The sequence below is a fragment of the Salminus brasiliensis genome, chromosome 1 (assembly GCF_030463535.1).
Source record: "Salminus brasiliensis chromosome 1, fSalBra1.hap2, whole genome shotgun sequence".
NCBI lineage: Eukaryota > Metazoa > Chordata > Actinopteri > Characiformes > Bryconidae > Salminus > Salminus brasiliensis.
Window position 1 is genome coordinate 46,916,528 of NC_132878.1, and position 62,571 is coordinate 46,979,098.

The following is a 62,571-nucleotide window of genomic DNA, read 5'->3' on the forward strand; positions in this document are numbered from 1 at the left end:
AGAGTAGTGACCCGAAGTAGCATGACTCTCATGGGGACAATAGTGCAGCAGATTTCTCTCCCCCGATGGTCACACTCCTACGGTTCAAAGGGTGCCTCTAGCACTGGTCCATGTGCTGTCTAGAGCAAATGTTTTTTTTGCCCAGTATTCCACTCCACATGTTCCGATGCTGAGAAGAGACACAATGTTAAAAGGTGCACAAGAAGTGTCAACCCACATCCTGCACTACACTATGAAAGAGAACAATCTGTAATCATTCTGTAGCCCTGGTTCTCAGAAACATCAAGTGGTGAGATCTACCACACATGCTTTTGCTTGCTGCATAAGAAGCAAAGGTGTTCATTGTGGAAACTAGGTGCTACATGCTACGTATATAACCACAGGGTTGGCGGTGCCTCCCTTGGCACTGGACACACACTCCTGTCTGTCAAGTCAGACATGGTGCAATTAGATGCTTCTACAGAGTTTAGTGCAGAATTCCAAGTCAAGTCAAGTCAAGTGGGTTTTATTGTCATTTCAACTACATACAGAGTACACAGTGAAACGAAACAACGTTCGTCCAGGACCATGGTGCAACATAGACAGTGCATACAAAACACAAGTGCAACACAACCAAACAAGTGCGGACAGACAACACAACGCAGTACAGACAGAGAATAATAAATAATTGCCGGTAGTGTGCAAATTGTGCAATGTGTAATAAATAGAGTCCAGTGAGGTAGTAAGTTATTAGTGCAAATGCTTTGTGCAAAAATGCTTCCCCTTTTATCTGGGGTAAATGGTTGGAGAGATTTGTGGATCTCTCTACTTGAGTCATGTTGCAAGTTTTTGTCAATTTGCATAGACAATTGAGTCTGTAGAGAGGACAGTGCGTAATAGTTGAGCAATTTGTTGATTGTTTTTCACTTGTTGTTTTAATAGGATTTGCCAGGGGTTGGGGGGGTGGGGGGTGGTTCAGAACAATTGTAAGGGCCTGCGACGGAAATGGGCTCTTAAAAATATGTATTAAAACATTTTTGTTTCAATTATTTAAACATTAAAACATCTTGGTGTTTGGCAAAAAATAAACATCAGGAGTCTCTGAATTGCTTGATTTGTCTCCCATCTTCTAGTTATATTGTTATTATTTATATTACTTCTATTTTACTTTATTATATTCTACTGTATGTAAAAATGAAAATGTGCTTCTGACAGCAGCCAGAGATGTAGACACCGAAATTCATGTAACCTCATCTTCCCACCTTGTTCTGATACTCAAGTGATGCTGACTGGGGGACTCTGGATTGCCGGTCTGCAGTGCAGAAGGTAGATTTCATTTCAGCTTTTGCTTCTGCTTGATCTCTGAAATACCTGAACTTAACTCTGCAACTCCTGATGTCTTGTCATCTGCCTTTGCTTTTTCCCACTTGACTGGCAGAGTTGCAGAGGACTGGCAGAAGCACAGGCTTGCTCCTTTCTCCTCTCTGGTGCTTCACCCCGCTCTTTTTTTTCTATTTTTCTATTCATTTCCTCTTTTGAATACCATGCTGTTACTGTCTCTTCTCCCACTAGACTTCACATCATTGTTATCTATTGCGCTCCGGGTCCATTGGACAATTTCATTGATGAACTGATGTTCTTTTGAGGGAGTCCCCTGTTGACCCCTTACTTATTCTGTTTGGCAACTTCAACCTTCCACTCATCATGCCTTTCCCCCCCCCATTGCTGTCATCCTTTGATCTCGTGTTCAACCAGTCTACACAAACATACAGACTAGGGAACACTCTGGATCTTTAGCAGACATGTCCCTGCTCTGGATGTGGCTGTGACTCCTTTGGATTTCTCTGATCACCACTTTCTTTCCTTCACACTACCCCTCTCTGCTCCAACAACCACTATTTCCACCAGTTTTTCCACTCTTAAACCGCAATCTTCACTTTGTTTGCCCCTCAACTGTTGCTCAACTGTCCTGACTGCTCTTCCACATCTTAAATACTTCTCCTCTCTCCCACTAGAAACTGCTACAAACACTCTCCTCTCATCTTCCCCTCAGTTAACTTTCTTTGTCCTTTCTCATTCAGATCCTTTGTCCGTTCTCCACAACAACCGCAGTGAGCTTAAAGAAAATGAAGGAAGTCACAAGAAGACTCTGTCCTGTGAACCTGTCAGGAACCTGTGAACAGAAAGCAGTACAGTCCAAACGTGTTGCTATTCATAAACGCTGCATCAGCAAGGATAACAGAGTCCCAACCACCAATAGGAAGGTTATTCCAGAGTTGGGATATATATTTATAAGCGAAGAACTAAAGCGAGGAACTGACAGTAGGCCAACGTCCTGCAAACAAAGTGTACGTGATGGATTGCATGGTTTAAGAAGTCCCCCAAGATATTGGGGGGCCAAACTGTTTAGTGACTTATACGTCACAAGGAGTATTTTATAATCAATGCAGAATTTAACTGGTATCCAGTGCAGGGACGAGAGTATGGGACTGATCTGGTCAAATTTTCAAGCACTAGTGAGCACTCTAGCAGCTGCATGTTGAACTAGTTGGAGCTTTTTTAATGATTTACATGAACTTCCAACCAGATGGGCATTACAGTAATCTAATCTGTATTGTAAGGATGATGTAAGGAGAGAATCCACCTAAATCTACAGCAATATTTGTATTTTTGGATTCTACAGGGTGGGCCATTTATATGGATACACCTAAATAAAATGGGAATGATTGGTTATATTAAATTCCTGTTTGTGGCACATGTGGTGACCATGGTGGCCATTTTGAAGTCGGCCATTTTGAATCCAAATTTAGTTTAGAGGGTCATGTGACACATCAAACTTATTGAGAATTTCACAAGAAAAACAATGGTGTGCTTGTTACTTTATTCTTTCATGAGTTATTTACAAGTTTCTGACCACTTATAAAATGTGTTCAAAGTGCTGCCCATTGTGTTGGATTGTCAGTGCAACCCTCTTTTCCCACTCTTCACACACTGATATCCGTAGTTTCAGGTGCTGCACATCTCATATCTTCACAGCATAGACAATTGCCTTCAGATGACCCCAAAGATAAAAGTCTAAGGGGGTCAGATCGGGAGACCTTGGGGGCCATTCAACTGGCCCATGACGACCAATCCACTTTCCAGGAAACTGTTCATCTAGGAATGCTCGAACACACCCATAATGTAGTGGTGCACCATCTTGCTGGAAAAACTCAGGGAACGTGCCAGCTTCAGTGCATAAAGAGGGAAACACATCATCATGTAGCAATTTCAAATATCCAGTGGCCTTGAGGTTTCCATTGATGAAGAATGGCCCCACTATCTTTGTACCCCATATACCACACCATACCATCAATTTTTGTGTTCCAACAGTCTTGGAGGGATCTATCTAATGTGGGTTAGTGTTAGACCAATAGCGGTGGTTTTGTTTGTTAACTTCACCATTCACATAAAAGTTTGCCTCATCACTGAACAAAATGTTCTGAGTAAACTGAGGGTCCTGTTCCAATTTTTGTTTTGGCCATTCTGCAAATTCAGTGCGCTGATCTGGATCATCCTCGTTGAGATGCTGCAGCAGCTGGAGTTGGTAAGGGTGCCAGTAGCTAATATCCGCCGAAGGGATGTTCGACTGATGCCACTCTCCAGTGACATGCGGCGAGTGCTACGCTGTGGGCTCTTGCTGAATGAAGCTAGGACAGCCACTGATGTTTCTTTATTAGTGACAGTTTTCATGCGTCCACATTTTGGCAAATCCAACACTGAACCAGTTTCACGAAACTTGGCAAGCAGTTTGCTAACTGTAGCATGGGAGATGGGTGGTCTCGTAGGGTGTCTTGCATTGAAATCTGCTGCAATGACCCGGGTCCTGCTTTCACCAGACATCAACACAACTTCTATCTGCTCATACGTGTTAACCTCTGCGACATGTCAATGTTTTTCTTGTGAAATTCTCAATAAGTTTGATGTGTCACATGACCCTCTTCCCATTGAAAAAACTAAAGTTGGATCCAAAATGGCCGACTTCAAAATGGCCACCATGGTCACCACCCATCTTGAAATGTTTTTCCCCTCCCATATACTAATGTGCCACAAACAGGAAGTTAATATCACCAACCATTCCCATTTTATTTAGGTGTATCCATATAAATGGCCCACCCTGTATATTTGGATCAATAATTAAGACACCATGTTGGACTTTCTGGATTTTGCAAAAGAAAGTTATAGAATTCTTTATGTCTTTAAGACAGTCTGATATTTTTTAAGACAAATGTCCTTATTTAGATTGGGAGATTAGTGAAGCTGGGTGTCATCAGCATAGCAAGCAATGAATGACGTTTACAGATTATTTTACCCAGTGGCAGCATACAGAGAGTAAATAGTAGCGGACCCCAGATTGATCCCTGAGGAACATCATAGCTTACTTTTGAGTAGTAAGAATATTTATTATTTAAGTAAACACATTGGTGGCGATCTGTCAGATACAAACTAAACCAAGTGCCAACTCCAGCACCCGGGGAGCAGAGAGGGTAAAGGGCCCAACAGTGGCAGCTTGCCGAACCCGGGAATCGAACCCACAACCCTGTTATCGATTTCCCGGCGCTCTAACCGCTGAGCCACCACTGCCCCAACTAGAACTAGGTCTAGTGTATAGTTGCATCTACGATTTGGACCTATAACATTTTGAATTAATCCCAGTGCATCTAAGATTGATTTAAACCCAATTCTAAGAGGGTCCTGGATCTTCTAAAAGGGAATATCTCTTTGATTGTTGGAGATTTCAATAGAAATAAGCTACTTCTGATAAGAAGTCAGCAAATTCACTAAGAAAATCTGTATAAGGTCCAGGTGGATGATAGTCTGTAATAAGCAGAAAAGAGTGCTGCTTTTTAGAAGCAGGGGAAGAGTCTGGCACTTTAAGACTGAGCACGTCAAACGATTTAGCTTCATAACTCGAGTTTTGGGTTACGCCTAGAACTAAATCATAGATTGTGGCTACGCCGCCGCCACGACGACCAGACATGCGACACAGTGAACTGAGGTGGTTATCCGTAATAATTTAATTGACACTGACTGCATTAGGTGTTAGAGCTCGTCCATTTAACAGCCCAAACTTAAGTTGCTAGTACTCGGAATTCGGAGTGAGAAACTCGGAGTGATTTTGGTAAATTACCATTTCCCACACCATACAAGAAATGGCAGAATGAATGGCTTAAATCAAGTAACACACTTAGCTGGCCACTCTCTAACTGAGAGTGGTATGACCTGGTAGAGCCAGTCAGACGTGGCGTACCACCTTCGGTAGGCGGCTTGGGGGAAGCCCATTTCTACCGTAGAGGGCTGGACGCTCCCGAAAACTCTCCCAGTTTACGCAAACACTGCAGCACCAATCCCAAAGTCAGCTGGGGACATCCCCAGGATGCTAGTGCTAGTTTTGCTGGTGACCAGCCATGCTTGTCCGTGCTGTTTTTTTCCAGCAGGGAAATTAATTTAAAAAAGGTTTTACAAATTTGCATCTTTTTCTCTTTCTCTCTCGCTCTCTATTTAATACACACAACATATGTGTGTGTGATTTTAAATGAGTGAGGGTCCATTTTACAGCTTTTGGTATTTTTACATCAGAAGATTAGCATGCTAGCAGTAGTAGTGTAACATATTTTCAATGGGTCCAAAATCCCTGCCAGCGCACCTGTTCAGATCCTTTGTTTGATCTCGGAAAATTTGGTGGAAGTCAGAAATATATTTTCAGAATAGTGTTTGATGATTAGCTCTTCCCTTTTTATTCCCCACTGCAGGTAGTGTCCATAAAAACTATATTACAAAACGGATCGGTTTCAAGTATACATTGTGAACGTTCGAGCACTACATGCTACATACTCAAAAACTACTTCGTATTACTTATTAGTATGCAACTGGGATGTACCCAATGATAGATACAGCAGAATTGAAATTTCAACCACTTGGGGGCACACTAAAGTAAGGTTTGAAACAGCAAAAGTAATGTATTGACTTTTGTGAGACCAATTATTAATTAATATACTAGCTGACTTGGAATACCTCTAATTCATCTGTTTGGTTTAATGATTCACACACAAATTATCTGAGGAAGACCAACGTTAAGATTTATTTGACACAATTTGCAGTTGCACAGAAATGAGCTTACTTGCATAATGAGGTGTCAATAATTATTCACGACTTTGTTACCTAAAATGGTGCTGTACATGGCACTTGCCAACATATTGCATTTTGCACATTACTTACCAGCACTCAAGTGTGAGGAGTCTCTTTACAGGTCTTCTAACACAAGTTGGGTCTAGCTTGCTAGTGTTAGCTCACTAGTTATCAATTTGTTTAGCTATATCTGTACTTGGTTACATTACTTCCCACATGGTTTGTTTTCTTACTAAATGAATCAAGATAAAACAAGATGTAGGACGGTTAATTTAGTCTGAAGGCTAAACAAGTGTAGCACCGCTCATATGACAAAATTAGTAACCAATCTTTGCTAGCTGGTCAAGACGTAGTCAGTTCCAATTACACAACAGAATTCACAACAGAAAAAGAGTTTACAGAACTTAAGATGCCATTTGTTTTTGATTTGATGATTGATGATGAAGATTCTGACCTTTTTTATATAGTAAAATTGTCATCATCATCATTATCTTATTAGCCTCTGAGTCTATTTCAGGTGGCAACAGGGCAAGCAAAGAAGCCCAGGCATCTCTTAATCACTTTCATTGGCTCCTTCTGGGGCATTCCCAGGACAGCCAAAAATATAAATATCCCTTCAGAGGTCCTGGGTGTTCCCCAGGGTCTCCTCACAGTTGGTCATGCCTGTTCCACTTTCAACATAAGGAGACCAGGGTGCATTCTTAGCAGATGCCCGAACTTTTTCAGCTCCTCTCAACGTGAACCAGCAGTGGTTCTACGAGCAATAGTGATCTGCTATGCATTTAACTTGAAAATGTAACCATTAATACATGTTCCAACTTGCTATACATTAAAACGTTCTGTTATAGGAACACTTATAACAGGGACAAAAACATAAACCCACAAAAGAATGCAATTAAATGTTTACATCATTAACAATAAAGGTAATCAAAACATTAAATGGTTGTTTAAAACATTTTGTAAATAAGATGCATGTGAAAAACTTAAGTTTAAAGAACCTCTACATCATGTGAGGATTCTGATACATTCTTTAAAACACAAGAATGCAAGGCATTTCTACAGGAAAGACAAAAGAAGTGATCATGTCCACATATTTATTTGAAGAATTTTAGCACATAACATTTATTGTATATCTTCACATCATTTACTGCCAGCCATGTTCTATAATTCTGACCATCAGCATAAACTTTCAGATGATGGCTGTGAATTAATGGTATGGACAGGTACATTTGCTTCAGTTTTTGGTTTATGAAACTCTACTGAATTACACTTCAGTTTCATTGTCCTGTTGAAGTAGTTTAAAGGTATTGAAGAGTCAGCTCTCTCAGAAATGTCTTTGTGATACTGTTTGCATTGGCCACTTCTGTCCAATATGGTTGAAGCAGTCTTTAACTTGTCATGGCTCCCCTGCACAAACACATGAGTTTCATTTGTCATATTTGGTTTTATTTGGTTACATGTTATGTCCTGAAAGACTTTGGGATTCTGTGTTTTGTCACCCAACTTGTGTGTTACACATGTTCTGGGAGTCTGAGGTAAGGGGCAGCACTCAACTGTGGGAACCTGTGTGTGACCTGGAAAGCTGGAAAGAACTGGAGAGCCCTCAGGCGGAGAAAGACTGGAATTACACGGATTGATTAGGTGGGACCCATCCAGTCCTGAAGCATCAGGTGGACGAGCTTGAGGTTGAAGGTGCAATGAATGTAATCCATATCCTTTAAGGTAGCAAGCATGGGATTTAAGATGACCAGGTCTTGTGGTTTGAGCCTGAGAACATTGATGGAAATGGGTAGGGGCACACTGGACATAGTTCATAAGATGGTTGGGGGTCATACGCACTGTATCTAGGGTAGACAAAATACTCTGACCTTTGGCTACAGGATTACCTACAAAAGAATAATGTGAAGCTGGGCATGGAGACTCTCTGGCTTTAATACAGGGGTGGTTAATGGTCCACTGTGTACTCAATATATGGCGAGGTAAAGAATCCCCACAGGTGCTAGCATTGTACTGATGCAAGAGTGCTGGATCTGTGACTGGTATGCTATTGTCAAGGCCAGAGTTTTCTCTTTCAGGATCGCTTTTGTTTTTAAATTGAAAGCAAGGCGCATGATAAGGAACACTTCCACTGGGAAGCTCAATACATGCTTCTTCTTGTTCTTCTGTCTTTTCAATATTTCTAACATTGGTAGCCAAAGGCTGAAGTTCATACTCAACCTCTCGCTCTCTAGTATCTGACTGGTACTTGCTTGACTGGCAGTGTTTACCTTGGCCATGACCACAGGAGGAGTCAGAGGTATCTACTTTAAAAGCATAACACTTAAGTGTCTTAGGCATAGGAATCTGTCCACAGGTGCCTTGAGGACCAAGGCAGCGACACATGCACTGGAAGAAGAATGTAGCAAAAGCCCAACTGATGCACATGATTAGCATCAAGAATGTGCCAAGCTGAGTGTAGGCCAGAACTGTGGAAGGCATCATCATTGCTCCAGCAACGAAGGTGGTCAGTGCTGCCATAGCAATGGCTGAACCCATTCTGCTCAAGGAGAAAACAACCTTCCCCTCCCTATCTGGTTCTGGAGCAAGTCGATATGCTACACCATAATGCACTGCAAAATCCACAGAAAGTCCTACAGCCACTGAGATGGTGACTGACTCCAGAACATTTAATTCCCAGCCTAGAAGCACCAGTGATCCCACAGTCACAAAAATGCTTCCAGCTATGGAAATGATGGCATAGAGACTAATAATGATGTTCCAGGTGGTCAAAAGCATAACGCTAAAAGCAACCATCACCGACAATGCCATGGCAATAAGTGTGCCATCTGAAAGACTGTCCTGGAGATCATAAAACTCTAAGTTGCTGACAAACCAGCCATAGCTTAAACCCTCTGGAGCATTTCTCAATTCCTCCTGAATCCAGGCATCAACCTCACGGTAAAACTGATGCATTTTTTCATATGCCAGAGTGAAATGATACGTACTTTGAAATTCAAGCACAATGGCACGAATAGTGTCATTAATGTCAAATCTTGGCCCTGGAGTCTTACTGTCCAGGTGATAAATGGTGCTGCGATCTAGCTCCATAATGGCCCGCTTGATACACAACTCAAATACATCCTGTTTGTATGGGAATGTAGACTGACTGCAACAGGGGTAGACTCTAGCCTCATCACAATCTTGGTTTTCCATCCATTGCTTAAAAGTCTCCATGAAGCAGCTTGTGAAGTCCTGCTCATCTGACTGAAACACAAAGCTTTGATTTCTGAGCTTCTGACAGAAATTCAGAATCCACATCTGGCTGGCAGGGCTGGCAATGTCAAAGCTGGTGTCAAGTGTTAGTTTGCCTTTATTTTTAGGGTTCAGGGGATCCCCATTGTCTGTTGGAGTAACACCCCATATAATAGTTATAGGCATGTACAGATCCTCCCCATGATGGACACGTTCAAACATGAAAAGCTTTTTGTACTCTGCATCATAACGCTCAAAGGGATGTGTGGAGCGAAATACCTGAAATTCTGACAGTTCCAATGAAGGTAATTTCATCTTAGGGTTCACACAGACAATATATGCCCCACCAACTGTGATGGTAAGGAAACAGAAAAGCCACAGGTAACGCAGCTTTATAACAATGCATGGCAATACTTTTTCAAAGAATATGCGAGAGATCTTTGAAATGGTACACAGACATCTTCTTACTTTCTGACACAGACTTGTCAGAAAGCTTGTGGCACTAAATATATGATGTGGAGGCCTAAAGCAAATGAAGAGGTTGAGAAGGTATCGCTCATGAAGCACTACAACAGCAGGCAACCAGGTTACCATGAGAACATAATTGACAAGGATAGCAGTGCCAGCATACACACCAAAGCAGCGGATGGCTGTAATGTTGCTGACATAATTAGCATAGAAGGCTGCAGCAGTTGTAAAGCTGGTAACAAACATTGACAGAGCTGCATGTTGAAGTGTGACATTAACAGTTTCAGAAAGTTCAGAGTTGGGCTTGTCAATTTTTGTGTAGTTCCAGACATCACATAAGACAAAGGCATCATCAGCACCAATTCCAACAAGAATAATGAGTGCTGTAAGATTCATGAAAGGGAAGAACTCAAAATTGAAGACCACCCTGTATAGGACATAGGAGACAATAAGGGAGCTAATAATGGCAAACATGGTCATGATGGTGATAAAAACGGATTTCGTATATATACACATAACCACTAGCACAATCACAATTGCTATCGCTGGATACATAGTATCTGTAAGAAGGTACTCTTGGAACAAATTATTTTTGATGCCAAATTCTATGCCAGTCACAGTAGTGACTCCATCTGTGGAGTTCCAGTTCTCAAAGTTGTCCAAGTAAATATTCATCATAGTTTCACCTTTTTCTGTGGGAGAGAACAACATGCTGTACTTGAGAGCTGGTGGAAGGAAGTCAGTGCTTTTTGGACTGAGAAAATCTTTGTCCACCAAGAAGTGAAGAATCTGATATACAGCATTGTATTTGGTGCACTTTCTGGGAACACTCGCACACTTGAGCTGGTCCTTCCTACGGGTATTCGCATCCCAACATTCAGGACCCAAGGTGCCATTATAGTAGTACTTTGCACAAGAGCGTAAAACCTTAAAGGTGTGAGACACATCACGTTCTGTTATCTTTTGGCAGGAGGATTTGTTGGTGAGTACAGCTATGTAGTTTCCAAGGGTCCAACTAGGACAACAGGAAGCAGCTGTGGTGCGCTGACACAAACTCCAGTACTGGGGATGAGAGCGAACCTGAAAAAGATATCAATGTTTTTTTTTATTATTATTTATAATGTTATAATGTTTTAGTACCTGGTTAAAGTCCATGTTTAAAATTTTAATTTAAGAGGCCAAAAAAGAAAGTGAACCTGTAAGCTCAAAATATGCCAAAACATTGTGCAAAAAAAAAAAAAATCAGTGTATTTAATGACATTTTAAAAATCCAACAATGCACATACCCTGGTATTGTCGAAATTGCACATGGATTTTATAGCTTGTATATTCCACAAGTTCTTCCCTTCAGCAGAGGCAAAAACAATTCTGGAGTAACTGTTACCTGTTAGAAAATATTTGGCCATTAAAAAAAAATACACAATTAAATAGCACTTTTACTACACTATAATTTCAAAACATAAAACGTGGTTTTAAATAAACTTACCTGGGACATCACAGAAGAAACTGTCTTTACTAAAGTCCCATTCTGCTTGCCTTTTATCTCTTTCATTGTGATCCTCTGACCACCTATTCTCTTGGTGACTAAAACACATTGTAATGCAAAAATGTAGTGAATACAGGATATTAATATAATAAGAAATAAATAATGTATGATCTAGTTTTGCAGGGACCAAATGAAAATGTTTTATTTGCACTGTTGATCTCATCCAATATTTAAAAAAAAAAAAGTGTTTCTACATCGCAGCTATGAGGCTTTTTGTGCCAGCCGGCAGATCGCTGTATGAGCTTCTCTGGATCACTGCATAAGTGTTCCTATGGCTGGTCATCTGAGGGACTTAGCTTCACACTGTGGATAACTCACAGCCTGCCATCAGAGTGACTCTCTATCCTGGACCGCTGATCTGCATCATAGGCTGAAACCCTCTCTATTTTGTGTGGAGACCTTTTACCCTGCAAATGGCACTCTGAATAACTGAACCAGTTAAGTAACCCTTGGTCTGATGAGTCCCCCCCCCCCCCCCCCCTTTTCTGTTTTGGAACTGTGTCTGCTGTGGTTGTTCTTAGGGTTTTAGGGTTATTATTATTATTTATATATTTTTTAAACAACTTTGGGTTTGAGAAATGCGTGACAAAAATGTAAATATTAAATATAATTATCCTTTTACTCTGTCTGCAGAGTATCTTTTTTGAATTATCAAATCGATTCTGTCTTTTTTACCTAAAATAGGGTCTTCCTATATTAAATCATTAGAACCTTTTTGTCTTACATCAAATCACAAGTCATGCATTTTTTAAAAAAATCTACACTATATAGACCAAATGATTGGCACACCTACAGGTGCTTTTATGACAACCCATTCTAAATCCTCAGGCATTAATATGGAGTTGGTCCCCCTTTGCTTGTTTGAAACTCTGCAGTTATTAAGTCAGCAGAGCATTGCCCTAAAAAAACAAAAACCCTGGCCAATTTCTGTCATAAATTAAAACGGCGAAGTTGTTCTAGTACTGAATCATATAGCAGCAGCAGTTTATTTGTACACTATGCACAAATGAGTGTAACTTGATTTTAAATGTTATTCTATACAAGCGACTAAAATGGTGAAATAATCAGACCTAATTCCTGATGGTTACAGCAATCCAAGTTAGAGAACACCAATGTCACAAGGACTGACTGATACAATTAAAATAAGTCAGACTTTTAAAAATATTTATGTACTTCCAAGCTCTACAGTGTGCAACAAGACCAGAGTTGCACAAGAAGGGACAGGGCCAATGCTACGTGACCTGCCCAGGAAAGTTGACTGCGTATGCGTTGCACGTCATTGCACATTACATACCTCTGCACCTTATCCCCTTAGTGCTGTGTTGGCGTTCCTGTGTGTTTACTGTGTGTGATGTTTGTTGTATTTTATTGTATTCTTATAATTCCATGGTTGCACATCTAAATGTACATATCTATGTAATAATGCACTTTATGTATCTGTATTGTTGAGTTTCTGTTCCCTATTGCACTGGAGGAATGTAATTTTGCTTCACTTTGTACTTGTATGACAATAAAAGCCTTGACTTGTTTCTGCTTGTCCTATTGAGATGAAACTTGTTTTGCTGTGTTGTTGCCCATACTTGTAAGTGACTTTGTGATTACTTGATAATTCAAACAATATGGTCAGCTTTCAGCAGACATTTAATATGTATACATTCGTTCAATCATCATGACATTTGACATGTATATCAAAGTATAAACTCTTTCCTACCAGTTCAACTTTAGCCACTGGTGTACGTCATTTACAACTTCAAAATGCTTTGGCAGATTGTTAAGAAACTTCACAGGCATGTTCCCTATGGGGCTCCATTACATTGCACTTACAGCAGTAAATGCTATGCTGTGCCTACTTGTGAGAGACAGCTTGGAGCCAGTAGAGCCAGTTTTCTCCCAACAAACGCATTGGGCAAAAAAAAGTCAAACACCAAACCTGGAGCCTAGGTGCAGTTTATGAATACAGTGTTCAGGGAGATGCTTCCCAACAACAAGTAACCAAGTTCAAGAGAACTGTCCACTAAAGGCCACAAACATATTCATGTTTTTCAGTAAAAGCACAAATATCTTTTTTGTCATTTCAACATAATGTGAAAACACTCATTTGACATCATATAGTAGTGTTCCAAACAACTCTGCCATTACAAGTGTCTACTATTTTATTTATTTATAAATGTATCTATTTATTTATTTATATTTTATTTACAATCATTACCTCTTTTTTAATACTTTATGAACTAGTCAATGGGTTTTGGTCCTATCTTGACCACACTCTGTGGGTCTCTGTAGATAAATAATTATCAAAAATGAAAACTACTTTTTTTTACTCAATAAGATTTCCATCAGATTTAATCATTGCATCCGTTTTCATTTACATTGCTCCTTAGCAGTTAGTCTGATCATCTTAAAATGAAATGATGTGTATATACAGGGACTTTTGACCTTAAGGGGCTGCTAAAGCACTCAAATACATAGAATTTCTATTATGATGATACTGCAACATCCACAGATAAACAAATGGTATCATTTGATTTAGTTCTCTGACATGAAAACCTTATGAGGATAAAGGATGTGCTTACTGAACTCTTTAAACATGAAGTTACGAATCTTACCTAGCAGGAAGGCTCCTGAGAACTAAGATGTTGTATTGTTCCCCAGACAGAGCCTTTCATAATCTAATCAAACTCTGAATAAGTAGGATGATGGCAAATGATGATAAACCATTCTCAATCAGTCTGGTTTGGGGAAATTGGCCAAATACTGTTTTTGTCTTGTCTGATACTTCATATCAGTGAGTATAGAAGACACAAGTAAAAGGACTGTTACCTTTTGGCCTGCTCATCTGCATATTTGAAAGGGTAGTTGGCTAAAGTTGCTTTGTAGCCTGTGTTTTTCACCATGTTGTTCCATGTGACAAGTCGCTGACCTATTGCAGTACCCCTTGGTTCAAAGCCCTGAAAAAAGAAACATTAAATAAAAGACGTTATCCATACTTCAGTTTTTTTTTTTTTAATTTAGACATTAGATGAATAAGCATGATCATTACTCCACAGAACACATTCCAGCTTGGTATTGTGCAGTGTAATCTTATCAGATTTTCCATTGTCGTTGCCTTAAAGCAGGTTGTGCCAGCAAATATGAATTCTTCAGGGATGAATTAGTACTCAAACCATACCGCCTGGTGGAAAAGCACCATTAGCAAAGTGCGTGACAGCAATGCTCCCAACAAGCAGTTATTGTGCAGACACTGCTTCCAGAAACAGTTTGGGACTACTGTGCTCCAACTGATGACATACCATAGTTATGGAGTACAAACAAATAATAACAAAAAATAATAATACATATGTCTTACCAATAAAGGATCAGAGAAGTCTGGCAAGTCTGGCACTAGGATGCCTACCAATGTACACACCACAATCAGCACTGTACACACACCAAGCACCACCACAGGCCAGTCAGAAATAAGCTCTGCATAACTGCAAAAAAATATATAAAAATCAGTTGTGAATCATTCACAATGTAATAGAATGTTGACTGAATACAATAATATGTATATGGTGTATTTACAGTGGAAGTTTGGTCAAAATCTCCTGTTACTGTTAAAAATGTAAATAATTATTTTTGACATGATCTGTGTATTATTCTTGTTTTCTGTACAAATTTGAAAAAAGGGTAGAAGGACCATGCACAATTTTAAGCCCTTAGCTTTTTTCCAAGCACAATTATTATTAAGAAAGGCCAGATGATGAAAATGAAGCTTAATTAATACTCTTAACTCCTCAAACTTTGTCTGAAAAAAATTGTCAGCAACCATGGGCTCCTCCAAGTTGAACGTATGACCAAATGAAAGAAGTTAAAGGTAAAGGTAAAGGTGCACGTATTTGTCACTGTACAGTGTGGACTGTACAGCGAAATGTGTCCTCTGCATTTAACCCATCTGGTAGTGAACACACACTCACACACACACATGTGTTAGGGGCAGTGCGTACACACACACACCCAGAGCGGTAGGCAGCCAACTCCAGCGCCCGGGGAGCAGAGAGGGTAAAGGGCCTTGCTCAAGGGCCCAACAGTGGCAGCTTGCCGAGCCCGGGAATCGAATTCCTGGATCAGTGTTTTTGTATATTAAACTGCGCTAGCCTATTCCTTGTGTTTGAACAGGAAGGGGGGAAAAAAGCTGAATGTAAAAATGACTCCTTTCAGATCACAGGGTTGTCATTCCAGCAGTATAGAGTACTTATGACCAGTAGTAAATTAGCAGTTAGCAAAGCGCTTTGTGTTGTTGCTGCTGGAAGGCCCATGACTTCCTATAGAGACCCAGCTTTCAGGCATCGGGCCCTACGATGCACTTCAAAATGATTAGGTAGTTTTTGGATTTCATAATGCCATGCAACCAATGAAGGCATTCAGTACCAGAAACAGCAAAACAACCATAAAAACATTTTTGAATGTTCACCAAATTTGGCCATAGGGTCTTAGTTTGTTATTTGTTTTTTTCTGTAAATGGTACAATTATGTGCAATTATGTGCATATACAAGTGTTTTGTCTGTTCAATCTAAAAAAGAAATTGTGGTAATTTAACTGGGTTTATTCAACTCAAATAAATACACTGAATAAATCATTACTCGATTCAAAGTATTTACTGAGTTGAATAAACACAGTTTAACTGCTTACCACATTAAGTATATTTTTTAAGTTCCCAAGAGCACAGTGGCCTGCATAATTCTTAAATGGAAGAAGCTTGAAACAACCAGGACTCTTCCTACAGGCAGCCGCCCCACCAAACTAAATCGGGTAGAGAAGGGCCTTGGTAAGAGAGGTGACCAACAACCCAATGGTCACTTTGGCTGAGCACCAAAGATCCTCTGCAGATGGGAGAAAGTTCCAGGTGTTCAACCATCACTGCATTACTCCACTAATCTGGTAGAGTGCAGAGTAAAATGTAAAGGGTCTAAATACTTTTGTCAATGCAACATTTTAGTTGTTCCTTGTCAATAAATTAACAAAATGACTAATTCTGTTTTCACTTTATGATTGGGTATTGAGTGATTAACTTTAGTATTTATTGTATTATTTTCTTTAGTTTGAAGAAAGAGTTCTTACCTTTTAGGAAACCGAAAAGACCTTGAAGCGCTGTAAGACAAACATAAAAAGTTTAGATTTTAGAGACAACAACAGAAAGGAAATAAATACCCAGTACACAACCAGTCCATCCGAGTTCCCCTAGAAGCACCACAGATATTACTGCGCAAAATCTGTTATACAGATTTGGGTTGATTCTTTCATACATCTGTAATTCTGAGGAAATGGCAAATTAATGCATTTTTGGACATACCAAAACAGTCTTGTAGCAGCAGAACCAAAACAACACCAGAGGTCACAATATGGGAATGGAGCTGTATATATTAAATGTTTGACCTTACTTACATAAGACCTTACTTACATACAAAAAAAAAAAATCATACAGATACTTTTAAGTAAGAAATCAGTATGTAGAGATTAACAAGTTAATAAAACAAAATTGACACAATGCATGCATCTTAAGTGATGAGACTTTTTAGAAAACTCTGATCCACTATACACATTATATAGACATACACTATAGACAAATTTACTCTCAGCTTTTACATTAATCTGAATACCCATCTGTGTTTTTCCATGATATAAAACCGAAGCAGTGGTCTCACCAAGTGAGTGCGATTAAAGTACACATTACAGACTTGAAATGGTATTTGCATACATTTCGGGTTTCACCATGTTGAAATGACAACATTCATCTTATATCAACTGTGGGGAATATTGTTTTAAAGAACATACTGATTAGGGTTTTACTTGCAAAAGGACTGGTAGGCCTCCACTGCGGAAGGCAGTACATTAGTCACTAAATGTCACAAAAAAACCCCTCAATAGTCTGTCCGAAAGATCAGGAACAGCCTTCAGGAGGCAAGTGTGTATTTGTCAGAGACTATAATCCGCAAATCAGACTTTATGAAAAGAAATACAAATATACAGCTGAGGTAACAGGTGTTTTTCAAAGTAAAGAAATGGAAAGTTCTTGCCAGTCACATAAAGTTAATTCATCTTGGGCTAAAGAAAAACCTTAAGGGACAAAGCCCCGAAACAAGCAAGAGCTGAAGATGGCTGCATTAGAGGACTGGCAAAGCACAATCAGAAAAGATACTCTGCACCGAATTACAAACCATGACTGCATTAAATGTCCCAAAAACTAGCCTGCCCTACAATAAGGGGGGCAGTGCATAAAAAAAAAATTCAACCTGGTGAAATGTATACAAATGCCCTAAAATTATAGATTGGAATGTGAATGTCAATTACATCTAAAATGTCTCAATTAAAAAATTCAGACATACATGTCTGTCCGCGACACTATCCCAGAAGAGAAAATGTTAAGGATAAATTTTGGTCTTCCTAACTGACTGCCAGTGTGTGTGTGTGTGTGTTCGATCATGTGCTTTGGCCTTGATGGAACATGCGCATTATGAAGTTATTTTAATCTGCCATTAATTTAAGTAAGTAACTTAATTGAACAATTGATAAACTGTATATAGTTTGTTAGAAGAATAGTCAGTCATTAGTGACAGCCCTTCTAGACAATAAATGCTATTGCATCCTCACACGATTTTGAACATACTTCTGGGAACAATAATGGGAACAATAAGGCCATAGGACCTAGAGGTGCCTGCAATTTCCTTTTTTTTCATCTTTAAAGAAATCCATGTGTTCTAGAATGTTCTAATTAGTAGTTGCCATGGTATTTGTAGGCACAAATGAAGAAGTCACTGCAGGATTTTCTTCTTATGAGACTTCTGGGGAGGCCATAAATTCCCTGTAAAGTTCAGAGGTCATGTTAATACAATTACCAGATGTTTGAACAACTTGGGCTTTGAAGCATCTGCAAAATCGACACAAGGTGAGCCCTATTAATAGTGCCAATGAGAGGAGCACAAATTATGCATGGTTCAATCAAAAGAGATGTTTGCATATCCTAAGATTAACCTTTAAAAAAGGCCTTCCTTTACAATAACACATCAGATGCAGATTTTCTGTTTTTTTCCAGTGTTGATGTATAATTTGTATGTGCTTTAGTTTTTTATTCTTTAGCATTATTTGGCAACAACAACAACACAACAACAACATAATAATAATGATTTTCATTCAGCAATTTTGCACCACTCATTCCTGCAAATATGTTTAGAGTGCATCTGCTCTATTTCTTTTTAATGTCTGTTGCTCACAATATATTAATATATAATAATATTGTATATTTAAATGTTGTAGTTCCCTCAAAATAGTTTTCCGGGAAATACCTTTTATTGACAAAAGTATTGGGACATCTGCTCATTCATGGTTTCTTCTGAAATCAAGGGTATTTAAAACAAAACAAAACAAAACAAAACAAAAAGACAGTAATAGACAGCACTGCACAGAGAAAGCTTTTAAAGAGATACTCTGTGAGCTCAGGATGTTGGATGACAACCATCCCACCTCATCCCCAACTTCCTGCGAAATGAAGCTCCTGAGTGTTGCAGAAAGCCGAAAGTGCCTTTTAAAAGTTTACAATCTTGCATACTTTCTGTGGTGTTACTGTGCTTGTATCATATGCTACTCCACAACTCTAGCGGGCAATGACATTTTAAGATGTTTAGTTCCATGCCTACTAGAAAACAATTATCACAGTTGATGGCAATGTGCAATTTATTTAAAAAATGTCTAAACAAATGAGGTCCACAGTCCGGTTTGTTCCAAAATCAAGGGTATTAAAGAGTATTTTTGTTGGCGTAACAGTCTATACGGTCCAAAGAAGGCTCTTATTTCATTTTTGATTGTATTCAGGGATGAGCATTAGTGAGGTCAGGATGTTGGATTATCACACCACCCCGAACTCATCTCAACAAGCAAGCCAGAGTATGCACTAGGCTAACAGCTAACTTCAGGCAGGCAGTGGTTCCATCAATTTTTGCATGTTTGCAGGGAGCATGCTAAACTATAAACTTATTAAACTTATTAGGATCGAAGCACAAAGTGTAAGTCCACGAAAGACCAAACTTGGCAGCAAGATACAGTAGGTGTGAAATGACATTTACTGACCTGATTACGATGCTACAACTCAGCATACCGCATGTTAATTAATAATGTCCAAATACTTCTTTCTCATATATTCACAGGTGCACACCTGGTGCATTCAAACTTAAATAAACAGAAATGAGGAAACTTGAGCCACATTAACACACATTTTACACACATACATGTAATTACAGTTTGATGTTGACTGCCAAGTTTAAGCCAAGTTGGCAATCGGCCAAGCCTCTACAGCACAAATGCAAATGAATCCCTCTGGATTGGAGCCAAATGAATACCAACAGCTATAACTTCAGAATGCTCAGATTTCAACAAAACTTCTTAGGCTTGTCCAGCACAGGATTCTGAGGCGGCCTGTCAAATTTGGCAGATATATGACAAAAGGGGGCGGGTCAGAGCTAAAAAAACAAAAAACACCCATTTCAGCAACTGTTCATCCAATCAAGTTGAAATTTTACAGGTTTCATCAGTAACCTAATATATAATTGGATTTCAAAACGGAATACCGTGACTATTATTTATTATTATTAGCCAATCAATTTCAAACAGGCATTGCACAGGCTAAACATTCACCAATCGGGATTAAAGACATATCTCCCTAGCCCTTATTAACGTGTGTCACTTGGCCATATGGAACATGTTGCATTTTATAAAGTGCACTACCCCTTGCAACTTTGCAATTACATGTCTCTTATAAAATACATTGATTTTTCTCACCGGCCTGTTGTGAAAATTGCACTTTCCAAACTTGTCCAAGGAATTTCCAAAACATGATATGTATATTTCTTTTTGACTTTGAGTGCACAAACACTTTAATAATTAATGTACAGAAACGCTTAATCAAAAATTGTTGCTGCTCCAGTTAAGCTCAGTTTACTCCCTTTAAGCCCAAACATTGAATGCCATGTAAAAACAGTGGGGTAAAAGATAAGGAATGACATTCTCACAAAGTGAAATATGCAATGCTTTATAACAAATTATCAGATTGAATTTTTAACAGGGATCTCCCGATCAAGATTTTTTACCCACTAAATTCGATCTGTCTCTATTAATGAGAGATTTAAAGATTTCTGTGTTTCTATAAATAATAGGGTTTTACTGTTTCCCAAACTTGCTGTTCCGCCTTAAATAATGCAGCAGCATTCTACTGTGCACACTGTAACTACCACCTAAGTCTAAATAGTGCCAGAAGCCAGGATCATGTCTATTAATGGTGCCTAGAGGACACCAGATGGCAGTGGATTGGAACGTTAAATGCCTTTTTTACATAATAAAAGCGGTTTCCTCACAATTCAAATATTTAAAAAGAAATCTAGTTAATACTACATGATGCAATCAGTTTTTATGACACTCCACTGTGAGTGAAAAAAAATAGTTTCAAATATTGAAAAAAAATCATTTATGTTGTGTTCCAGATAATCTAACATTAAGTTTAATACTTTTAAAAATCACAAGCCTGAAGGGATCTGGAAGTGGAAAGAATGAATGTGATAAATTTAAGTACCATGGCATATGGTTGGATGACAAAAAGCTCACAGTAGACAAGCTTACAGGTAAACGGAGGCAAAAACTTGCGCTCCTGCATCAAATGCCATCTCCTTCTTACTGGTCACTCCATCTACAGAAGCTCAAAGCCTTGGTGTAGTCATGGATGAGTTATCATTCTCAAGTCATGTTGCAGTTTTAACATGTCATGCAGATTTCTCCTTTACAACATCTGCAAAATTAAACCCTTCCTCTCTAGAAAGGCCACCCAGGTGCTTGTTCAGTCTTTTGTCATTTCAAGACGTGACTACTGCAACTCCTATGTTGCTGGTCTCCCTTTGTGCACCATCATCCCGCCATCCCTTAAGATCCACAGAAAACAAGCGCCCAGGCTTTTTTCTGTCCTGGCACCGAAGTGGTGGAATGAACTTGCACTGGGGGTCTGAACAGCAGATTTGCTCGCTGTCTTCAAACGCAGACTGAAGACCCAACTCTCCCGAGAGTACTTGGCCGAAGAGTAGAGTATTATGGTCTCCATATTGACTTGTGTTTAGTAGTATTTGACTTTTGGTCTATTCAAACTAGCTAAGGATGTTTTTCTGAGGAAACAGTAAAGCACTTTTGTAAGTCACTCTAGATAAGAGCGTATGCTAAATGCAGTTAATGTAAAAGCAAAAATGTTTTCCCCAGTACAAAAAAAAGAGAATGTTGAAGAAACACTGTTGTACATGCTGGATTATAAACATACAGACATGCATCAGCAACCTTACTTAAACCTTTAGGCTCTGTATATCATGGTTTTATTGGTAACACATACACTGTTAACTAAATGAAAAAGCAGCTTGGTAATCTCTTGCTGTGCGCCGAGAAACACAATGCTCTTTTAAACTTCAAAGACCTGTTATAATGACTGGATCATCCTTCAAGTACCAAAAGTTTTTACTGAGCTGTCCAAATTACATAGTAATTGTTACAAAGAACATTTTGAAGAAAAGTAAATATTAATACCTAAAGGATTGCAATTGGGGGTTAGGTACTATGCTCTAGGGCACCTTAGCCATGTAAGTTTAAGAGTAAAGCAATGTTGCTATTAGGCCTCAGCTGCCTCTATTTTTCAGAAGCGCACACAACTTTTTTTCACATATAAATGAATGAATGTGATCAAATGTATTACCTTATTGTGGCCATGTTAGGTTGATTCTGAAAGTGCTCCTGCCAGCGATGGTGGTGCATACAGAACGTAGGTGCGGCCTGTACACAGCAGGAGCCCATGTGAAGGGCCCTTGAGGGCAAAGGCCCCTGGAAAAGGCTGCCTTCCTGCTGGTTCCCACTGCAGCAAACAGGCTCATGGAAAGGACAGCGGACACAGCTAGGTGGTGGGAGAGAGCTTGGCAACAGCTTGGCCAGTCTATGAGAGTCTGTGTGATGTGATGATGCTGATGAGGAGGAGGAGAAAGACAGTGGTCGGAAGGATCCATTCTGCTTGGCACCACCATTTTGGCTTGGTGGTGCCAGTCGTGACAGTTGCAGAGGTCCTGTGTCAGAAACTATTGGTCCCTGCTCTACCTCCTCATTTGTGTCTGGAGTAGCATCAGTACTGGAGCTAGCAAAGGTCGTGAGAGTCACTGCAGCTGTGGTGCTTGGCTCATCATCACTGTTGAGGGATAGCTCATCTCTAGAAGCTTCATTCAGAGCCATGACCCTCAGTCCACTTGTCTGAACAGGAAAAATTACAAAAAAAAAAATCATGCATCATGCATAGTATTCAATTCACACACAAAGTTTCAAAATGTAATTGAATTTGTTAATAAAATAAATAAATAAATAAATAAATACATACATAAAGATACCTGTTTTTCATTGGACAGCAGTGATATTTAAATATACAGACAGCAGCAATATGTAAGAATTACTATTTTTGGAATTCATGGACTCCTTACAGATGGGGAGTGTAATTCACTGCAGTAAACACAAATTGTGCTTTGAGCTACCCCCTCAGGCAAACAAATTCAGAGAGGCCTTTTACAAATTCAGGACCAGTACTGAAGGTGAAAAAAAGCATGTAGACTGTTGCAGCAGTCTAAAAAAAATTTATCTCTCCAGTTATATTCCATAGCGATTCTTTATTCTCAGACACAGCAAATGAGGCTATCCAAATATTGCGCCAATTCATCGGCTGGGAGCATTTTCTTATATTGTGCTTTTGGCCATCATGTTTTATTTAGGCAGCTTTTCCTAAAAATATACATTATGGTAACAATTCTGCAGATGCGATTTTAGCTGTTTTCTCACCATTTTCTCTTAATGGCTTTGGAGTGTGAAAAGAGTATTTTAATGCCTGGTCCCCTTTACAGGATTTGTTTTAAAAAGTGAGAGTGACCAGACACATTTTTCAGTGTATTCACACTACACAAGCTTCCCTGAATGAAGCAACACACTTTCAGCATGCCTTATCTGGGCAGTAAAAATCCATGTGCCCAAAAGAATAAACCAAAGTAGTTATTAATTAAGCAAGAAAGTAAACATTTTTGTGCCTACTGAAGGCCATTTCCATTTCTCTCCTAATAAAGGCTTGTATCATAAAAGAAATAGAGTATGCCGGTGGCGGGTTTGTAGAAAACTATACACGGCTGAGAGCACTGAAGAGAAATCTTTTACCAAACCTCTACACTACCTTGAAAGATATCAAATATTAGTCTTGAAAAAAATGTTTTTACCTTTATGTGTTTACCTAAGGTAATTTCATATTTGCTATATATATATGTGTGTGTGTGTGTGTGTGTGTGTGTGTGTCTGTGTGTATTCACCTTACACACACCCTGCTGACTGTTTTTAAAAAGTTCAGCCTGGCTTTTATTGGCAGACTGTCTGAGGCACAACATCAAAATTGTGTTTCAAACCAGAGAATTAGCGTCCACCCCAAACTACAGGATACAGAGTCATAAATATTAAACATTTCATATTTGCGATATTTTTGGCCCTGACCCCACTGGCCCCTGCTGAGTTTTATTCTGGGTCAGGGTCTAAGGCATGATCAAAACACAAAAACAGAACGGCACATAACATATTAGCATACTGGTTAATTCCTATGATCCACTGATATGAGTAATTTTCAAAATATCATGAGTTAAATTTAAGATAGATGTGAATTTCCCCCTCATAGAAAGAACTGCCCAAAGTGGGACCAAAACAACATTATTCTATCAATATATCAAGAAGGATATGCATATGTAAGCTATCCATCGCCAAAATGAGCATCTACAAAATTGTTGATTTACATAAAGCTGGAAAGGGTTACAAAGTGATTTCTAAAACTTTAGAAATTCACCAGTCTACAGTGAGGCAAACAATTTACAAATGGAGACAATTTAGGACTGTGGCTAGTGCCAAAATGACCCCAAGAGCACAACCCAGAGTGACAGCCAAAGATGTTAAGGCGTCATTAGTCATTGGTACCTGTGTATGAGCCTACAGTCTGTAAAAACCTTGAATAAGCAGGGTGTCTATAGTAGGACACCACAAAGGAAGCCGCTGCTTCCTAAAAAGAACACAGACACTCCATAACAGTAATGGCAAAATGTTTTGTGGACAAATGAAACTAAGACTAAACTATTTGGAAAGAATAATGCTACATCTGGCTTGAAAGGTACTGCACATTACCATAAAAAATACCATCCCAACCACAAAGTATAGCGGAGGCAACATCATGATTTGGGTCAGCTTACAATCACTGAAGGGAAGATGAACTCCCAAGTGTATTCAAAAATTCTACAGGATAACGTGAGAGTGTCTGTACGTCAGCTGAGACTCAGTAGAAGGTGGGTGATGCTTTGGTTTTGGGTCATTGTCCTGTTGCAAGCCCACAACAGAATGGCTAACAGAAACTAGCCAGAAACATGTTTGTCAGTCTGCAAACAGTTTCATACTGGTCAATTGTGAATCTTTAGTGCATCTGTTTAGTTACTGTGCATAAAAAGACATACTGTGCATAATGTTAAAAAAATTAAATGTTAATCTAGATCATTGCCATCTAATCAGACTCAGTTTTTTTAAACTAAAAAAAAAAAGACACAGCCTTCCTATGTCATTAACCAATTTAACACCCCTGTTCTTGCATTGCTAGCCTTTGGTAACTACCCATCAAAAAATTACACTTGTCAAAAACAACAATTTTATCATCAAGCAAGATAAAATAATTATTAGAATTAAGCAGTTATATTGACAAAAAAGACCTAGCTTACCTCTTTACACTGCACCATCTTAATGGATAAAAGATTTGTGACAAGTGAGCGTGCGTCTTAGTAAGCATGTTCTCAGATGGGTGTGTTTTAGTGAGTGCATCTTGTAGTGGGTGTCTTGTAGTAGAGATCTTGTAGTCTGTTTATGAGTATTTTTGGTCCAGTGTTGAATCTTATGCTCAAATTTGAAGGATTTTGTCTTCTCTCAGAAAACTGCATAAGATGAAGCCACTTCACAAAAAAAAGACCATTAAATAAAACACTGATTCTATCTTTTAGTCAGCACAACATGGACATCAAAGAAAATGTTTATTCAGAAAATGTATTCTTTCAGCCAGTGAAAAGGGAGCCACACTGAAATAAGTTATCCAGATAATAGCCAGATAGCTACAGACAGCTAACTTTAATGTTTAGTTTGTCCTTCTCTTCATCTGAGGCCAGTTAAGTAATCTATCTATCTGCAAGAAGATCATTGGCTTCCTTCTGTATTTGCCTGTTAGTCAAAAAAACATCAACAAATAATATAAATAAATTTTATTATATATATATTTATATAAATTTTTATTTGCATTTTACTTTTACTTTCTACATTTCACAAGAAACATTCTCAAAACAGACATGTCACTATAAAACACAGTTTTTAAAGGCAGCTAATCGCATGCACGCTGCTGTGGTGAATCTGAATCTGTTAAAGCTTTAGTTCGTGTGAAAAACTGAGCTGAGATTCGGTTCTGTTCCATTAAATGGAGTTTGGCAAATCTGATAGCCAGGTAAAACTATGATGTTTAAATGTACTGTTTTCCTGTTACACTCTGTCTACTCAATGGCATCTATACATGGCTCAAAACAGGGTCTTAAACAATCCTTTACTCGTTAAAAGATAAGGCTTAGTAAGGTCAGGTGTGATGACATAATGGAAATAGAACGACAATGGGAAAAGCAGGTATAATTATAGGACACTTTATAACAAGCTTTTCCTAAGAGCTGGGTAAGCAGACATGCTTTTTAAACACAGCAGAGAAAAAATGGAATTTGGCAGGAATAAAAGTGAGAAAGAAAAATGAAACACGTTCATTAGTAACTGTGGCTGTACTCTTGGTTCAATTAAAAGACTAGTTTTTAAACAAAAGTGACTGACCAGTTTTATCTGACGTTTGAGGCAAACATCAAGTTGAACAGCCGGACACTTTCCCTAAGAAATGTGGCTGTGTCATCATGATGCTGTTTATAATCAACTGCCTGGATGTAGAACACAACTAACTGAACACCAGGATACTACACCCACTCTTCATTCGGCAGGTCTGCCTTGTCTCCACTGTGTGGACCATAAGAGCACAAACCATGATTCATTCTGTGATGTTAGCCATGCATTAAAAACAACAATACAAAAAGAAATATTTGAGAGTCAACCAAAAAAAAAAATCTAGAACAAGCTAGCTGAGTATCTTCATCAACACCAGATGCATTATAAAAACATTTTGTATTGACCATAGTGGGTACCAGAACCATAACATCACTATAGCAAATGCTCTTCTTCATTTTGCAGTGACCAACAAGATAGTACATACATACAGTACTGAGCAGGGGCACACTCAAATGGGTCATTAAGAGGAGATCACGACATTTCTAAAACATTTAGGAAGAAGGCGAAAAAAGAATCAAGACATTTATGTCCCGTTGAATGAAACTGCAGATTTACCTTCGTCCAGTAATAAGTGGTGGAGATGCCACTATACATGAGCAATAAGATAAAACATGAGGTACCATGTAGTACAAGCTTCAACACTCCAGTCCACTAAACACCACTTGTCACACAGTCAAGAATCAGAAATATAGATATAATTATCTCTTTTTATCTCTAATTATCTCATAATTATCTCTTATCTTATACAGAAATAATAAATTTGTACTCTAGTATTAGCTGTGAGCACAATCAAAATGTTTGAGTTTAATAAACGGGAAACTTCTTTTGTTTTGTTTATCTGGCTCATAGTTCATGAAAACCAGAAACCCTCAAATTATGGAATATTGCATAAGATTAAACAGAAAATAGATAAAATAAATATTTACCTTCTCTATGTGCTGTATTGTTTATCAGTGTGATAAACAAAAAGAAACGTAAAAAAATACACAAATAAAATGCAGCTCAATCGACCTTTGTCAAACTGTCATAGGATTTTAACCATATAATTAAGTACTTATTTGATCAATGTGTTGATGCCACAAATGGTAAATAAATAAATAAAATAATCTTTTGATTATTTACCTTCAGGATGTGCAGATTATGTCAAGACTTGATCTAATTAGATTTTTGTTTGAAAAATGCATTTTAACAGGCCAAAGTGGGGAAAAAGCATTTTTTTAAATACATGTGATTGCATAATTGTAAGGAAAGGGGTTGTGCACCACATAAAAAGGTAGCTTGGTCCATGTGTCCCAGTAAAATGTGTAATTAGATATATTTGATTTTCTTCTATTGAACCCCCTAGTTTTTGAAAGGTTACTGATGAATAGAATACATAACTCATTCAAGTCCCATTCTGATTGGTAAATGTTTGTCCTGTCAAATTCATGCTTAAATTAGATTCTCTTTGGACGACCCATTATAGAATAGGACAGAGATGTTGCACGTAAAATGTCAGCTTGATATATGGTTATATATATATATGGTAAACCATATATTCAGCCTTGGCCCCTGCCGAACTTGACAGACCATCATGTCCTAAATAAGTTTGTAAAGCATGGTTGCAATGGGTGTTCAAACGTTATAGCTGTTGGAGTAAATGGGACCCTGATCCAAAAGTACTGATTTGCATATGGTAGCCATACGGTTTACTAATGTCCAATGTAATCATTATTAATGTACAAACTGAGTATTTTGATAGCAATGTGAGGTTCAGTGAAAAAAAAATCCGACAACTAATTTGCAAAAACACAAATGAGCAAAAATCCAATTAGGCAAAGGTTAACAGTCCAATTTGCAAATTTGTTTGGATACACCCAAGGAATAAGCAAAAAAATTGTTTTGTCGCTAGCTACAGTGATTTAAGACTCATGAGGTAAAGAACATTTTGATCTCTCACAAACACACAAACACACAAACACCTTATCCAGTCCCTGTAGAAAAGTACGGCCAAAAGAATAGGACTTACTGGAGCCTATAAACCTACTGGCACCATGCCTAATGCCAGGCATGGGCAAAAGAGGTATAAACTCCACACAGCATTGAGCTGAAGAGCAGTGGAACCATATTCTCTGGAATTATGTGATCATCCAACATCCTGACTTTACATTAATGCTCTTGTCGCCGAATGCAATCTTGACAGCAACGATCCTTGGAAAGCCTGTTAAAGAATAGGAGATGTTGCATAAAACAGTTCCATTTACACATATTGTGTACTTCTTGGTCCTGGTCTATAGCTCCACCCTGCCCCAAACTTCACATTCCTGCAGCCCAGAAGTAGCTACCTCCTCCTCCCCCTCTAACTCCACACAGACTTCTTAAGATAAGATAAGATACTTTTATTGTCATTGCACAATGTAAGGATCAAAGGTTTAAATGTTGCATGTACACAAGCTACACATAACGTGGCTTGAGTCTCAGGAATACAGACGCCTCATTGGGCTAATATGAGTCTATATTCACAGGCATCAAGTCTGCTTGAATTTTGGTTATATTTCAAAGAAATATTTAACTGTGCATTACTTGTGTGCCAGACGTATCCTGTTTAGGAGGTGCAGGCAGTGCTACAGCAGTTGCAATTTAACATAAGTGAGCATAACATAAGTGAGCGTGACATACGGCATGTATTGACCATGCAGGGTGCCCAAACTTTTTCTTCAGTCCCCTTTCACAAAATATACCAATTCTCACATAATTCCACTTTGTTATTTCTTCAAACTATGTTTTTTTTTTTAGTGCCACTGTGACTTTCTGAATAGGACTTACTGTGCTACAGATTTTGCATGGCATAGGGTGGTTACTGTTTGATGACAATTACACCCAGATTCATTAATATATATTTTTTAAAATGTTCAAATTGTATGTATATTAATTTTGCTCAATGTACTCAATGCTTTAGACTCCCTCACTCCAGAATTTTAGGAAGTGCAACTGTGTTGCAAAATGATATCGTAAAAAAGGGTTCACAATACTTCTAGGGTGGAAACTTTATATAAAGACCTGGGTATAAACTGGTGTCTTTAAACTAGGACGGAACACAAACACTGAGTGATCGCAGAATATCAACCTCTGCCCACATCTCTAGCCTCCAGTCCCTTTTTCCTGGCACAAGAAATCAATGACACAACAAAGTCTGCAGCAAAGTGAAACCCAAGCAACTGCAAAAATTATTTTCAGACATCGCAAGACACAAAAAAATTTAAATGTAGTCATAAGTCATAGAGAAGGCCAGCTAGAGTATCATAGTTATTGGAGAACTAGAGAACTTAGTTATTGGAGTTATTGGAGAACTTGCCAGGTCAATAAGAGCAGCCACTATAAATAAAATAATCAATAATAATGGCAGACTTAGCCCTTTAGGCGTGAGGGATGCACATAGGAACCCACAGGGCAAAGGGAGGCTCACAGTTAGGAAAGGAAACCCAAGCTTGTACCACCAGCTGTACTGACTGACTGTTTTGCGCGGTCACAAAACGGACCCTTCCATAATTAGGTAAGTAAGAATATATACTATATGATTAATACATCTATTAGCTGTGTATTCTAAAGCTTAAAGGTATATTTGAACTATTAGTCTATTCTAACTAGCTGAGGGTTTTCTTGGGTAAATAGCAAAGCACTTTTGTAAGTCGCTCTGGATAAGAGCATCTGCTAAATGCCTTAAATGTAAATGTAAATGTATTCACATGTATTGACCTGCTCTAGTTAAGAATGTGCACACAACAGTAACAGCTACTGATTATTATTGATCTTGCTATTATTGATATTGTGATTGTCCCTATTAACATAATGTGATGCTGATGAGGAAAAATCATCACCTATTCACAAACCAATATGTTGTATAAGTCAATAAAAACAATGTTAGTTACAAGACAAGACAAGCATATTAATCATTAATATGGATAGATGGAATTTGGCTTCCGCCTTTAACCCATCCGCCTTTTACACACTAGGGAAACACACACAGTGACTGTGAGGACAAATGTCCAGAGCAGTGGGCAGCCACTGCTGAGGCGCCTGGGGAGCAGAGGGGGTCAAGGGCTTTGCTCAAGTGCTCCACAGTGTCAGCTTGCCGAGCCTGGATATCGAACACACAACCCTGCTCTAACCGCTGAGTCACCACTGCCGGAGAAAGAGGACATAAATAGATAAACATATCAGTCTCTCCTGCAGTTTAACACTAGTAAGTTATATTGAATATAAATAGATATCAATAATTGTTGTATCTGTTAAACATACTCTGGACAAAACTGAAACTGTATGTGACCAAGGGTTAGGCACAGTGGTAAGTACAGTGTGTGCAGAATTATTAGGCAAGTTGTATTTGAGAGGATTCTTTTTATTATTGAACAACAACTATGTTCTCAATCAACCCAAAAGACTCATAAATATCAAAGCTTAATATTTTGGGAAATTGGAGTGGGTTTTTTAGATATCTTAGGAGGATATCTGTTTGTGCAGGTAACTATTACTGTGCAGAATAATTAGGCAACTTAATAAAAAACAAATATATACCCATCTCACTTGTTTATATTCACCAGGTAAACCAATATAACACAAAATTTCTGACATTCAAAAACAAAACCAAAAACAAATCAGTGACCAATACAGCCACCTTTCTTTACAATGACACTCAAAAGCCTTCCATCCATAGATTCTGTCAGTTGCTTGATTAGTTTACGATCAACATTGCGTGCAGCAGACACCACAGCCTCCCAGACACTGTTCAGAGAGGTGTACTGTTTTCCCTCCCTGCAGATCTCACATTTCATGAGGGACCACAGGTTCTCTATGGGGTTCAGATCAGGTGAACAAGGGGGCCAGGTCATCATTTTTTCTTCTTTTAGACCCCTTACTGGCCAGCTACGCTGTGGAGTATTTGGATGCATGTAATGGAGCATTGTCCTGCATGGAAATCATGTTTTTCTTGAACAATACAGACTTCTTTCTGTACCACTGCTTGAAGAAGGTGTCTTCCAGAAACTGGCAGTAGGTCTGGGAGTTGAGCTTCACTCCATCCTCAACACGAAAAGGTCCCACAAGTTCATCTTTGATGATACCAGCCCATACCAGTACCACACCTCCACCTTGCTGGCGTCTGAGTCGGAGTGGAGCTCTCTGCCCTTTACTGATCCAGCCTCGGGCCCATCCATCTGGCCCATCAAGAGTCACTCGCATTTCATCAGTCCATAAAACCTTTTTTTTCAGCCTTCCTTACCATGGCCATGTCCCTGAGTATCGCACACCTTGTGCTTTTTGATACTCCAGTAACGTTGCAGCTCTGAAATATGGCTAAACTGGTGGCAAATGGCATCTTGGCAGCTTCACGCTTGATTTTACTCAATTCATGGGCAGTTATTTTGCGCCTTTTTTTTTCCAACATGTTTCTTGCGACCCTGTTGGCTATTTGCCATGAAACGCTTGATGGTTCGGTGATCACGCTTCAAAAGTTTGGCAATTTCAAGACTTCTGCAACCCTCTGCAAGACATCTCACAATTTTTGACTTTTCAGAGTCCATCAAATCTCTCTTCTGACCCATTTTGACAAAGGAAAATAAGTTGCCTAATAATTAAGCACACCTTATATAGGGTGTTGATGTCATTAGACCACACCCCTTCTCATTACAGAGATGCACATCACCTGATTTACTTGATTGGTAGTTGGCTTTCAAGCCTATAGAGCTTGGAGTAGGACAACATGTATAAAAAGGATGATGTGATCAAAATACTCATTTGCCTAATAATTCTGCACACAGTGCATGTTAAATATTTATATAAGCAGGGTGTGGAGACTAATAGGGCTTTGGAATTTGCAAGACTTAATCATGGATATTTACACCACGCTATGTCTGTAAAGCCACTAGAATTATGGACAACCCCACCCATCCCTCACACAGACTCTTCTCGCTGCTGCTATCTGGCAGACAGTCCCAGAGCATCCGAACCATCATTGTTAATAAGTCACGTCACCATGGTTAACGAAATACATCAAAAAAAGAACTCAGATCAGCCAAAGACATCAGGATGAGCTCTAAAGTGTAGGGATCCAAGAAATTATGGGCTGAAACCAAGGCCTAAAAAAAATGCATTTATGGCTGGACAACACCTATAAAAGAATACAAGCATTACAACTTCATCAAAGGCAGAAGCAGATAAAAAATTACAGATGCAAACAAAATGGTATTATTTAGCAGAGGCAGAGACCATCTTTCCACAGTTTCATTTGACAGAGATGCATGCTGGCTGCATGCCAAGAGGGGTTGTGTCACAATCCCTCCCCTCTCAGCTTGCTCTACCTTTCTGTGAAACAAGTTGTGCCGATAAAACTGCATGTTATCTACCCCTCCCTTCATTAGTGTGGTAAAGACAAAATAATTAAAAACTATGGAAAAAGGCAGCAAGTTTTAATCAAGACAGAATAGACAAAGGTTTCTGCCTTGGCAAAACAGGTTCTTTCAGAAACAGCTGGAAGGAGGAGGAAAAATAAAAAACTAAAATTCTTATTTCCAACTACAGAACTAAATAAACTCTGTCTGTTGGGATAGGAATTACCAAAAATATGGGAAACAATTTGGTACCTGCTGTGCTGGGTAAGTGGATTAGAGTCAAAGAAGAAAGTGAGGTCTTGGGTGCTCTCTGGGGTATTAGAACTCTTTTGTAAATTAATCCACTCTTCTGCCTGGCAACACTGAAATGTGCGAATGCATGCTTATCCTGCACTTTGTGCAATTCCATTGCTCAGTGATCAATTGACTGTTGTGACTTTAGGTCACAAAGGTGGGAATGATGGCGATGTTTCTTGACTGACTATGTCTCTGATGATTTATTGATTATGCGTCTTACTGATTATGTTTTAAAGAGAGTGGGATGAAAAGTTTAAAATGTACTGCTTCAGGCCTTCTCTCGCTCACTCTGTGTGAATCTTATGCCCTAACCTTGAATCTGTTTAGGATGTTTAGGAGGGAGACAGAGAAATGCCTACTGATTTAGGCTGGAAAAAAGATTGGTTTATTCATTATACAAAACTGTATGGTTTGCAAACAATGGTGGGTACTGCGGTTTGGTTATTCATGTTAATGAGTAGTCACTCATTTGAGACAGGGGTTAATGCAAACCAATGAGCTCATATACGAAGAAGGGTGAGATCATGAGTTTTGTGTAAGACTGCATAAAACTGGAGAACATGCTAGAAAAGTGGGATGGGCAAGAGAAAGTTAAGTAAAAGGTATATGTGAGCTGAAAAACATTTTGTGGTGTCTGTAGCAACTCTTTTAATTGTGTTTGCCTTATTCAGCAAAAAAAAGGAAACAAACTAATAAAAATGATGGTTAGGTTGTTCCAAGTATAAAATGCAACACAAACTGTAACGCTAAACATAGTGAGAAAACCGTGTAGTCACCAGTATTCTATTGCTGCTCACTGTTGACTACCTCAAACATGTCCCAAGCTCAGCACCGTCGCTGATTAGCTCTTAAAGTGACAGTGCTTGGTGCAGCACAATAAGAGAGATATGGAAATCAAATGTTCTTTGCAAACAGTATTGGGGAGATGAAAATCAGCACAATGATCTAAGACTGGTGGTGAACACCTGGCTCATCTGGCAGTGGGGGACTTGAGTCTTGCTTGACTAACACTCATCCTTAACTTAACATTAGTTAAAGCTGAGTCTATGTGAGGTTTTAGCTGGTCTGACCATTCACCAGTCACGTGAACACGCCAGCTTTCATGTTTGAGCAAGATAAAAGTGCAGAAAAAAGAAGAAAATAAATAAATAAAAATAGTAAGTTTTGTTATCTGTGACATTATATTCAATATTTCCTTTAGCATTAATAACTCTTAATGCACTCTGGTCCACATTCAATACAATGTTTAATATATTTTCATGTTCATAGATTTCTAAATTGACATTCCATATTGAAGTGGTGTTGCAGAATATGTACTTATTATGATATTACAAAACCTAGATGGCGATTGGCTCAAAACATACAACAAAACTACTCTATTAGTTCTACAACTACAAAGTTGATGTTAATTGCTTCTGTAGAGATTTTTGGTTAAAAGTTAAAAGAGTGTTTTGGCCACATTGTTCAGACACTTCCTGTCTAAATACTACTGAACCTATCCAAGAGCTGTATAGTCAAGTCAAGTCAGATTTATTTGTATAGCGCTTTTTACAACTGTTGTCGTCACAAAGCAGCTTTACATAATTAGTTCTTAGTATACAATCCTATGTATTATCAACAAGACGGACAAAGTCGGAAGAGTCAACATCTCAAATTTTATTATTATTATTATTATTATTACTACTACACAACAGGTGCAATAATAAAAACGAACTTTGGACCAAAATGTGGGATGGCAAATTTTGCCCAAAAATAAATCCAATACGTTTGTCCATAAACATTTGGCCGAAATGTGGGCCGCCAAAACTTTTGCCCAAATGTTTGCTAAGGGGTTGCTATGGTATAGACATTGGTTACTACGGTGTTGCTAGGAGGTTACTATGCAAATGGCTTGGCTGACACAGTGGTTGCTAACCACAGACAGCTGGTCCAGTTTTGCTAATAAAGCTGTGTCCATAAAGTTTTCGCAACAATGTAGGGTGCCAAAACGTTTGCCAGCGCAGAGCCACGCTCATTCTATCAGCTGGTGTGCGAGAAAGGTGCCCATTGTGACAATCAGTGTGATCTTTCTGCGCATTCGGCAAATCATTTCTATGGGGGAAATTTGTGTCAATTTCACCAATAAAAAACAACAACAAAAAAAATAAAATCATGCAAATCAAAATCTATGCAATAAATTCTATGATTTTTTGCCTAATTTAGCTACAAAAGTATGTTGTGTAGAGAAGTTTGAATTGTGGTTAAACTGTTACAGACACATTTAAATGCATTCATATTGGCGTGTTTTGTTTGGGTGATTACTGTCCAAATACTACTGGTGCTATCTAAAAGCTAAATACAAGCAGGTAAGCCCTATTCAAAGTTGGAACAGAGTTAATATCTTGAAAATTGCAGCCAGAGTTAACTAGACAAAAACAAACAAACAGGTGAATTGCACTTTTGGTGTTAGTGTTATTGCAGCTCCGCACTTGTTGGTTGCTACGGTTTTGCTTAGAGCTGGGCAATATGATGATATTTTATCATATCATGATAAGCAATATGCTTTTCTAACCATATCGAGGATATTGTTAGTGCTTAACAGAAGAAACTAAGTACAAATACTTTGTTACCTTACTTAGAAATTTTGGTTATCTGTACTGCAATAATTATTTTTCAGCTGACTTTTTACTTCTACTCCTTACATTTTCCTTACATGTCCGTGGCAAGAGACTCAAAAGAACTCGAGTGAAATGTCCCAACTAAGCACCACATTTACATTCCAATAAAGGTTACTGATCACATGCCTCTGAAGTTCTCATCATATTTAGTACCGTACTAAATAAATGGGGTATTGCGCTGCAGAGCCTCCCGATAGCCGATCTGGCTCAAATGTGGCACTCAACATCATACCATCATTACATGTACGTGTGTAAATGTTTGTGTTGATATTATCTAGGTTTCTGGTTATTTATGTGATTACATCTAAGCCTCCTGATGGCCAATTTGGCTTGAAGGCAACACCATAGTCCTTCACATGTATGTATGCCTAAGACTTAAGATCCCGGACTACTGTCCATTTAGGTTTGAAAAGCAAGGCCTCTGGTTACATATAAAGTAGGTAAATGGACTGTAGACTCCTGGCAGCCCATCTGGCTAACATTTTTGCATCATATTGCACTGTCATTGCATTGGCATTGGCAGTCAATAACAAACTGTCATTGCATGTGTGTGTGTTAATAAAAAGAAACATTTTGACAAAAACAAAAGCAATAGAATAGAGAGGAATGTGGGATGATGCCAAAGCCTTGTCCCAAAAGCTCATCCAATACATTTGGCTAGTAGAGCTCTGGCCAAAATCTCATCCAGTATGTTTGGGTAACAGAGCTGTGTCTACAACCCTGGCTAAAATGTGGGGTGCAAAAACTTTTGACCAAATCATCATCTGCACAGAAACTTTTGGCCATAATGTGGGATGCTAGTTTTGAGTGTATAGACTTTTAAATCAAATCAATTTATATAGCGATAACTGGCGTTGCCATAAATCCGCTTTACCGGAATCAGTAATAGAACAGATCAACAAAACATAAAAACCCCAAAACTCTCTGGTGAGCAAGCCAAACACGACAGTGGGAGGAAAAAATCAGAATTGGAGGAACCAAGACTCCGATGGGGAAAACAACCCCCTGGTTAAAACTATTTATAAATTACTGATAAAAGGGGTCTTGCATGCGTTCTCTTAGCTGGTGTGTGAAAACTGCCTTTGTGACATTATTTCTGAACATTCTGTACACACACTGCATCTACATTTAAGAAAAAGTCGGTTCGGTGCCAAATTACACTGCGGATTCTATTACTGTCCCAAATTTGGAGGTTTTAGCTCAAAAGATGTGACCTACAGGGACATGTGAAATTGTTCTATTCATTCCCTATGGGAAGTATACATTTTCTGCTGAAGATTCAGAATTTGTAAGTCGGATTGCATCAAAAAGCACAAGCACACTATTCAGGTTTAGGATCTAGAGATCTACAATCATGCTGAAAACAAATAGGTGTCTACTGGCACAGACAGTCCTGAAGACCAAAGGAAAGAAGGGTTGCCACATGCGTTCTCTCTCAGCTAGTGTGAGCGAGCTGCCCATTTTGACATTTCTGAACATCTCGCCACTTATTCCTATGAAGAAAAATAAACTGGAATTTTAAGAAAAACGTAAGGAAAAAGTCATTTTCTGTCTGATGGCCTCCAAGCCAACTCAACAACAAGAATAAGAAGAAATAGAACAGTAGGTTTTCCAACAAATGGCAGACACATCAACACACCCCTGCTGGGGTAATTTAAATAGAATGGGACACCCTACAGCCTTGCACATCTAAGCAGGCATGCACAAACAAGGGGTGCAAGAGTGTTATGGGACAGGGCCTCTGTTTGAAATTCCCACAATTTGGAATGAAAAGTTCGACAGTCACATAGTTGCAGTGTGCACATCTGGTAATGCAAGGTATGTGTTGTGAACCGAGGTCCAGAATCCAGCATAGTATAGTGTTTGTTATGCTCCAACATACCACCTGGCATTTAACAGATCAGTGGGGGGGACAAAACAAACAAACAAACAAAAAAAACCCACAAACCTGTGGAGGAATTTCCCCAACCACTGTGTATACCAGTGTCAGAATAGACCCAAATTTGGGGTCTATTCTAACAATTTATTAAAGCAATAAAATTGCTTTATTCATTGATCACTGATTTCGACTGAACATCACAGCTGCATTGTGTTTTTGCCATTCCACATTACTAATGGATTGCAAGGGACAAATGTAGAAGTTAGGAATGATTTAGAGTAACTTAATTGATGATGACAACATAGGCACTTGCCTTAATGTAGACTAGATTACACAAGGGGTCACTACTCCAAAGTGAAAACACAGAAAAGATCACATTATAAAGTGGACGTATACCAGGACATCCAAGAACGAGCCAAACCAGCAAACTCAATTTGTCTATCTGATAACCCGGAATTTCACATTAAACGTTAAAATTAAACACATGCAACATTTAAACAACTAAGCTAACAGCAATGACTTCTACATAATTACAGCATACCGTGGCCAAGGGGAGTGCTGGGGAAATGGCAGACAGATTTGTAGACTGACAACCATTCTAAGTATTCCTGCATAACAATGATTACTTTAAGCTCTCACAACAAAAGCTAGCTAGCTAACAGTTTCACCCGGCTCAAAAAAAGCGTGCATTTTAAAATCGCCAAGAGGAGATAGCTAAGTAGTCTGTTGAATGCGCCTGGAGCAATTGCGTAGCTAGTTGCGTACGTGTAGTTCGTACTTCCAATGCAAAAATATTCGTCTTCATACCTTTTTAGCGAATATCAGGATACAGTAATTCACAAATGGCCTCATCCACGTGCGTCTAATTAACTAGCTAACGTTCGCCAAGTTTCTTACTAGCTAGTTATGCGCAACAGATTAATCTGAAGATGTTTATGCAGTTCCTGGAGGTATACAGTAGTTAGCTAATTCCTGCTCAACATGCGCAAAATGCGTTGCCTGAGTTAAAATCAGCGTTTCGAGACTGATCGAAAGCAACACAAAAGACAAAGAAGCTCTAGAGTAATAAATCTTACCTCAATAAGAATGTGAAAAGATCCAGTCAACCCTCTTTAGTTTTCGTGCGTCTCCTGACCAGGAGATCACCGAACCGTTGTGCTACTGGACAACATCAAGTTACATTACAGGAAGTAAGGGACGGTTCACACGAGGCAAACTACGCGGGTCTGCGCACATTATCTAGCTAAGTGTTTCGCCGAGACACAGTCATGACAAATATTAATGACCTCGCTGCATGTGCAGATCTTTAGAGTAAACCTTTCAGTGAAACCAACCTTTTCCAGAAAGAAACGCACAGCACTGTTTCACATTTGCAACTCTTCTACGTAGCTAGCTCTTCGTAGCTAGCTAGCTAGATGCTATCTCTACGTACTGGGCGGGTTCTTTTTTTTTTTATTTCAAAATTGTTTACAGAAATCCCCCATATGTGTTACTACATGTTGCAGTGTTGCAGTTTAAACCACGTTGAGTATAGTCATAGAAAGTTACGATAAAATATTTATATACTTATAAATAGTATCATTCCAATTTATATCATATCATTAACAGTATCATTTAGTTCGTCGAGTATTTTTTTTTTATTCCGTAGAAACATTTGTAGCATACGTAGTAACTTGTTTAACACATAGTACAACAGTCACCAAAAGTCACTGTTGCAAACAGTGCAGCCAGCCATTATTTTGCCCCTTAATAGGCATCGATTAGTGTGGTGTGGGGAGAAGTGTGTTATAAATATATTATATTATTATACTAAGCAGAATTGCAGTGAAATTGTCTCCCTGTTTTCTACCATACAGTAGAAGACTCAGAAAAGACGCCGACAATACAAAATGTATTGTCGGCGTCTTTTCTGAGTCTTCTACTGTATGGTAGAAAACAGGGAGACCAACCTATGAAATTCTCTTACATCTAAAAACTAATTGTTATTACTCACAGATGATTTTGCAAAGACTGAGATAGTTTACTTTTGAGATTTCCCACCATGCTCCTGGTGGAAATTTACAAGAAGAGAAACAATGGAGCAGAAAAAAGACGATTTTGGCCACAGCTGCCCTTGTGTGTGCAGTAGTTTGTTCGGGGGAAAATGCCTCCCTGTTTGGTGCTGGAGAAAGTTCACCAATTGGTTACATCACAACTTGCATGAGCCATGACTAAAAATATGCGTTAATATTAAACAGAGTGAGCAAGCCAAAGGCGACAGTGGCAAGGAAACTCCCTCAGAGCTGGAGGAAGAAACCTCTGGGGGAACCAAGACTCACAAGGGGGACTTGTCGTCCTCTGGTCAGAACTATTTATAAATAATTGATCGAACCACAATTATCGAACCACAGCAAAAAGACTGCTCGGTCTGCTCAGGTGTACAACATAATCATAATAATCACAATATATTGTGATTATTATGAGTGATTATTATGATTATGTTGTACACCTGAGCAGATGTTGGTAATAATGTTGGTAATAATAATAATGGCAGGTCAAGTTAAGTCCATGAAAATTTGAACATAGTCATTAGGCAGGTTGCAGAGGCAGGAGGCCATGCAGCTGGTCTGACACGGGTGGTAGAGGAGACTGGTGGTCTGGTGAGTGTCAGCTGGTCTGACGCAGGTAAAGGGGACCCCAACGGTCTTCTAACAGGTCTGGACGGATGAGTAGACGGCTATTTATTTGGAGAAGGTAAAGAGACAGAGTTAGTTCTGAATGGATTTATAGGGAGCAGAGAATGTTGAACAGTATCAGAGTGTGGCTGATGACTCCGGCAGGTCTGACTATAACAGCCTATTTAAAAGAAGAGAGCCAGAGGGTATAACAATGAAAGTTAACATCATGTTTGTTTATAACAGTGCCCAGTGGTAACATACATAATGTAAATAATAATGGTCCTACAATAGATCCTTGCAGAACTTCATATCCCACTTTTGTATAATTTGAAGATACATCCTTTACCTTTACAAACTTCTGTGATTTCAACCATGTTCTCTAACCTTTCTATGAGGAGAGTATCATGTCAAAGGCTGAGGTTGAGGATCGCTAATAAAGGTACATAGCCTTGATCATAGTCAAGAAGTAGATTGTTTGTCATCTTCACTACTGTCTCAGTGCTATGATAGGGTCTGAATTCCAGATTGGAATTTCTCATACATGTTGGGCCACAGCTTTTTGTAAGATCTTTGAAATAAATGTTAAGTTTAAAATGGGTCTGTAATAAAACAGTACACTAGGATCAAGATTTGGTCTTCTTGATCTAAGGTTTTATGACTGCTGATTTAAGGGCTTTGGGTACATGCCCTAAACTAAGGGACAAATTTACTATTGTGAGGTCTGATTACAATTGGGAATACTTCTTTTTGAAGGAAATGGATACAAGTATACAGGTTGTACAATTTGCAGATGAGATTTTCCTGAATTTTGGCTGTGGAAGTGGGTAGAAGGCTTCCAGCCTTTGTTCTACAACTACGTTTTGCTCTAAATCAGCTACACTAGGGGACAAACATGTTAGATGTAATATGAAGGGTCGGATTTGTTGTCTATTATATTTTCTGTTTCATTTTTGAAAAAGTTCATAAAAACATTGCTAGTTAAAGTAGCGGAAATTTGAGGTTCGGTATTTGCCTGACGTTTATAAATCACACTAGAAAAGTATTCTAGAATTGTTTTCCTAGATTTTATCTGTTAGTATTCATGTCAACGATTTTTGTATTCACAGTCAACATTCAGATGTAGCAATCAATAAAATAAAAGTTAGATATAGACATATCATTTAATAAAATGAATTAGGAACAAACATGCTTATAGACTGTAAATCCATTTCCTGCAATCCATGAGAGAAGATAAAATGTCTGGTTTCAGACAAGCCTGATTATCTGGTTCTACAAACTGACCAATGCAGACCCTATTTTTGAACACAGAAGTGGAATAAGGTATGCTGCTGAAAAGATCCCCACAAAAAAAGTTTTTGTTTGCCACAGCTATATCCAGTGTGGACCCAAAGAGCCATCTTGTCTGGGGATGGTAGATTTCTTCGTTTGCCTGTGACAATAGGTCCCTCCTCAATGGAAGGGGCCAAGGCTGTCTCGCAAGCATTTGGAAAATATCTGCCACTCAGTACTTGGACGGCCGGTACAGGGCTATTAAAATTAGAGACAAGCCCTACTCCCTCAGAATACTCTGGTCAGAATACCAGACCGCAATCTCAGGAATAATGTCCTGTAGGATGAATGTTGTTATTATTATTATTATTTTTTCATGTTTATTTAATACATGTTTTATTTATTATAAACTGGTATGTATTGTGTGAGTGTGTACAAATCTAGATCGGGTCATTGGCGATAGAACTGCCTTTTAAAGTAAAACTGAACTCTGAAACGAAGTGCAAATCAATGTAAGCTTTATTTAAAGTGGAGTTTAAATTGATACAAACTAGTAAATAAGTCTATTCTATAGTCCTGGTCAAAAATCCCAGGTGGTGCTGTGTTTAGTCTGGTAATAATTAACTGCACTAACTGCAACTAACTGTAATCCAGTAATAAATTAATCAAAGCAATGACTCTACCATTTAGTAAATGACAAAAAAAAATTATTGGTTTGCCATAGAGCTCCAGTTTCTGCTTCAGTATGGTGCCCCGTGCAAGGAAATCCTAGTGATCAAACCCACAAAATTTGTAACTTGCATGTAGATCGATCATATCCGTTCATTAAACATATCATTAAACTAAATTAATATTCAAGCTGCGTGGTTTGCTTACTAGATATATATGTATGTTGTCTTGTCTTAGCTAATGTGCCAACAATTGGAATTGGACAGTAGGTGGAGGGTGTTATATTTCGGTTTACAGCAATAAAACCTGTGACCTGTTTGTGCTTTCCTAATTGGTCTTTGGGGACTTAACTTATGCAAGTACATTTTATTATCTAAATTTTTGTTCTAATTGGTTTCCCATTTTTAATTTTGCCCCTATTAGTGATTATTAACACTAGTTGTTCTGGCATTAGCTTGGTTGACTACAACACACTGATAAGTCAATCAGACTTTAGTACACCTTGATTGTTGTTTATGATAGGTTGTCTTTAATTAGTTTGATTAATTATTGAACCTTTTGAATTACATTTTGTCTCCCTTATATTTAGAAACAATTATTAATACTCTTTATACTTTTTTTTGTTGTTGTTTTACCCAGTTTTACCTTTGAGTCACTGTTACTTCACTTTAGTGACCACTAATTATCTTGGTGTTCTGGTATGTCCACACACAATGACAAGCAAACAACTGAGAGATCTAGCATCTCTAGCGTTTCCTGGGCATCAGCAAACATTTACAAATGTCCAGAACCACTTGATTGTTTGCGATTGGACACTCTTTTGCTACGCATGGAGCTTGAGGGTGTACTTGGCACTGAGTCAGGGGAAACTGAACCCCCAAGAAACCCCTCATGGTTGGCAACGGCACAAAGATCCTTGATTTTGTGGTAAAAAGAATAAACCATATCCATATGTATTTCCATACGTTGTCAACAGACAGAAATATATGTACATATAAATAAATAGAAAGAAAGTTATTAAGGGATACATTGAAAGTTGTTAAGGGATAGATCGACAGAAAATTACTGCGGGGTTGATGGAAAGTTGTTGAGGTGCACAGTTGTGCTTGTAATGGAAAATAACACACCCTCGCAGAATTTGTGAATTTTAAAATATGTTTTCTGAGAACAATAATCACCACAATAATAACCACTTTTTTTTAGTTTATTCATGGTTAGTGGTTGGGTTAAACCATTGTTTTGCTCTTTTTAAAATCATAATGACAACAGAAACTACATAAATAATGCTGATCAAAAGTTTAAATACCCTAGTCCTTAATACTGTGTGGCTGATGGTACACGCTGCCTGCTTACAATATGTGTTAGTATTGTTGTAAATAATTAACAGTAAGACACTAATGTATGTTGTATTAAAAAACAAAAAGACAAACAAAAAATTGCATCTAAAAGGTTTTTTGACCCATGTGTTAGAGAAATATACAAATGCGATGTCTAAAAGTTCAGTGTGAGATGGCTGTAGTGTCCTTAGCAAGTGTCATACAAAACAACACACAACACAAATAAGAACAGACTGGTGCTTGTGTGCAGACACATTGATCAAACAGCTCAGGTAGAACTACAGGTAGTAGTTTAATATCTGATGTAAACACTGTGTTATCTTTAAGACATTACAGTATCAATAGGTTTTCAGATGCTATTTAAAAGATTATGCAGTGTAACAAGAGCATCAAAACAGATGATTGAGACAGATGACAAAGTTTAGTGTTGACAGTCTTACAAGCCATGTGAAAATGGTGTGCGCCTTTGCACACAATCAAGAGATTTCTGTCCAAACAAACAAATCTTAAATAATCTGTGTTTTGCAATTTGCCTTGCTAATTTTGTACATCATGAATGTTCCACATAAGACATTAGAAACTGTAGCTGAACAGATAACACATGATCATAGAAGTTTTTGAATAGAAGTTTGACATTAAAAATTCCAAATTGTAGTAAAGAAATACCAAACGAAAGACAAACCACATACCAAGACAGTATTTCTGTATTTCAATGATTCCCATTATTACTTGTTGAAAAATTTGAATGCATTCATCAAGACATGTTGTGTCCTAAGAAACCAAGACATACCAAATATTGTGATGACTGTTCATGCTACTGTAAGTCTGACTACTGTTATAAGCAGCATAAGAAACATAAACAACAGTGTACTACAAGTGACAGTATCCTCATGCAACCTAATCAACTATTGTGAAAACATGCAAGCATCATCATGTTAGTTTAACAAAGCGTTTTGGGACGTTGCGTTCATTGTGGTGAAGAATTAATATCAGATACCATGCACAAATGTTTCATACTGCCAATTAAAATAAAAGGACCAAGCAAATCATTCATCTTTTTTGACTTTGAGGCATAATTTGAAAATGGCAAGCATGAAGCTAATTTTCGCTGTGTAATTACATGTGATGTAAAGAGTTCACAGTTGAAGGTGTTGATTGTGTAGAGGACATATGGTTATTGTACAGCAGGTGTTAAAATGTATGAAAGCAAAAGGTATCACAATTCGAACAACTCAAGTTACTAAATTTGACACTCTGATTGGTCTCGTTGATCATTATGTGGTGTACCGCAATAGTAGCCGACACATACTTGCAGATGGTATCGTAAAAAAATTAAAAGGACCTCAAATTTAAAAACAAAAAGTCAGTGGTAAAGCATTTTAAAGCTGTATACAACAAATGGGTTTTGTTGTCTGATTTTCAACACTTTATTTTGGATACTAAAAATGTCCATGACTATCGTGGGGTGCATGATATTACAGCATCTTTTTTCATGTGTAATAACTGGACCATCAAATTCTGGAAAAACAGAATGTACACACTGGCCTTCAGTCAGTTCCTCGCTTTAAGAGAATCAATGCTGGAATAACCTTCCTATTGTTGTTTGGGACTTAGACACACTCTCCAAGTTTATATCTAGATTAAAACCTACCTTTTTGCTCAAGCTTTTGGGTAATCCATCAATGCACTGTTCTGTTATCCTTGCTGATGCAGCTTTTATGAATAGCAACACATTTGGACTGCTTTCTGTTCACAGGTTCCTGATCAGTACCGCAGTTTCTCTAATCTCCTTCTTTTACAGGCCATACTTCAGTCTATTCAAACTCCTAAATGCATCATGTTCTCCTTTCTTTTCTCTCCCCTATGTGCTGAGCTGCCCCCTGCCCCCTGCCTGCTGCTGATACAAGTCCCGGATCCTGTCCCGCTGTATTACATACACCCCCCCCCCGCCCCCCATTAAAATTTCCTATACTCTTCCTTACCTCTTGTGTTTTTCCCTCTTTTCTGTTTTCTTTCTGTCTCTTTCTCATGTATTGAGATGCTCGGTTCCAACTGCTCCATCCTGGTTCCACCTAACCTGGCTGCCCACTGTCCTGCTTTGGGGCCTCACACTGATTCATCCTCACCTCACTGCATGACTATGCTTCTGACAGTTTATCTATAGGTGGATATTGTTGTCCATCTACATAGATGGAAAGAAATGTAAACAGATTTCTGTTGTATTTCTTTTAGGCACACTCTTTTAATTGGTTATTTAGAAGTTGTTGACAACATTACAGCTGTTGATACTGTCACCTTTTTGACAAATAAAGAATTAGCGAGTGTGTTCACAAATGAAAAAAATGTATCACTATGAATCAGGTACAACAGCTCAACCACATTACTAACATTTCTAAAAGCGGCCCTCTTTGTTGGCTCAAATAGACATGAATGTCGAAGTTGAATGGGGTGGTCTACTTCACACTGAGGCATGTTTCCTTATGTTTGTTGTTTATGATATACTGTATTATTACAACGACAGCAATAATACTACTTTTTAAATGCTGGCTTCAGGTGTCTTGTAGTTGTATACCCTAGACATGATTGGGGGTTCCTTTAAACATACATGGCAGGAGGAAATGATAAAAATCAATTATGTACAAGTTTTTATTGGTTGACATTCTAACAGTTTTTATATAGAATACTATATAACACTGTCAAGTCACTAATATAACATTGTATATTATACACATTGTTATTTCTTTAAATTACTTATTTATTTAAATTACAATTTTAAATTGTAAATTTAAAAATGACATCTACATACATTTTGTATATAAAACAGACATCCTGGGCTCTCTGTGTATTCCTGGCACTCTGGGGCTGTGTCCTGAAACTTTTGCTACTCCTTCTCTCCTCCTCCTTTCCTACTGCTCCTTTCCAACCCCGGAGGAAGGTGGAGGAATCAAGGAGAGGACAGAAGCAGGAAGAATGGAGAGAAGGAGCAGTAATTGGGGAAATGGGACAGCTGATCCTTTTAGATATGAGGTTGACAACTGATAAACTCAGCTAAATTCAGCATACCCCTAGAGTTGCCCAGCCAATCACAGCTATTGCATAGAGCAGCACATATATGACAATTCTGTTCATTTAACTGAATTATTTACAGAAATACAGTGAACAGTATAATCTAAATGAATATAATATAAAATTATATATATATATATATATATATATATATATAATAACTTATTAGAAATTGTAATTTATAAAGTTGTATAAATAATATATAATTTAATGACGTTTTACTCAACACACAATACTTTCACTTTCACGGTGTTTGTGTTAAATGCAAAAAGAACATTTAAGCTCAGTTCCAATATATAAGCCAGGTGGAAAATAAGCAGGGGAACATGTTAGTTTATCTAAACTCTAAATGTATATTATTGCTGTACTGCTCATTGTCCCTTTGGGTGTGCACGCAGTGATGTCACTTCAAAATCTTTAAAAGACTTCCTGGGGACTCTCATGCCTCCTCCGCTGGAAGCCGCTTCTTAGGGGGATTTTAAGCGGCTTCTTTCGCCTCCTCCGGTATTTGGACAAGCGGTTGGACGGCGCCACAAAATCAGTTTCCGGGTCACGGAGAAGAGGTGGAGGATCGGTAGGAAAAAGCAGCAACTTTTGGGGTTTCTGGACGCAGCCTAAGATACGTCTGACCAAAGATGTTTTAAATAAGGAGAGGGTCCTCTGGTTAAAATATAAATTGGAGGTCTCTTAGTACTAAACATGGTGTCTGTCGCCTTCAGCAAAAAAGAGCCAATCGATTAGATTACATTTCTAACTATTTATTTGTTTATTTATAATTTAAATGTATAATTTAAAATTGCACCCAACGTGCTTTATTGATTAGTTTACAATAAAGCTTACTGTGATGCCCATTTGTTAATGTATTTCTATATAATTATGCATGTTTTGTATTTTATATTTGTCCTACATACATTTACAACTGTACAACCACATACAGCAAATTATTTGTTTTCACAGCGCCGGCCGGCCCTCGGATGTAGGATGGAACGTGGAAACTGTTGCGTGCAGTGATTGGACAAAGAATTCTGGATGGTGATTGGCTTGACAATCGACTGGCAACAAAAATCTATTGAGCGATTGGTTGACTCGACAAATCCCCGCCTTCCAGTTACACTCATTGGTGCTCCGGTCCGGTAAGCGTTCTCTTTTTCTTCAGTTTGGTAGCTACATTACGTGATCTTTTTCATCGATGACGCGTGTAAAACAGGAAGAACATCGTGTTTATTTCGTGGTTTGGATTTAGCTACACATTTTTTTCGAATCTTTGTGCGCCAAAAGGTTTGGACATATAATTTTATGTAAGACTATGTCACACATAATATAGCTAGCTAGATTATTATAAAATAGATTTTGTTTCCTAGTTAGCTAGCTACAAGCCCTCTTACCTGATTGTATACAGTTATTTATGTTGCGTAGCTTTCTAACAACAGGCTAGTCAAATGCTACGTTTTCCTTTGGCCACAACCACTAATTTAACCTCCCTAACATATCGCTGACTAGACAAACGTGCTGTTCTGTATTTGAACAATCCAGTTGAACAATGTACAATCCAGATAGCTAGCTCCATTAGCTGTTCCTGATCGGCAAGAAACGAAACGAATGTTAAAGCGCTTTACGACGGCTCGACGATGCCTTTGTAGAAAGCTAGCTTATGTTAAACAGTTGCCCAAGAAGGCAGTCAGTAAAGGGGCTTTGTGTTTTGCTTCAACGTTTAACTTAGATGTTTATTTGTATGCATAACATATCGTGTGTAATTACAATACATGCTAGTTACGTTAAACCAGAACAGGTAGCTAGCTAGCTATCTAGCTACAGTGATATGTTTTATATAGTATGTAATACTAGCTGAGTAAGAAGTCTAAAAACGAAAAAAGTGCTAGCTATATTAGCTAACTCCGAATGGTCATTGAATAGAATATATTTCAGTATTTTTAATAAAAGTCTGTTCTGCCAAAAAGGTGTTGCTGCCATACAATGACACACTGGTTCCATCGAAATCCTTTGAAGGCGACAGCACCTGTGTCATTCAATCTGTATGGAGTAGCATCCAGTCCTGCTGCCAGTAAAATTTGCAAGTAAGCTTGATGTATATGGTGATAGTTCGAATAACATGCTATAAAATGTAATAGCATTTACTTGTGCAAAACCCATATTCGCATTTAAATGTATTTAAATAGATTTAAATAATTTCCTGAATAAACGTTATAGGATAACTGAGTGTTTATGTTGATATTTCTTGTTTTATAGTGACCTCAGAACAACACGGGCTAGGCTTTTGGACATGTTCACAGATGCTACCTGCAATCCAGAGATCATGAAGAAGGCCACTGATGAATATTTCTCTCTTTTACAGGGTTAGTTTTGTGAGTTTTACAGATAAAAAGGTGAAGGTGCAAGTATCTGTTACTGTACTATGTACAGTGAAATGTGTCCCCCGCTTTTGACCCATCCGTGGTAATGAACACACACGCACTACTGAACTAGGGGCAATGACCACAGACACTCTTATGTGTTGTATGTTATTTACAGGGCTAAAATAGCCTATTTGCCTATTGATGTAGCTGACTATATCATGTTTATCTAGCTTGTGAAAATGATCATTTTTATTTAGCTGGTAAGTTCTTACTGCTCTTTTAACTGCTATGTATTCATAGGGTTCATTGTGTCCCTGGATGGAACCACGCAAGAGAACAAGCTGCGGTTTATTCAGAACTTCAAGTGGACTGACACTTTGCAAGGAAACACCCCTAGGTAAAGTGTTGTGATACTGATATATGGTGGCATACAACGAATTGAGCACTTCTGGTAAAATAAATAATAAATAAATAAAAATTATGAGTGAAAGAGCATCTCCAAAAGGCATAACATTAATGACTCAGCATTTACAATTTTACAAAACAGTGTTTTTTTTTTTTTTTGTTTGTTTGTTTTTTTGCCTTAGACCTTATGACCATGTTATGGCTATGTTTTTTTCACAGTTATCGTTAAATGACTATTCTATATCTCCTTAAACATTTTTCCAACAATAGGCAGTCATGGGCTTCTCGAAGTAGCTTCCTAACACACTAAAAAGTAAATTGATCCACAATGGGCAACCTCAAGAGGTGCAAGCTTCAAATTTTGCCGTTGCCCTGAACATCAAAGATTTGTGGATAGACTGCTAAAGAGCAGTACATGCAAGACAGCCCAAGAATCACCTAACACTGCATGTCTTTTGCAAAAGAGAATGTTACTAAATACTTATCATGCAGGGTGCCTAAACATTTCCGTTAGTCATGTTTCTTTTTTCTTTTTTTTTGAAACTGAAAAAATGGATATAAAAAGTATTTTGCTATTAAATCAACTTAAACTAAATCAGGTACTCTTTTACTGTCTTAGCTATTCACAATGACTAATTTTAACCAGCGTAGCCCAAAATGTATGTCTTGATGTGTATTAACTTAATTTGTCAGACATTACTGTCATAGTTGAGGTAGTTGATACAGTTCAGCGTTTGGTGTATGAACTTCAGCTGCAATACAACAGTTTTATGTATTTTTATCAAGTTCCCAACAAGATGCTGTTTTTGAACTGGTATCCATTGGATTTAACGTTGCAATTTGGCACACTAAATTTGCATCAAGGCTTGCCGGAAAGGAAAAGTGAGTACCTTTTCTTCTTTTTTTTTTTTTTTACTTTACATGAAATCAGTTTTTATTTGTTGCATTACCTGATCACAGTGTGGAAAAAAAGTGTCACTTTTATTGTAGCATCACTGAAGATGAGGCAAAAGATGTACATAAGAGTCTTAAAACTGCTGCAGGAATGTTCAAGTATCTGAAGGTAATTGTCACTTGTTACATGTTACAAATGTTTTATTGAGAGAGCTATTTCTCTAGGCAGTAAATATTTGTTTATTTACATTAATTACTCTGGAAAAAAACATTAGAATAGATGGCAATGTGAAAACAAAAAGTAGCGACTTTATGAATGTCAGCGTCAAGCACATTATTAATTTATCATCTTTACTTTTTTGTCCACATTTATAGTCAAAATCAGTTGTGGTGTTGCTAGTGAATTAAAGCAACTAGTGGTAGAAATCTGAAACCAAACCTTTGTATTAAAGGCACTGTATATGTAAATATTTTAATATAAATATGCTTTTTGTAAAATTCAGCAAATGCTTTCACAAAGTTTACTAGCTCTCTGGTCTGTTTACATGCTGAAAAAAAAGTTGGTCCGTACTTGTCCGTGTCTCTGTAAATGGAAAACAATGGCCAGGGTTGAGCCATTTCAGCCAAGAAACATTCAAAAAAGAAAAGAGCTGACAAATAAAAGCTGAATATAAGGGTGAAGACAAGTGTAAACATTGGTGAGACAATGGAGAGACCTTAAAATGTTGAAAGGCAAGAAAAGGGATGAGGATGTTGCTCTCTTCCTGCTTGATAAACTTTTGTTTGCTGTGTCACAGAAATAGGTGAGTTTTGATTTGTTCTGTTTGAGAATGTTTGTGCTCGATTAAGCACAGATGATTTTATCAAGTTTCCTAACCCACAACCTAGCTAAAGCTAATCATGCTAAAGGAGCCCTGATGTTCTCTTTAACATTTATATCACGGTGTTTGATCATACAACGTTTCCTAGCACAGTGGGATTATTTGGATCCATGCCTAATTTAAAATGCCACACTAGGTAACATTATCTACCTGTAAAATTGTATAAACAACGTGAACACAACGCTCTCTAGTTTTTACACTGTTGTGTTTTTTGATGCTGTATTTGCTGTCTAGTTTGCAAGCTCAGTGTTGTTACTTTGGCTGTGCATGAATTGACAGGCGGAGCTTCTGAATGAGCACTGAAGAGAGGGGTGTGTTTGTTTTGCTCTCATTGTAGTTTTCTAGAATTGTATACAGAATCTTTAACAAGAATGTTTTTTTTTAGTTTTAGTTGATTTATGTTTTATTTGTATGTATTCTAAAAGCATGAATTGGCAGCATAGTATGAGAGGAAAAGCAAGCTGGAAAACCATTCTTTATTATTTCTTAATATTTAACAATATTAAAAAATAATAAAATCTCTCAAATCTATGTGGGCCAAAGTCATTGACACCCATTAATTTAAATCTTTGTGCACCTTTTGCACCTTTTTTGTGTGTGTGTGTGTGTGTGTGTGTGTGTGTGTGTGTGTGTGTGTGTGTGTGTGTGTGTGTGTGTGACCCTGAAATGGACTGGCTCTCTGTCCAGGGTGTTTAAGTAGCATGTGAAAGTTCATTTAAACTTCTTAGTTGTCCATCTGTTTATCTGTTTTCACATAATATATGTGAAGGCCACATTCAGTTGGATTTCACTCATGATAATATGAGGAAAAACACAGAACAAGTGAGTACAATTAACCACCTCTGAAAATAAGACAGAATAAGCATAGAATTAATCGTGCCAACAGTGTGTATTGGTGCCAACAGTTGTGGCATCTAGATTTTAGAATAAATATTTTATTTATTTATTTATTTTTTATTATTACTATACTTCTGATAAGGTTTAAAATCAATAGGTGCTAATAGGTCATTGAAGGTGCCTAAGATTAAGTTTGTATGTGTGTGTAAACATAATATTTCTAAGTAGATTAAGGGGTGTAATGATAGTATGTGAGTAGGTAATGTTCTCTCCTTCCAGGAGATTCAAATACCACGACTCATTTCGCCAGCTGAGAAAGGCAAAGACCTGGAGCCCAGGGTCATTGACACCTACATTGTGCAGAGTCAAGCAGAGGCTCAAGAAGGTGTGAAACATTCTCAGTATTTACTTTACACTCCCTTTTGTTTGGAAATGAAAAACAAACAAACAATTCTGAATTTCTTATCATATTTCCTTATTTCTCTTTAGTCACAATTGCCCGCGCAATTGAGCTGAAGCATAATGCAGGCCTTATTGCAGCTTTAGCATTTGAGACAGCAAACTTCTATCAAAGAGCTGGTGAGTCAACTGTGCTTATATGAAAGCAAATCACTCTGACTCTGGTTTTATGTTTTCCAAGAAACCGTTTTTGAAACCTTTATTGGTTGACATAAAAAAAACAATCAGATTTTTCTTTCTTTGCTTTCTTTTTTTTTTAAACAAGTTTTTATATTCCTATATATGTTGTGAGTTTTCTCATCCCACTAGATCATACTCTTAACACTTTGGACCCCGAATACAGCAGTAAGTGGAGAAAGTACCTGCAGCTGAAACAGCATTTTTACATGGCTTATGTAAGTCTTCTGCAATGTCAGCTTGGATATACGATAATTGTGTTTTAATAGTAATGAATGTTTCAGCTCATGCTCACAAGCACTTTACTGGAAGACTACACTAATACTGGGTAGAGCCTAAATTCTTTGTGGCATGGATTGCACAACATGTTGGAAACATTCCATATGGATTGTGGTCCATGTTGACATGATTACAGATTTTCAAGTCTGGGCGGTATGGTAAAAATATTATGACCATATTTAAAGACATTTTCACAATACAGTGTGTGCAGAATTATTAGGCAAGTTGTATTTGATAGGATTATTTTTATTATTGAACAACAACTATGTTCTCAATCAACCCAAAAGACACTATACCCATCTCACTTGTTTATTTTCACCAGGTAAACCAATATAACAACACAAAATAAACATTTAGAAATAAACATTTCTGACATTCAAAAACAAAACGAAAAACAACAAAGTGACCAATATAGCCACCTTTCTTTACGATGACAATTCATGGGCAGTTATTTTGCACCTTTTTTCCAACATGTTTCTTGCGACCCTGTTGGCTATTTGCCATGAAACGCTTGATTGTTTGGCAATTTCAAGACTGCTGCATCCCTCTGCAAGACATCTCACAATTTTTGACTTTTCAGAGTTCGTCAAATCTCTCTTCTGACCCATTTTGCCAAAGGAAAGGAAGTTGCCTAATAATTAAGCACACCTTATATAAGGTGTTGATGTCATTAGACCACACCCCTTCTCATTACAGAGATGCACATCACTGATTGGTACATGATTGGTAGTTGGCTTTCAAGCCTATAGAGCTTGGAGTAGGACAACATGTATAAAAAGGATGATGTGATCAAAATACTCATTTGCCTAATAATTCTGCACACCGTGTACATGATATTTATAGTGATACACATAATTGCAAACAGATTGCTTCAGTAGTGCTGGGTTTTTAAAAACTACTATTTAAATACTGTACCACACTGAGTACAGTGGTTTTTTTTTCTATTCAAAATGCGCTGCTCTTTATTTAATTAAACCAGACTAATTACCCTGTTTGCAATGAAACATGCAGTTGATCAGTGTTCTGTACTGAGGATATCCTCTATATGCTTAGAATTGTGTATCAAGATAACAAACTTGTTCATGATACATTAAAATATTGTCATATTGTCACCTCTATGTGAATCCCCCATTCTATCACATTACAAAACACAGAACTCATGTTCATGAAACCAGTAGGAAAACACTTTAGCTTTCAGACAGGTGTCTTTACACTTTTTTTTTTATAACAGGCATACTGTTACCATGGACAGACTCTTCTGGCCAGTGACAAATGTGGAGATGCCATACGATCCCTACAGGAGGCAGAAATATGTGAGTTGATTTTGGGGGTGGGGTGGGGGCGGGGCTGGGGGGTAGATTTACATGCCATTGGTCAAACATTTAGAACATCCCACATTTTTTCCACTGCATACCTTTGGGCCATTTGATATCACTGGACACATCACAGCCAATGCAAATTAGGGGTTATTATTGTTCCCAATGGGTTAGTCATGTTTTATCCCACCTTCGGGTGGAACAGACTAGCAGTGTTTTTCAGCAATCTGCAATTTCCTATAGTATATCTTCTGTATACACTATATATGGCCATGCTACATGTATATGTAACTTGTTTTGGGTTTGTAATTGTCTGTCTTTCTGCAGATTACTCGCGTGCCGAGGTGCTGTGTAAAGAATACCGTCAGACCAAAGGCCCAGGCAGCACAGCTAAGCCCTCTGAACAATTGTTCTTCAGGAAACTTGGCAGCTTGATCAAAAACACTTTGGAGAAATGTCAGAGAGAAAATGGTTTCATGTGAGTTTGTACACACATGCATGCACACACATACATAAGAATTGACACCATGGCAGCAAAAATGTACAGACAGTAATCAAGCTAAAAATAAGTTTACATAAATGTATAGGTTTTTTGAGAGGTTTAAAAGAACTGAGGGGTGAACTGTATGGAGATTGTTATATTGATGAATAGTATGGAGCAATGTCATGTTGGATTTATTTGAGAACAGGTGTGAGGACACACAAATCCAGCAAAACAGTAATCGGATTTTGGAAATTGGATTTTGTTTTACACATAACTTTCATTTTTGTTACATGAAACGTATTTATTTGGGACCTGACACAACTATTAATAAATAAAATAACAAAAAATATTATTTGTATACTTATATTTCTGTATTCTGTACTAGTTTTACTAATGCCAATATGTTTAATCTTTTTGCTTTATTCATTTATTTATTCTTATGAACGATAATGAAGGGGCATTTTTTGCAGGCTTACCAATCACGACCAGAGAGATAGGAGTGGATTTGTTGAGACTCAAAAAAAACAAAAACAAATCATGTACATCTGATGTGATCTTTTAATTCCACAGATGTGTGCAGACAAGGGCTTCATTCATTGTGTTTTCTACATATGAAAACACCAGGAGGTGTATAACATGTAAGGTTTAACAGCAAAGCAAACTCCAAGGCACTACAGCTCATAATAAACCCTCATCGGAAAAGTCCTCTTATTGCACAAAAAAAAGAAATTTAATCTTGACTACCTAGAAGCACTAGAGGAATTTATCGACCAGTACTATCACCAACTAACAATGCAATACCTGCAAACAATCTGTCCACGCAGCTCACCTGAAGATCCTGATCCTCAGGCAAAAACTGAGCTTCACACAGAGGTCAGTGACAATTTACAGTCCATTGACCTCAGACTAAGCAGCCTCAATGTGAGAATGTCCATCGTTCTAAGTGAATGCTAGAGTTCGGTAAGGAACAACTCACTGAACTATCCGAATAAAACAAAACCATAACGAAGGAAAACAATCAAATGAAGGCGACAATGCTAGAGCTACAGGCTAATAGCCTAACAGGCTAATGAGACAATATCAACTTATCTGGCATTCCTGAAAATCCAGCCAAAAATCTTGAGGAAAATTATACATGAGTTCTTAATCACCAAACTAAAACTACCACCAGATGCAGCCGAGAACATAACATTTCACAACGTCCACTGCCTCGGAGAGAAAAACGTTCAAAATAAGTAATAAGTCCCATCTCTCTCACAAATGCGCATCTTTTTATAAATACTAATTACATAAAATAGGCCACCATATAATATGTTAATAAATCTAGAAAGCACATGGTCTCCCTTATAAGTGCTAAGCACCAAGACTTCATCCTTCTTCTTTGTTCCCTTTTCTCTCTTTATTAATTTATTCTTTTTTTTTAGTTTTTTAAATTATTGTCTAAAGAAAAATGTATGTCACTGTTCATGCCCCAGGTAGCAAATTCTTGTTTTTCTACCAACATCTAATTGTCTTACCAACGTAGATTTATCAACCAAGCCTGGCATAGAGGAAAGAGAGATATTCTACTTAACAACTTAACGTAACACAGTAAAACAAATTGTTACTTGGAACATTCATGGTATTGGATCATTTTTAAAGCTGATATATGCCTTTTATAAGAAACGCACCTAACAAAAACTAACCAACAAAAATTTTAATTACTTAATTTTAGTCAAATTTCCAAAATACCATTTATTATTATTATTATTATTATTATTATAAATATCACTAATAACAATACAATGACTATTGCAAATATCTACACACTTACACTGATAATTCCACCTTATTTCAAAATGTTCAATCAAATTTCCATCCTCTCAGACTCCCCAATTATAAACAAAAACTACACAGAGACACAAAGTAATTTGCATATGCATTAGACTGCAACCTAAAATTGGAAGATATTAACATGTTTCTCAAATATTAAACTACCAAAGCTTACTGAAGGACTGAAACAGACACTAGAAGAACCATTAAACCAAATGCCCAACAATAAAGCACCAGTTAATAAAGGAAACATTTATAGCTAATATTAGCACCACTCTAATAAATTAACAACAGAAATCAGAGAGAATGAGACTTTCCTTTGATATGAATACAGCCACAATTTCACTTCACCTCTTAACAAAGATCCAGCCATACCTTCCAGTTATCAACCTCGATCACTTAACACAGACACAACAATTATAAGAAAGGCATTATCTATTAGAGTAGAAACTGTAATCCCAGGTCTAAGGCAGACACTCGACCACCAACATGCACAGACTATTCAACATGATCTATTATGCTGCAGAACCAAAATCACAAATAGGCATAGTAACATGAGAACAATTAAAACCCAATCTGTGTAATGTAGAAAATAAAAAAAATATTTAAATTACTTGCTACATTACACAGATTGGGTTTCAGTTTTATTTATAAAGTGGCTCTCAACTTTGGACACTGTAACCACCAAAGGGGGAAATTTCACAGTGTTTCACTCTCCACAGAGGCCATAGGCAAGGCAAGGATCACCCCATCTATTTGCCATATTCATAGCACCATTAGCCGCAGCAATAAGTCCGAATGAAAATATAAAACGAATTTGGACATCACCCACCCAACATAAAATTAGTCTATACGCATCTCCAAATTTACATAATAATTATACTTATTATATATAAAAAGTAAATAATTAAGTTGGACATAAAACATAAATCAAATGACCTGTTTATATACCTATGTATATACACCTGCTTACTTGTTCAACCTCCCACAACCTGGTTTAAATAATTAGATACCACCTTCTCAACTTTCTTTTGGGAAATAAACCACCCAGAATCAACTCGTCATACTACAGAATTCAAAAACCCATGGAGTCTTAGAAGCACAAAATTGTTACTATATCCTTGCAAATCAATTACAATAGATAATAAAATGGATAAATCCTGGTCAGATGTCCTATGAATTTGTGTACAACAGACAAAGATACAGACTTGCCATTTATGAGCCAAATACTCAAAAGCGTGCCCATTTAAAAAAATTCTACATACCAGAAACACTGCACTTTGCTTCATGGAGTGGACTCATGAACTGGAAATCAAAAAATACTATCTTAATACTAAATTAGTTTCACTCACTGGAGTAATTCACTGATTGATTATATATCTATGGAAACAATATCTGCTACCATCAAAAACTACCCATCCCATCAAATCAACTACAGTAGAAAAACTATTATGATCCTGATTATGAACTACTATGATCCAATACCTAATTTCAAACTACTCCATACATAACTAACATTAAAAAAATCTCCCTCTGCAATTACATCTCTCAGAATAGATCTGGAATTCTTCAACTGCATTCTCTCTGGTCTTGATTGCTAAACCTGAATGTAAAAAATGTGCCCCTTCAATGTTATATGTAGGAAGAAATACAGAAATAAAAAAATGAGTGAACAAATAAATCGTAAGAAGTTACAAAATATAAATATATATAGACATTAAACAAATAGAATAAATTAATTGAGGAATATAAAAAAAGTAAAGGATTAAAGTATATACATATACAAATACTATAGTTTAGTTATTATTTTCTATCTTCTTTTTCTTTTTTTATTTGTTTATGGCTTTATGTCCCATACTAATGCCTTTATTTGTGCTTTATACTCATTTATACTCACTCATTTATACTCATATACTCATTTATACTCATTTCTTTCATTTCTTTTTGTTGTTTTTGCCTTTATTAATTAATTTACTTTGTTCACCATATCGTAGAGCCAAGGCAAAAGCATATAAATTGTGGGAACTCTTATAGTGGGATTGAATCAAAGACTGCCTTCAGAGATCGGTCTCTTTAAAGGTTAAGATGACCTTTCAGCTTGTCTGATTATAGCTGGTACTATTGCTGGGTGGTATGACCAAAATTGGTTCACAGTATTTAATACTTTTTCATGTCTGGGACTTGTATAGGTTTGTGGCTTATTCTGTTGTCAATAGTGCATAGAATATTCAAAATATTTTAATTTAATTGCTCATAATGAACGCATTGAGTACTGACAAATGATGGTATATGAAAGAATCAATATGAATGATACATTTGCAGAATGTAAATAAATGGCAATGATGAAGGGATTATAAATTATAATGTTATAAAATTATAAATGCTTCGGTGTTTGATGCTTGGTGCTTGGAGATGAAGAATGATTACATTTTCTGTTACAAATTATTTCAAGAGGGGAACACTGAGATTTGGTCTGAGCCCCAAGTGAGCAAGCAAGCAATAGCATCAGTGGAAAGTAAATACTATGTAAACTCATACCTTGTTTCTATTATGTGACTTTAGATTTTATTATTATGTGATTTTAGATTATCATTATTATGTATAGGAAACTTTTTGCGTTACAGATACTTTCATAAAGTGCCTGCAGAAGCACCTGTTTTGGAGCTTAAGGCAAGTTACGGTTTGGCAGAACCTATTACCTTTGAGCTACCCCCGCTCAGTGACCAGTGCACTTCTGAGGTCTATGCCACATTTGATCTCACCAGAGGGCAGAAAGATGACAAGGTATAACTTCATATTTAAAAACATCTAACATATTGGATTGTGAACATGTACCTTAAATTCAGCTCTGTTTACATAACGTTGTCAAAATGTTTGCTCCTAGGCAAAAGCAAAACCCAAGCAAGATGAAGACATTAAGCCTGTGAAGGAGCCTGATCTCAAGCCACAGAAAGACACAGGCTGTGTAATTTCTTAGTCGCTAAAGAAAACATCCACCAATTGTCACTACTACTAGAAAACATATCCAAATAATTTTCCTTCTCATTAAATCACATGATTAATCTTTGTTTTTTTACTCAAATTCTATATTAAATGAATAGTGGTTAGAAAGTAATATGACAATTCCCTTGTTATTCTGTTTTTATTTTTACAAAGATTTTCACAAAAAATCAAGAGAAAAATCAAGAGAATATGAGGTGCACTGGAATGCAAGAAGAGTTTTTTTTCAGTCAAATGTACAAATGTTAAAATGATTACCATTGCTTTCTTAGTACTCAGTGACTTATGTTATGCTTTAGTTACACCAGTAAATTTAGTTCTACTCAAATGATCATTTGTTCAGTAGAGCAATTAACACTTTTCCTACCATTAATCTTAAACTAGCCTTGTGCTAGGCTAATTGATAATCTCTTGATGTTTTTATTGAAAACATGTTGGACAATAGTGTGGAATTTATGTACTTGAATTCCTATTCTGGCCAACCAATGTTAATCCAAATTTTAATCATATAGGACTTGTGTTAAACGGTGAGCTTTGACTAAAACAGTGCATAAAAATTCCACTCATTTGACACTTAATAACAAGACCGCACAGTTATATTTGTCATGTTGCTTTTCTTAAGTTACTAAAGTAATCCTTATAAATTGTGACTTGGTATTCTTCTTACCATATCACAAATGGAAACATCTGGAACTCATCATTTGGTTCACATGTCGAATGGAGCAGTAACCACTTAAAGGTTGTTGTGCACAAAAAAGCCCCTGGTAACATGTTCGTTTCCTGGCTCCAAATACTGAATGTTATTGGTCCCAAAGTTGTGAAGTTCCTTCAGAAGTCAGCTTTGTGTGGCATTTTGTTTCAGGTGTGTACATATTTAACACAGAAATCACAGGTAGGTAAAACTGCATTTCCTCCACTTTAGATGCATTTGTTAATCTTAGGCATGCAGTGTGGATTATGATGCTGTACATATGATATGTCAAACAAATGCTGTTTTTCTTTTTGGACTATGTACTTGATTTATTTACAGTTCTGTACATGGTGCGATCTTTTCATGTTTATCATTATACTGTAACCTTTTTATTCTAGTGAAATATTCAATATTACAATATGCAGATATGATAAGCATCACAATGAATACTTCAGATTGCTTTGACTAATGTGTTAAATGCTTTCCTTCAGTAAAATTCCTTCAGTCAAATAGCTATTTTGTGGTTTTATTGTACTGTTGTTTTCACATATATTCTGATGTTTGAAATCAAAACTTCATAGTAATGTTCAAATCTGCATTACGCTCAGAAGAGATATTTTACTATAAGAAAAGGAAGGAAAATAATCTGTTAACTATCATACTATACTTTCCCTTTGATTTCTACTACTATCTAGTTAAAAAATCGTTCATTAAATTGTGTTCTTTTTGTGTAGTTTTTAGAATTATTTGATCAGTTCATCTTGGGACACAGTTGTTTGTGATTGTTACATGCTTATCATGATAATGGTAAAATTCATATCCTGTCATAATAACATACCAGAATTTGCTTAGTCATGCTCTTATTTTATGACCATGTACCTTCCAATAACTGAAAACTTGAAATTTTGATTTCAGACACATACAAGATCTGGGCAGACTTTTTTTTTAGTAATTAGGTAAAATGTAGTTAATTTTATATGTTAAATCCAGCAGGAAACCTCAACTAGTAAATTTCAACTAGTTGAAAATACTGCATCCAGAGTCCTTACTAAAACTAGAAAATGTAACCATATCAGTCCAGTTCTATCAGCACTGCATTGGCATCATACTAAATTGTGTATTGATTACTATTGACATATTGACTATTACAAACCATCACAATAAATCACAGGGTGCTTCTTACTCGTTCCCAAAATTCAGAACGCTTTAGTTAGGGGAAGAGCATTTTCTTTTAAATTCCCCAAATTTTGGAATTACTTTCCAGACAATGCTTAGATACAGTCTCTATCTTCAAGTCTATGTTTAAAAACAAATTTAGCTTCGTTTTTGTTAATACACTCTAACACTGATTCACATTCTCTGTTCTTCATAAATCCAAACAGAACTAATTCTCTCTTAACCGTTTTCAAATTAATGTCTGTGTTGGACAGTAGCTGTCAGACTGATGCTAGACTTCTTTGAGAAAAGCTTTGAAAATAATTAGGTTAGTATATTTATTTTTTGTTAGTTTTAATTTGTATTTATCCTAAAAGTATAAACAAATAAATGATTACTACTCAGATAAATGGTTTTACATATCTATTTCTTAGGACATTTGCACATCACTGTGTAGTCATTGTTGCTTAAGTGAGCGAATTTGTTAGAGTGGACCTGGATAAATATTACATGTTCTAAGTTTCAATTCGACCGGTCGAAACCTCAGGAAATCACATGCATTTCATTGAGAGAACTAAGTATTTGCTCCCCTAAACCATGACTAATGTTGGCTCCCACAGGCCACTGACACACCCTAATCTCAGTAAAGTTATTACCTGCATGAGAGACACCTGTCCCAAATTGTCACCTGTGTAAAAGGCCACCTGCCAAGAGACTCAGTGACACTCCAACATCTCCACCATGGGCAAGACTAAAGAGCTGTCTAAAGATGTCAGGGACAAAATTGTTGACCTACACAAGGCTGGAATGAGCTACAAAGCCCAAGTAAGAAGCTGGATGAGAAGGTGACAACTGTTGGTGCAATTATTCGGAAGTGGAAGAAGTACAACATTCCTGTCAATCGACCTTGGCCTGGAGCTCCATGCAAGATCACCTTGTGGAGTCTCATTGATCATGAGAGAGGTTAAAAATCAGCCTAGAACTACACGGGAGGAGCTGGTTAATGATCTCAAGGCAGCTGGGACCACAGTCTCCAAAAAAAACATTGGACGTAATGGCTTAAAATCCTGCAGTGCACGCAAGGTTCCTCTGCTCAAGAAGGCTCATGTATAGGCCCGCCTCAAGTTCACCAATGAACATATTAATGACTCTGAGAGAGACTGGGAGAAGGTGCTGTGGTCAGATAAGACCAAAATTGATTTCTTTGGCCTCAACTCAACTTGACGTGTTTGGAGGAAGAAAAATACAGAATATGACCCTAAGAACATTCCCACCGTCAA

The 62,571-nt window shown here is 37.5% G+C and overlaps 2 protein-coding genes across 4 annotated transcripts; one reads left to right on the plus strand and one right to left on the minus strand.

Annotated features, from left to right (window-relative positions):
* Nucleotides 1-7,227: 7,227 nt before the first annotated feature.
* Nucleotides 7,228-38,901, minus strand: disp1 (dispatched homolog 1 (Drosophila)). 2 transcript variants are annotated; one of them, XM_072680161.1, is made up of 9 exons: nucleotides 38,884-38,901; nucleotides 38,626-38,707; nucleotides 22,144-22,685; nucleotides 16,491-16,520; nucleotides 14,739-14,862; nucleotides 14,213-14,340; nucleotides 11,333-11,430; nucleotides 11,133-11,230; nucleotides 7,228-10,926 (listed from the first exon to the last, which is right to left on the minus strand). In XM_072680161.1, exons 3-9 carry the CDS (start codon nucleotides 22,665-22,667, stop codon nucleotides 7,324-7,326), a joined length of 4,605 nt encoding a protein of 1,534 aa, XP_072536262.1. In that variant the 5' UTR covers nucleotides 22,668-22,685; nucleotides 38,626-38,707; nucleotides 38,884-38,901; the 3' UTR covers nucleotides 7,228-7,323. The 2 variants fall into 2 exon arrangements, with proteins under 2 accessions (XP_072536262.1, XP_072536253.1); XM_072680152.1 differs by lacking the exon at nucleotides 38,884-38,901 and having other exon boundaries at nucleotides 38,626-38,744.
* Nucleotides 38,902-46,724: 7,823 nt separating this feature from the next.
* On the plus strand, nucleotides 46,725-60,646 carry brox (BRO1 domain and CAAX motif containing). 2 transcript variants are annotated; one of them, XM_072680174.1, is made up of 14 exons: nucleotides 46,725-47,121; nucleotides 47,505-47,680; nucleotides 48,506-48,622; nucleotides 48,795-48,901; nucleotides 49,202-49,298; nucleotides 50,093-50,188; nucleotides 50,297-50,369; nucleotides 52,198-52,303; nucleotides 52,408-52,497; nucleotides 52,687-52,772; nucleotides 54,065-54,146; nucleotides 54,477-54,627; nucleotides 59,070-59,229; nucleotides 59,330-60,646. In XM_072680174.1, the coding sequence occupies exons 2-14, from the start codon at nucleotides 47,577-47,579 to the stop codon at nucleotides 59,420-59,422; spliced, it is 1,362 nt and encodes a 453-aa protein (XP_072536275.1). In that variant the 5' UTR covers nucleotides 46,725-47,121; nucleotides 47,505-47,576; the 3' UTR covers nucleotides 59,423-60,646. The 2 variants fall into 2 exon arrangements, with proteins under 2 accessions (XP_072536275.1, XP_072536286.1); XM_072680185.1 differs by lacking the exons at nucleotides 46,725-47,121; nucleotides 47,505-47,680 and adding an exon at nucleotides 47,726-47,825.
* Nucleotides 60,647-62,571: the final 1,925 nt, after the last annotated feature.

Coding starts and splice junctions, on each gene's coding strand:
- disp1 (XM_072680161.1), bottom strand. CDS start 22,667: ATGGCTCTGAATGAAGCTTCTAGAGATGAGCTATCCCTCAACAGTGAT. Junction 16,521..22,143: donor CCTAACATGGCCACAATAAG/GTAATACATTTG, acceptor TTTGTCTTACAG/CGCTTCAAGGTCTTTTCGGT. Junction 11,231..11,332: donor TTTCTTCTGTGATGTCCCAG/GTAAGTTTATTT, acceptor ATTTTCTAACAG/GTAACAGTTACTCCAGAATT.
- brox (XM_072680174.1), top strand. CDS start 47,577: ATGGTGATTGGCTTGACAATCGACTGGCAACAAAAATCTATTGAGCGA. Junction 52,304..52,407: donor TCAAGCAGAGGCTCAAGAAG/GTGTGAAACATT, acceptor ATTTCTCTTTAG/TCACAATTGCCCGCGCAATT. Junction 59,230..59,329: donor GAGGGCAGAAAGATGACAAG/GTATAACTTCAT, acceptor GTTTGCTCCTAG/GCAAAAGCAAAACCCAAGCA.